Source organism: Coregonus lavaretus (genome assembly GCF_964263955.1).
Source record: "Coregonus lavaretus genome assembly, chromosome: 23".
Lineage (NCBI taxonomy): Eukaryota > Metazoa > Chordata > Actinopteri > Salmoniformes > Salmonidae > Coregonus > Coregonus lavaretus.
Window position 1 is genome coordinate 36,524,525 of NC_140010.1, and position 72,089 is coordinate 36,596,613.

The window sequence follows — 72,089 nt, forward strand, 5'->3', positions numbered from 1 at the left end:
AGATATAAACCATAAAAGTATTAAGTTGCTACAAAAAGTGTACTACTACTACTACTACTACTACTACTACTACTACTACTACTACTACTACTACTACTACTACTACTACTACTACTACTACTACTACTACTACTACTACTACTACTACTACTACTACTACTACTACTACTACTACAGGATGTGTATTACTACTACAGAAATTGTGTTACTACCAGGGCTCAAATGGAGGGGGTTTGTGGGGGATATGCAATTCCCCCTTGTTAAAGAAAAGGGCAAAAACCATACCCCTTGTTAGTTTAACATTTTGAAGAGGAAAAATTGCCTTCTGATTATATAAAGCATGTTAATGATGCTTAACTCAGCAATGCTTTAGGCTAGAGAAAGATGAGAAAGGTGTGATTCTTATTGCACATGGGGATATCTTTGGCTCATCTCTATGACATTCAGAGGCTGAGATACAACCTTCTAACGATGAGGAGTGAAAACATAATATTTGGGAAGCAATCCATTGAGCTAATTAGGCCGTAATGCACACAATGAGTTACATAAAATATTACAATGTGAATTTCTGTCTCAGTTAACAGCTCAGCCTATAGGCCTACAGTTAGCCTACTTTTAAAGCTTTGTGAATGACCTAGAGTCTAGACCCATGTTGAAAAAGAAAGCACGGACGGTTTATGCTCAGTTTGGAAGGGTTGAAAATGAACTTTGGGAAGATTCTGGAAGAATGGTAAAGAAAGAAAAAGGAAAAAAGGTACGTCTATAATTTTGAGCCCTGCTTCACATCTGATAAAGCTGTTTGAGTCATACGTCATCATGGACATGCTGTTGTACGGTTGTCCTAAATCTCAATCATGTGATTACCTCATAGTGGTTGAGATATCAAACAATATAGTCAACATGTAATTTTCGCACGGACAAAAATAAACACTTTTGTTTTATTTCAGAAGCTGGGAATGGCTGTACTGTGTCCCAAGATTTACCTCACAGGGTAGAAATTATCTGGGTTTGGGACTGCTGAGAAGTAGGTGTGCTTTAAAAACTCAATTGGAACCAGTTCCTACATCTGTTACAATTAACCTCTTTACAGCGAATGCACTGTTCTCCTCATCTCTGAGTATGACTGTGTGAGAGTTTATTTTAGTCTCTTTAGAGCTTGAGTGAATGACCTCCGCATTAACAACTACCCTGTTGTAATAACTCACTTTTTCTGCAGATGATCAGTCACATTATGCAGTGCTAGGAAATCAGCTTCCTCTACTGTTTTGATGAGTGGTCATCCTAAATTACTCACACCCTCAGATCTTGCAACATGTTTTACAGTGTGTTCGGGTTCACCAGAGCCTCAAAGTCATCTTTACATTCAAACATCACATTTTCCATAATTGATTTCCCGTAAAGTGGTAGTGCCTTCTCCAACCAAAATGATTTACACATTTTCATGGGCTTGCCCTGAGTGCTTTTAATCATATCAAGCAAGTTACAAAAACAAAAGCTGAATGGGCCCACAGTAGTCCAGATGAAGGCAGAGAAGGACATTGAATGACACATTCCCTAAGTACCAAGGCATTTCGTGGTACTTACTATTAACCCACAACGACGTCATTGTTCTTGCCACCCCAAGAAGAACTGAGTGCATGTAATCAGGCACGCTTCCTTGAACCATATCAAAGGATGTCAAAAGTGACAAAACAGACGGCCCCTTAACACCCATTACAGGAGCGTCTCCATTGCATTTGCAACAAGTACATCTGTCTGACTTTGAGTTCTGGGTTCGCAACCTGAACTGGTTTCTCTACAGCTGTGCCTTTCGGAACACAGAAACCGCACCCATATTCCCCATTATATTGTATTAAGTTAATTATCATAGGTCGGGCTACAGAATCACAAACTGCTACCAAGGGAAAAAGGCACAAAAAATTGCTACCAAGGGAAAAATTTGTAGAATAGCACTCATAACATTTACATTACATTTTAGTCATTTAGCAGACGCTCTTATCCAGAGCGATTTACAGTTAGTGAGTGCATACATTATATATTTTTTCATACTGTTCAATAAAACGCCTCCCTCTTTCCTTCAATTTTCCCTGTCTTTGGTTATGTTACCCAGGACTTTTCTTTCGCTGCCTTTTTAAAAATTGATTCCAGCAACATAGCACCCTGCGTACCACTGATGGTTTGCTTCTGAAGCTAAGCAGGGTCGGTCCATGGATGGGAGACCAGCTGTGGTTGGAGGTGGTGAAAAAGAAACGTGAAAAAAATGTTATGTCAGGAATTTTCTTTTTTACATGAGGGAAAAACACTCAAACTTCACGTGTCCAAAAAGCACGTCTGACTCATTAAAATTTCCACAACAAAAACGTTTTTTTTCACGTGATGTTTTCATGTGTTTTTTTTGTAAGAGTAACCTCAACTTAGCTAACATTTCCCCAGCCTAATTGTAACCAAATATCCAAACTGGGATTAAATGAAAACAAAAATATGACATTGATTGATTTATCAAGACGAGTCCCCACACTTGTCTCAAAGCAGGAGGATGGTGCTGTCCCAATCAAAACAGTGCTGAAATTATCTAGTTGACCACACGCAGGTAGGCTATTGCTTCAAATAAATTATAACGATTGGATGACTTTGGGAGTTTCAGGAAGCAACAATTTGATACATGCTTTCAATTGCATTATCCTACTTTATTCCAATATTCTCGTCATTCAGTGATATTAATTCCCACAGTAATTATTTATGGATCCATCCAATATGTGTTTAAGAAAACAGTACATATAGTGGTGGGCTATGCGACGTGATGGGCGAATGCCTCGCAAAGTTTAGAACTGCCTTGAGGATGGTAAAAGCCTAGGAACGGGCGCTGCCTAGCAATCATCAAGAGCATAAGAGCATAATGCGTGCGAATGCCGTTTTACCCTAGTCAAAAAATCCTATAGGATTCCAATAAGAAAAATCCAATAGAAAATCCAATCAGATTTTGGAACCTATGCTATAGGATTTTATCCTATAGGATTTAATCCTATAAGACATCCTATAGGATAGAATCCTATACAAGTCCAATAGGACTGGTTCCAAAATCTGATAGGATTTGTTTTATTGGATTCTTGAATTGGAATCCTATAGTATCCTATAACAAAAAATCCTATAGGATAGAATCCCATAGGAGTCCAATAGGACTGGCTCAAAAATCGGATACGATTTTTCTATTGGATTCTTGTATTGGAATCTTATTCATTGATTGCACCTCCATCACTCGGTCATGTCGTTGCTGCCAAAGTAGAACGTAGGCTAATGACTGTTTAGTCTAAATTACACTACAGGGGCTTGGGAACATGATGACATTGCTAAAGTAGGCACATATTTAGTAGGAAACAACTGTGCCATCATCATCATGTTGTAAAATTTACTTTAGACAAATGTCAATGTTGTCATTAGCTAGCAAAGTTAATCAAAAATAGTCAGCAATGCCAACGTTAGCTAGCTAAAATCTGGAGGTAGCTCTTGCTGTGTGATGGTGGGGATGCAGGGTTGTGTTCCAAACAAAACAACTACAAGTGTGCTTGCTCTAGTTCCTCTTCCTCAACGGCACAGCTAGGAGAGCTCAAAAAAGTACCTTATTCATCCGTCACTCAGTCGCGTCATTCCATTGTTATGAACATTCTCAAAAGCCATCCTCTATCAGCGGCGCCATAGTGGCAGTGTTGCCAACTCCTCAGTAAGGAAAGTAGCTATTGGCTGTCCTAAAAGTCGCTAGAAGTCGCTAAATGACGTCATCACCTAATTTGCATAATTTGCCTTGTGCATGTAATTGTGATGGGATGCTGTAGGAGAGAGGAATAACCTCGTGGGAGAGACAAAAAGTGAGTAAAAAACACCCTAAATATGTTTAGAACTACAAATGAGCTTTCTTCTGTCGATCCTTGTTTTTGTTTTATGTCACAATTCCAACCCTCCTCCTTTATCCGGGCTTGGGACTGGCAAAAGTGACCCAAAAGAGACACTCTGGCAGAGTTTTTTTATTTTCGTTTTCTTAAGTTTGGTTTGGTTTTTAACCTTATGGTCCACTTAGGAGCCTACAACAAGTCACAGTAAAACATATTTTTTTTTAACCATAACATTCAAAAAAAATTGTTGTATACAATCTGCATTAACAATCTAAATGGACCAAAAAGAGACAATAGAAAAAACTGTCAATGGCAATGTGAGAAAATGATGGTAACTAGCAGTGGCGGCTCCTGAAAAAATTCTCAGGAGGGGCAATTTTTCTGATGATTTAGGTGACCTACACACATTTTTAAAAAGATATGTCCAGCAACAACATGAAGACAGGGGCAGCATATAAGTCAATACCAGAAGCATTTATTGACTGATCTCAAAAGTGTTGGCTTACAAAAGCAAAATAAGTTATCACAGTAAAAATAATCAAGGGTGTTCTTTCACATTCCTCAACACTGCATAAACAATATGTATGGCTTTGTAAAAATGAACAACCATATTCTGGCCAATTGTATAGATTTGTAAATATGAACAACCATATTCTGGCCAATTGTATAGATTTGTAAAAATGAACATGAACAGATTTTTTATTTTTTTGAATGGCAGTACCTTTCAAACATGTCTGCTTGCAGTAAGGTAGCACTCACAAGGTGGCCAGAGAAAGAGAACCTTTCTTTGGTGTGATCCAGGATGGTGTTGCAGACCTCTTCAGACAGCCTCTGCTTCTCCTCTTCTCTCAAAGCTGTTCTGGGTCTTTTGGCTCCTGTTGCTTCTTGCAGCTGCTGTTGAGAGGAGTCCCTGAAGGCAAACAGACCAATGTGTTTGTTGGCTTTGTACAGTATTGTTGTCTATGTGATGCACAGGTATATGCAATGTATCCATGTATAGTACAAATACTTCAGTTCCACTTAAAATGGGCAGGGATGCATAAAGTCTTTAGTGTTTAAGTTAGCCTTTGTGTCTCACATAGCCTGGATGTTCAGCACAGTATACAGTGGTGCTCATAAGCTTATGATCCCATGCTAAAGTTGACTAAAAAGAGGAATAAAAAAGAAAAGAAAATTGGTGTCCTTAAAGGTTGGATTTTCCAACTTTTTTAATTAAGTCATTAAGATCAATTTCCAAAAGATGATTTTTTTATTTTTTTATTCCTCTTTTTAGTCAGCTTTAGAATGTGTTCATACACTTATGAGCACCACTGTACAGTACACATAGTATATAAAATAAGATAGATTACACCACTGGCCATATATAATGACAATAATGTAATTTCAAACACAAATGCAGTCTCCTTTCATGCATACATTTTCAAATAAAGCTCTGCTTTGAGAAAGATCGAATGATATTGTTTAATCTTTATCTTACCTTATGGCCTGCACACTGCTTGCGAAGCTGTCGAGGGCACGTTTGATAAAGACAGCATCGATGTCCTTATTCTGTAGCTTCTGGTACGGTGGGCTGGTCAAATGAACCCAATGAACCCGTCCGGATGGCTTCAAAACATTCTATGAGGTCGTCTCGATTCTCGTAGACAGTGTTCACGACTCTGCTGTTGCTAACCTCATCGTTGTGGCGGCGGACAGCTAGCCTGTATCCCTCATCCAGTTGAGTGGCAATATTCACTCTCACCAAAGCAGACAATCTCAAACAGCTATCAATGTGGGTCTTTGACAGCTCATTTTTCTTAATCTTTTCTGAAAGATGGTGCATGTCGGTTACACCAGTCGCTGTCCAAGCGTTGCTGTCTGCCGTTCATGGTTACGTTACGTTACGTATGACGAAAGCGCGTAAGTGCAAGCCCTCAGACACCCATAGAGAATGTATTGAAAGCTCAGAAATTTGAAAAAAAAATATTTTACATTAGAGGCTATGAGAGACTTCTGGGCGATTTTCAACCTGACTGAAATCGCCCCAAAACGGGCGGGGACATTTGAAGCACGACTTTAGCCTGATTGGACATTTAGTGGCTGGCATATCAGACGTGAACACTGAACTACTGTTGCCATGATATAATTGATTAGAAAAAAAATCCCTTCCTTTTCCCGTTTGGCAGTGCGTCGCCCATATCGCCCTATTGAACACACCGCCCATGGTAACTAGTCTGGCCCTAATCCAGGTTATTTAAAAAAAAAAAAAATCTGACCCCCCTCCACACACACACAGGCTGTGCTGGCTCACAGAAAGAGTGGGTCATTGTCATTTTGGTCAAGGCTCTCAATGGCAGGTTAAGCAACTGAGGGAGCTACGCATGTTTTCTGGTGTGAATCCTACTCCTAGTGGAGAAGAGGAATATGATGCTTGGGCTGAACAGACAATGTACAAAAAATGTGAAGAAGCAGAGAATAGTTAAAAGTCTAAAGGGTCCTGCTGCTGACATTGTGAGGTTTTTGAAGATTGGGATTCCCACAGCTACTGCTATTGATTACATGAATGCTCTTGAAACTGCATTCGAAACCACTGAGAGTGGAACTGATCTGATGGGAAGGTTCAGAAACACGTTCCAGAATGAGGGAGAGAAGCTTTCTGTATATCTGCTGAGATTAAATAAACTGCTGCATGGTGTGTTTCGCAAAGGAGGAATTTAACTGTCTGAGAAGAATCACAAACGCATTGAACAGGTTGTGAGAGATGCACTGTCACACGACATAGTTGCTCTTCGCATACAGATGACCTACAAGCTGCGTGATCCAACTGCCTTCTCAGAGCTGTTTCACGAGATAAGGGAGGATGAAGATATGATTCAAGACAGGACTGTTCTCACAAGTATTGTGATGTCATCAGCTGTCACTCCAGTTGCTGCTGCAACCACAGAATCTAACAGTGACATTGAGCTGTTGAGAAAATAATTGTGGCTTGAAAACTGAGATGACTTGTCTTAGGTCTGCTGCTGTCACCACAGGTAAGACTGACACGTCCACTCAGAAGTCAGATTCCACTGTCAAAGTCAGAAAGAAGAACGCTGATCCATCTCAAGGTCCTACCAAGGATGAAGGCAGACCTGGTATCGTCTGCTATAAATGTGGAGAGGGTGGACACTTCAAACGAGAACGTGAGCGCGAATAACATTTTAAGAAAGTCAACAAGAGTCTGATCAGCCAGAAACAGGCATGAGAAATGACAGAGGGATCCAGTAAAGGAGCGGCCTGATGTCCCGGTGAAGACATACAACCTACCGGTTTAGTGGGCCCTAGCGCTGTTGTTGCTGTACAGATGGAAGGCATCTATGTTAAAGCATTATTAGATAGTGGGTCTCAGATTACTCTACTCTACAGGTAATTTTACAACAAGTACTTGACGCATCTACCATTAAAGCCCATTGAACACTTGGATATTTGGGTCCTTAGCTCAGAGCAATACCCCTATGATGGCTATTTGTCGCTGAAGTTGGAGTTTTCAGGATCAGCAGTAGGTGTAGCGGAGACCAATGAAGCACTTGTGCTGGTATGTCCAGACCCGGCCATGAAAGGTGAAGTCTCTATCTCTATCAACTGATGTTAATGACCAGAAAAGAGGAACAGTATGGTTCTCACAGACATCCTGGTGGATAGACCTGAAGAATCCCAGTTTCGAGAAGGTTCCTGGTTTTCAGAATAACTTCTTGTGAGACCTGAAATTCAGACGTCTATGGCTGTGTCGTGTAGAAGAATAACAGTTATAGTCAGGAATGTGTCGTCGCGGGAGATCATGCCCATTGCTTACCTGTTTCCTGTAGATGTAGCTCCTGTTCCTGCTGAACCTGAGGAGGGTAAGCGAAACCTACCTGAGAAGCTGACTCTTTCATTCGATTTTGGTGATTCACCTGTAACTGAACAATGGAAGAAGAGTTAACTGACAAGATGATGGAAAGAAAATACGTTTTTTCCAACTAATGAGTTTGATGTTGGTTGTTCCAAGAGTACTCACCATACCATCAGAGTCACTAATGACACACAGTTTAGGGAGAGGTCACAACGGTTGGCCCCAGTGGACATGGAAGATGTGACAAAACATCTGAAGAACCTAAAAGATGCTGAAATCGTCTCACCATCGAGAAGCCCCTAAGCGTCGCTGATTGTGGTGGTGAGGAAGGAGAATGGAACCATATGGATGTGTGTGGATTACAGAACACTCAACAGACATACAGTTCCTGACCAATACGTAGTTCCACGGATTGAAGACGCCCTGACCAGTTTGAATGGAAGCGAATGGTTCAGTGTGTTGGATCTCAGAAGTGGATATTATCAAATTCCGATGAGTGAAGCTGACAAAGAGAAGACTGCTTTCAAATGTCAGGTGGGATTCTATCAGTTTGAGAGGATGCCGCAGGGTTTCTGGAGCACCGGCAACTTTTCAATGTGTTATTGAACAGACTGATTGAGACATGAACCTGCTCGAAGTTCTAGTCTACTAAGACGACCTGATAGTCTTTCGGAAAGGCACTGGAAGAACATGAAGAAAGGCTTCTCAAAGTGTTGGATCGCTTGAAAGAAGAAGGACTGAAGTTGTCTTTGGACAAGTGTCAATTCTGCCGAACATCAGTCAACTATATTAGACGCATAGTATCCCAGGATGGAGTGGCTACAGATCCATAAACAATCGAAGCAGTAACCACATGGCCGAGACCAGACACTGTGTCTGCTCCATGCTCTTTCCTCTGATTCTGTGGGTATTACAAATGGTTTGTGAAAGATTACTCAAAAGTGAGTTACCCATTGAATCAACTCCTGCATGGTTGCCTTCCCTCAGCCAAGAAAGGAAGAAAGCATAATGCCCGGTTTACATTCTGATGTATTTCATTACAGCGTACATCATCTTCATGCAATCTCGTTCCACTACTGGATGGAGAGGATAGGCTCTCGTTAGGGATCTGATTTATTTTGGGAGATTGCAAAATATGACCTTTTCATTCAAGACAGGAGAAACATATTGTTTCAGTTAATAATAAAACATGTTTTGTTTCTGGCTTGCTGCATTGTCCACCTACAGTGCATTCGGAAAGTATTCAGACTTTTTCCACATTTTGTTACGTTACAGCCTTATTCTAAAATGGATTAAATACATGTTTTCCCTCATCAATCTACACACAATACCCCATAATGACAAAGCAAAAACAGGTTTAGAAATGTTTGCACATTTATTTAAAATAGAAAACAGAAATACCTTATTTACATAAGTATTCAGACCCTTTGCTATGAGACTCGAACTTGAGCTCAGGGGCATCCTGTTTCCATTGATCATCCTTGAGATGTTTCTACAACTTGATTGGTGTTCACCCATGGTAAATTCAATTGATTGGAAATTATTTGTAAAGGCACACACTTGTCTATATAAGGTCCCACAGTTGACAGTGCATGTCAGAGCAAAAACCAAGCCATGAGGTCGAAGGAATTGTCCGTAGAGATCCGAAACAGGATTGTGTCGAGGCACAGATCTGGGGAAGGGGGATGGGTACCAAAACGTTTCTGCAGCATTGAAGGTCCCCAAGAACACAGTGGCCTCCATCGTTGTTAAATGGAAGAAGTTTGGAACCACCAAGACTCTTCCTTAAGCTGGCTGCCCGGCCAAACTGAGCAATCGGGGGAGAAGAGCCTTGGTCAGGTATGTGACCAAGAACCCGATGGTCACTCTGACAGAGCTCCAGAGTTCCTGTGTGGAGATGGGAGAGTCTTCCAGAAGGACAACCATCTCTGTAGCACTCCGCCAATCAGGCCTTTATGGTAAAATGGCCAGACGGAAGCAACTCCTCAGTAAAAGTCACATGACAGCCTGCTTGGAGTTTGCCAAAAGGCACCTAAAGGACTCTCAGACCATGAAAAACCAGATTTTCTGGTCTGATGAAACCAAGATTGAACTCTTTGGCCTGAATGCCAAGCTTCACATCTGGAGGAAACCTGGCACCATCCCTACGGTGAAGCATGGTGGTGGCAGCATCATGCTGTGGGGATGTTTTTCAGCATCAGGGACTGGGAGACTAGTCAGGATCGAGGGAAAGATGAACGGAGCAAAGTACAGAGAGATCCTTGATGAAAACCTGCTCCAGAGCGCTCAAGACTTCAGACTGGGGTGAAGGTTAACCTTCCAAAAGGATAACGACCCTAAGCACACAGCCAAGACAACGCAGGAGGCCAGAGCCCGGACTTGAACCCAATCAAACATCTCTGGAGAGACCTGAAAATAGCTGGGCAGTGACGCTCCCCATCCAACCTGAAAGAGCTTGAGAGGATCTGCAGAGAAGAATGGGAGAAACTCCCCAAATGTATTTATTTATTTATTTAACCTTTATTTAACTAGGCAAGTCAGTTAAGAACAAATTCTTATTTACAAAAAAATTAAAGCAACTGGATATTCGCCATTTATTTATTTAAAAAAAATATATATATAAATATAGGACCAAACACAAATCACAACAAGAGAGACAACACCACACTTCATAAAGAGAGACCTAAGACAACAACATAGCATGGCAGCAACATACGACAAATACAGGTGTGCCAACCTTGTAGCGTCATATCCAAGAAGACTCGAGGCTGTAATCGCTGCCAAAGGTGCTTCAACAAAGTACTGAGTAAAGGGTCTGAATACTTATGTAAATGTGATATTTCATTTTTAAATGTTTTATACATTCGCTAAAAAATAAACGTTTTGCTTTGTCATTATGGGGTATTGTGTGTAGAGTGATACAAAAAATGTAATCCATTTTAGAATAAGGCTGTAACGTAACAAAATGTGGAAAAAGTAAAGGGGTCTGAATACTTTCCAAATGCTCTGTATGTCTTTAGTCTGAAGTACAGGCCAGGAAAACAGAACATTGATTCCGACTCTTTATTCTGTCATCCACATGAGAAACCTGAAATGAAACTAGATTGTAGACATATTCCTGCATCAGGCGTGAGCGCTATGTGCCTGATGTCTACAGTGATCAGACCGACTCATTGATTATCTCAAGACAGAGTGATTGACCAATTGGATGGTTCCATGCATGCTGTTCCTCAAGCATACTGCAACCTGACTACGTTGAGTGCTCATCAGCTCCCAAGGTTGAGCCTATCTGAGCTGTCAATGTCTCAACAAGAAAATCGCTGCATTGGTGAGGTGTCGTCAACTCTATCAAACTTCTGCCAGAGATGGTCAGAGAAGTGGTGTTGAAGTCACTACACGATGACTCAGGTCATCTGGGATTCAACAAGACATGAATTAGTAAGAGACCGTTTCTATTGGCCACGTATGAAACCAGATGTTGAAGACTACTGCAAGTCCTTTGCTCGCTGTATTCAGATAAAGACTCTACCCAAGAGAGTTGCTCCTTTTTCTCATAAACATAGTGATGGAACTTTGGGTCTTGTCTGCATGGATCTTCTGTCAATTGAACCAGATTCCAGTAACACAGCAAATGTCCTGGTTATTACAGATCACTATACCATATATGCTCCAGCCTTTCCCACGAAGGATCAGGAAGCGTCCATGGTCACAAAAGTGTTGTGGGAGAAGTACTTCATCCATTATGGCCTGCCCTGAAGAATGCATAGTGATCAGGGAAGAGATTTTGAAAGTCTTCTTATACATGAGATGTTGAGCATGCTTGAAGTCGAGAAGTCAAGAACAACGCCATACCATCCTCAAGGAGATCCACAGCCTGAGAGATTTAATAGAACTTTGTTGAAATGCTTGGAACACTGGATCCAAAGAGAAAGGGAAAGTGGAGTCAGCATATCAGACATCTTGTACATTCGTACAATTGCAGTAAGAACAAAGCAACTGGATATTCGCCGTACTTTCTCATGGTCCTCTGTAGCTCAGCTGTAGCTCAGCTGGTAGAGCACGGCGCTTGTAACGCCAAGGTAGTGGGTTCGATCCCCGGGACCACCCATACACAAAAAAAAAATGTATGCACGCATGACTGTAAGTCGCTTTGGATAAAAGCGTCTGCTAAATGGTATATTATTATTATTTGTCTATGAAGCAAGGTTACCTGTAGATCTATTTTCAGAGTCTCAAGTGATGGTGAATCATAGAATACTTATATGAAGGATGTCTGACATGTGGAAAGTGTTGCAAGCTGCCTACAAACTTGCAGAGACCACTGCTGAAAAACAGAACAAAGAAAACAAACAAAGATATGATCAGAAGATTCGCTATTCCCATTTTATGCCTGGAAATAGAGTCCTGATACGGAACCTAGGGCTGAAAGGAAAGCACAAGTTGGCAGATCGCTGGGCCTGTACGCCATATGTTGTTGAAAGACAAATGCCAAACTTACCTGTGTTCTCGTTGAAACCCTAGAATGGAGCTGGACCCATCAAAATCCTTGATCGGAATCACCTGTTACCGCTAGGACAGCAAGTGTGCATAGAATCTGTGGCTGACGTTGAACCAACACTGAGTCGGAGAACCAAAGAAGAAGAACCAAAGAAGGAAGAAGAAAGAAAATAAGAAAAATGAAGTGAACTTGAACAAGCCTGAACGCTTCCCTTCAAGAGAAGAAGAAAGACCTGAAAAGGAAGAGTCCAGAGAAATCAGCAAATTTTGAAGATGTTGATTCAGAAGATGAAGACATTGGGATGTGTTTATTGCAACAGTATTTGGATTCTGGGACTTGGCTTGAAATGCTTTATATGTAGACTAGAGCGAGAAGTACAAGTATCTAGTAGACCTCAAGTGGCAATTCTTCAGAAATTCATTATTGCACCACAAACAACTACCATTTATTTGTTCATCCATAACAATTCACCCACAGGCACACTGATGTGGCAATTTTGGAATAACCAGTGGCGGTGGATGCTGGCACACCAGTGTGTTTTGAACGGAATATTCTGATTTATTGCATTTTTACATTTACGTCATTTTAGCAGACGCTCTTATCCAAAGCGACTTACAGTTAGTGCATACATTTTCTTTTTCATACTGGCCCCCCGTGGGAATCGAACCCACAACCCTGGTGTTGCAAACGCCATGCTCTACCAACTGAGCTACACGGGGCATGACACACAGCTGCCCACTCAGTCCTTTTCTTTTGAATTTCAGAATAGAACACTGAAACGGCGGAAAGAACTCACTCCAGTCATTTCAAACAAAGCCTACTCATCAAATAAGACGCTGATCCATATTTTGTAGAGGCAAATTCAGTTGAGACCAAGTAAGTTAACCTCCTCCCAGGCAGCCTATATCGTTTCCCAGCTCTGTGTCCTGTGGCATCTTTTCAAGGAAGAGGGGACTCACCACCAACACCGAGACAGTCTCAAGACAGATACAAACATCATGAAGTTAACGCTAACCTTTCAGTCTGTCCTTGTGGCCGAATGGCCCCAGGTCCTCTGCACCAAGTAGTAGATTAAGAGCCTGTCGCTGGAGATCAACTCTAAGGTGGAGAGCATCCTGCAGGAGTGTGGCCAGCTTCAGAGCAAGGAGGGCAGGCTGGAGGAGAAATTTAGCGGCCTGTCTCAGGGCCTGGTGTCTGCCGAGCAGCTGGCTGAGCTCAATGCTGACCTCAACGCACTGAAGGTGAGTCACCACAAACTGACCTGTTTTGAGTTGAGCATGGCGTTAAAGCTGATTAAGCCCTAGTTCAAACACCGCTCTATCGCCACACTGAACTAAAAAATGTCACTTTCTTTGTGGAAGAGCGGTGATAGAGTGCCATCTGAAACAATAGAGTGTGCCTCATCGGACTTCTGATGATAGTTCCTCTGCATCGACTTGGACCGCTGCACAGTTAGCCACACTCTAAGCTAACCTAGGTAGCTAATGAAGAACACACATTATCTTCAGCTAGTAGTGTGCTTGTTATAGCTAGACCATTAACCCTCGAGGTGACCGCTAACTAGCTAAACGCCAGGACTGGCCAGCTACACAGCTAAGCGTCAGCAAAGAACACAACTAAGACTAGCTCCTTCGCTAGCTCTCTCTACCTGCACAGTAGTATTATTTTCTCTGCCTAGCCTTCCGGTGCTGCCGTCGTGAGAGCCCTCTAGCCTGTAGAGCAACGCCACCTGCGGTGCTCGCCAGCTTACTGCGTGCCATTTATGACAGGCTTGTAGCCCACTCTACAGAGTCATGGCTACTGCTTCCTCTTGCCAGGGTGACCCAAGCCAGGCACCCAAGCCCTCAGGCCTCTTGGATTCCCCAGTTACACCCGTGGGTTGTTTGGGCCATCTGTCACTGGCATTCGCAGAAATGCGAGATCCGTAGGATGGAGGACGAAGCCTTCGACTCCTGTAAGGGGACAACGGATAAGTCGCAAGGTTCTTAAAACCCTGGCCACGCAGCTGACTGTCCATACGCAGAACCAGGGCAGACATGGATGTAAGCAGTCCTTCGCTGGAATCACAGCAAAATTCCGGCCTCCCAAGCCCCCTGGTGGCCTGGAGGAGCGGAAATCCTAGGATTCGGTCCCTAGCCTATGAGAGGAGCAGCGCACACAGCACTGGGTTCTCCCTGCCCTACCCTCTCTCCAGTTAAGAGTAGACACCTCTCTCACCCGTTGGTGCAGAGGAATTTCTCCACATTTGTTTTACCTATCCACAATACAGCGGCTCATATTTTTTACCTCGCTACACAGTGGTAGGTTTGGGAGTTGCACTTCGCTCCCCCCAAGTGCCCTCCTACTCATAGCCCTCCCCCGGACTGCGTTATTCCAGCCGGGGCTGGAAGACAATTTGTTCGATCTCCATCCACATCAACTAAGGTCAGACAGGTGTAGGACGACTGAACATCAGTTGCCATTAAGCAGTATCCCTGTTCGTGCACAGCGCAATACCTCGCAATACCTCCTATAAACTTTTCTTTGTTGCATCCAGGCGCCTTGCCAAGGGCACAGAGAACCTTATTACTGTACGTTTTAAGAGGTGACTCCACGCTACGCCACCAGAGGGTATCCTTGCCTCAGGCATGCAAGAGTCTCAGCACCTACACACCCCACCAGCTGGCAAAGATCTGCTGTGCATTGCAAAGGATTGCCCTGCATCCTCTGAGAGCCAGGGCACATACAGTAAGTAGTCTGACACTACTACTCGGTTCCCCAAGAAGGGGGGAGGGGGCAGGTACTTAAGGACATAGGCCCCGGACAGCTATCTGGTTTCTCATACACCCACAGTGCATTGCACTTCTCCATCCTATCCTTCTCACCCTGTGCTTGGTTCATGCAAATAGGGCAACTATCTGCTCTGTTCTCTTCATGAGAACAAGCATTAAGGAGGACATGGCGGCGCTTAGCTCCCCTCCTCCATGGGTGAGGGGCAGGGGTAGACCAGGTACACATAGCTGTCATACGACCCTGGGATAGGAAGACTGGAGACTAGTTCTGCCTCTCCCCTTCCTCGGGTCGCACTGTCTTGCGGAAGTTTATCATCCCTCCAATGTTTTTTTCCCCAGGGGACACGCGGTTGCGCTCCATATCCACCTCCGCTCGCTTGACTACAGCCCCCACTGCTCTACGGTCCCCCTGGACGACGTAGAATGAGGCTATCTGGGCTCAGTCCTTAGGTGCATCACCACTGCATGGCTTAAAGCACACAGCCATGGGGCTCACCCTACAGAATGGGGTTTTCCCCTCCCGTCAGTCACCATCCTAAATGGGCACGACGACAGGGTAATACAGGGAGCGAAAGGAATACATCATGTGTGGAGCACATCCTAGGAGGTTCGAGCCGGCCATTATCCTATTAGGATCCACTAGGCTCGTATACACTTCTCGGGATGGTCACTAGTTCTCCATCCACTTGCAGCATCAATTCCACTCTACAGTGCCTTCAGAAAGTATTCACACCCCTTGACTTTTTACACATTTTGTTGTGTTACAAAGTGGGATTAAAATTGATTTAATTGTTTTATTTTTGTCAACGATCTACACAAAATACTCTATTGTTAAAGTGGAAGAAAAATTCTAACATTTGTAAAAACAAATATGAAAACTAAACCACTAATATATCTTGATTAGATAAGTATTCAACCCCCTGAGTAAATACATGTTAGAATCACCTTTGGCAGCGATTACAGCTGTGAGTCTTTCTGGGTAAGTCTCTTAAGAGCTTTCCACACCTGGATTGTGCAATATTTGCCCATTATTATTTTCAAAATTGTTCAACCTCTATCAAATTGGTTGTTGATCATTGCTAGACAGTCGTGTGTATTCATGGTTGCCAAGGGAAGCCAGGCTGAATGGCTGAATGTATCTCACGGAGAAAGCATCTGAGCAAGCGAAACAGCCCCCTCTGTCGTTGTATGTGTAGGCTATCTAGCTGATGCTGTCTGGTCCAAAGAGTATGACATTGTTTGCCGCCCGTAGCATTGAATGCAAGGGAAGCCAGCGAGCATTTGGCCTCCCTTGATAAAAAAGTATAAATAATAGCCAATCAGCGTTGAGATAAACTGAGTGAGCTCAACTGTGAATGGTCCTGGCAACTAAAAAAATATTAGTGTCAAGGGAAGCCAGTTTGGATTTGACATCACTCCTATAAAATCGCATCGAGAGCATACAACATTGACAGAAACAACATGAATTGTTGTGTTGTTGGCCTCCGGTGGCTAGCTAGCTAGCTAAAATTGTCCCTTTCCTAAATTAGCCATGGATGGAGATAGGGATTTGGACTTGCGGTTATACTTCATTCTCCGTACTGACCAATGATTATAAAAGCGATTCTGATCCAACTATTAATTCATACATTGTGCCCCTGGCCTGAGAGGATGGAAGTTCAATATGTAGCTAGATGTAGAAGAATAATGTTAACTAGCTAACGTTGCCCATGAAAGGAAGTTAGGCTAGTGAGCAAGCATTTCAGCCAGGTAGCCTAGGACAACAAAAAATAAAAGTGTGTACTGTATGACAGAGCGATAGACCGTTTTGTCAACATGAAAGAGAGGAGGATGGCATTGGCGTATCTCTACAAGTAGGGTGAGTCAACATGCTTTTTCTACTTGCACGAATGCGCACGCACACACACAGAAATCAGAAACATGGAAAGCCACATCATATTTAGCTTATTTTGATTGGACTAAATTGTTTTTGGTATCTTTTAGTTGTCCCTGTATTAGACTAAGTATAGGCAATTTGATTTGATGATGTTGAAGTTGAAATGGTGCTGGAATAGTGGAGGCAGCTCTTGTTTTCTTTGCGACTTGCGGTAACTCTCTGTGGTTCTAAATCAATAGTTGTTTAGTGGTCCGAAAATGTCGGAAATATTAACTTGCTTGACCATGCTGTAGGTCATGTAACTGTTTGTTACATGCAATATGCTTTGTGGGCTTCACCGGACAGAGGTTGCTCTCTTGTTTTGTGATGAAACAAAGGTGTGGTTAAATTTATTCTGCCACTGTGTCTTCTTATTGTCCCGGCCTTTAGGCCTATATATCATGGTCGCAAGGCATATGAACTAACAGGTTATAGAGCAAACAACACAATTATCACAACACACAGGTTGTAATATGTCTTTTTTTTTTTTGGCTTCCCCAATGATTTTACCCACGCACCGCTACTGTTGCAAGACAACCATTTTCAGGTCTTGTCGTAGATTTTCAAGCAGATTTAAGTCAAAACTGTAACTCGGCCACTCAGGAACATTCACTGTCTTCTTGATAAGCAACTCCAGTGTATATTTGGCCTTGTGTTTTAGGTTAATATCCCAGTGTCTGGTGGAAAGCAAACAGAACCAGGTTTTCCTCTAGGATTTTTCCTGTGCTTGGCTCCGTTACGTTTATTTTTTGTCCTGAAAAACTCCCCAGTCCTTAACAATTACAAGAATACCAATGACATGATGCAGCCACCACTGTGCTTTAAATATGGAGAGTGGTACTCAGTAATGTGTTGTATTGGATTTTCCCCAAACATAACACTGTCAATTAGGTTAGTATTGTGGAGTAACTACAATGTTGTTGATCCATCCTCAGTTTTCTCCTATCACAGCCATTAAACTCTTGAACTGTTTGAAGTCACCATTGGCCTCATGGTGAAATCCTTGAGCGGTTTCCTTCCTCTCTGGCAAATGAGTTAGGAAACCCCTGTATCTTTTTAGTGTGTGGGTATATTGATACACCATCCAAACTTCACCATGTTCAAAGAGATATTCAATGTCTGCTTTTTTTATTTGTACCCATCTACCAATAGGTGCCCTTTGCGAGGCATTGGAAAACCTCCCAGGTCTTTGTGGTTGAATCTTTGTTTGAAATGTACTGCTGGAATTACAGATAACTGTATGTGTGGAGTACAGAGATTATGTAGTCATTCAAAAATCATGTTAAACACTTATTATTGCACACAGAGCGAGTCCATGCAACTTATTATGTGACTTGTTAAGCACATTTCTACTGCTGAACTTATTTAGGCTTGCCATAACAAAAGGGTGGAATACTTATGGACTCAAGATATTTCAGCTTAATTTTTTTAATTAATTTGTAAACATTTCTAAAGACATAATTCCACTTTGAAATTATGGGGTATTGTGTGTAGATCAGTGATACAAAATCTCAATTTAATAGATGTTAAATTCAGGCTACAACACAACAACGTGGAAAAAGTCAAAGGGAGTGAATACTTTCTGATGGCACTGTAGGTAGTCGGTTCATCAGAATCAAGCTGTATATTTAATGTCTAACGAATGTATCCTTCGATAGTTATTTTTTGGACTGCACTGATGAACGGCCAGGGTGCGTTCGCTACCCACTTATAGCAGACGGACTCCCAAACTGTTAGATACAGCATGCACATGTCACCTGTTACACTAAAACTTTAGCGATAACCACCATTGGGCACTATAGTGTTGTACTATTATGGGATGATGGCTATGGGACCATCAGAACACATCTTGTGTGTGCTTCCAAGTGTTATACATCTGTTACAGATCTTCCGTTCTGTTCCCCTGCATATGCACTCTTGCTATAAACTGATACAAACGTTGATCCTCCACACTGTGGGAGAACTTCGCTGTCATCAGCTGGCTTATTTGGGTGCAGGAGCAATACAATGCGGGTACACTAAATAAATGAGAAATTGCATTCCACACGCCTAAATCTCAAGGCTTACTGTTGTCCAGTATAGCAGTTTTCAGCCACAAGCCCACGTATTTAATCTACGCCCTGGTAGTTAGCGTTACGCAGGGATCTGCTGACCATTGGAGGCTCCTCAGAGGAGGAAGGGAGGACCATCCTACTCAATTAATTTAATAAAAATAAAAATTGTGAAACAAAGTTATCCTTTTTAGATAAAAATATACTAAATATATTCACATCACCAAATAACTGATTAAAACACACTGTTTTGTAATGAATGTCTACAGTAGCCTCAACAGCACACTCTTGGATAGCACCATGGTGTAGCCGGAGGACAGCTATTTTCCGTCCTCCTCTGGTTACATTGACTTCAATACAAAACCATGGTTCTCACACTGTTCCATAGACGTCCTCCAACCTATCGGAGCTCTTGCAGTGTGAACTAACGTCTTGTCCATCCAATCAAATAATCCGAGAATGAATCTAGTACTAAAAGCATAAGCTGCAGCTAGCTAGCACTGCAGTGAATAAAGTGTGGTGAATAGTTGACTCCAAGAGAGAGAAAGACAATAGTTTAACAGTTTTGAACACATTTTCTCTAAAACATTAAGGAGAAGCAGCAGAGAGAGAGCTATATTTTGTTGTATTTTTTTCTTCTTAGTTTACCTTTTACTTACTTAGCTAACACAGCTAATTTAGCGTACTCAACAAACTGACTCGAACAGAGAGGAATTCTATTTATGTTAGCTAGCTGGCTAAGGCTATCCAACACTGCAACTCTTCCATGTCAAGGTAATCTTTCGGTTTGATTAATTTATTGACACCGGGGCCCGCTGGTGAAACTGCTAAACTGCTTGCTGTACACTGTACTGCATGATTGTAGCGGGTTTACTAACGTGTTAGTTCTAGTAGCTATGTTGACTATGACGTTAGTTAATATGGTGACACAACGATGTAGGCTGTGTGTAGCGGTTAGCAGTTACGGTATGAAGGTTTGGCCTGGAAAGGTTTTTCGCCTGGTCACAGACAGCTGTTGTTTTCTACAATGTCCACAAGCGAAGGGAAAAGGTGAGAGGCGGAGAGCACGTAGATGCAAGAAGGAATTATACAACGAGCAAAGTGATCATGCTGTTTGTATGCTGCTGCTATGAATGTGAACTGTGTTCAGTTGGTAGAGCATGGCGCTTGCAACGCCAGGGTTGTGGGTTCGATTCCCATGGGGGGCCAGTATGAAACATGTATGCACTCACTAACTGTAAGTCGCTCTGGATAAGAGCGTCTGCTAAATGACAAAAAATGTAAAAATGTAAAATGTTTGAGGGTGATCACGGGTGTATTAATTCCGCCGATTCTGTTGAAAAACATTTCTTCAACGGAAGCAAACGGAACAAAATGGGGATAAACATACCTGAATTTGTCCAATAGAAACTCTTGTTTTAGTCGTAAAACGTTGTTTGTGCTACTGATTACACCCCAGATCAGCTAGATGCAGGCAAGAGCATGTAAGGCGGTATTGAATGTGTCACTGTCTGTCACCTTGATTAATCTAACTTGTCTCTCGACCTGTGCACCTACGTTATAAACTTTCATTTGTAGACTAGGTTGTAGCAATAGTAGCCTAAACCGATGTTACATTGAGCTGGGTGAATGAAATATGAATGACTGTCATCCAATATGCTGTAATAGAAATAAGGCCATGCTCATAAAAAAATTATCCAGCATGAAACGCCACTGCTGCTGACCCAAACAGAGAGCTTTTCCATCCCCATCTGGACATGGTGGCTCTTTGGGCTTGGTCCGTGAAATGATGAATCTTAATGCGACAGATCTACCGCTGAAAGTTGTGCAGACTATTCAGAGCACTATAGCCCCTGCCACACGCTCACTATAGTACAATAAGTGGCGTGTATTTGAAAGATGGGGTGAAAATAAACAAATAAGCCGCCATTCGAGCCATGTGTAAATTAGATTTATCTTGTTTAAAACCACTTTACCTTTAGCCATTACATCTGCAAAATGAGTGGGAGAGCTGCACGCACTGCCAGTCCACCACTCGTGCCTGCAATTAGCCTCGGGATTATCCAAGGTTACCTTACAAACTAACCCCGCTCTTTGTGCCTAAAGTTAGTGCTTAATCGCCTCACTTTAGAGCTGTTGGCTTTTCACCCACCACCTTTTTCCTCCATGGAGGGAAGAGCGTCTCCACTTATTGTGTCCAATACGTGCATTGGCGCATATACATGGACAGGACAAGAGCCCCACGAAAGAGCGTTCAGCTCTTTGTCTCTTGGGCACCTATACCCACACAGGGAGGCCCATTTCTCGCCAGCGTTTATCCCATTGGATAGTGGAGGCTATTATAGTGCTACAGTTCCTTCAGAAAGTATTCACACCCCTTGACTTTTTCCACATTTTGTTGTGTTACCGCCTGAATTGTGTCACTGGCCTACACACAATACCCCATAATGTCAAAGTGGAATTATGTTTTTAGAAATGTTTACAAATTAATTACAAATTCAAACCTGAAATTTCTTTAGTCAATAAGTATTCAACCCCTCTGTTATGGCAAGCCTAAATAAGTTCAGGAGTAAAAACGTGCTTAACAAGTCACATAATAAGTTGCCTGGACTCACTCTGTGTGCAATAATAACGTTTAACATGATTTTTGAATGACTACCTAATCTCTGTACCCTACACATACAATTATATCTAAGGTCCCTCAGTCAATCAGTGAATTTCAGACACAGATTCAACCATAAAGACCAGGGAAGTTTTCCAATGCCTCACAAAGAAGGGCACCTATTGGCAGATGGGTAAAAAAAAAATGCTATTAATTACACTTTTGGACACCCAGTCACTACAAAGATACAGGCGTCCTTCCTAACTCAGTTGCTGGAGAGGAAGGAAACCGCCCAAGTATTTCACCATTAGGCCAATGGTGACTTTAAAACAGTTACAGAGTTTAATGGCTGTGATAGGAGAAAACTGAGGATGGATCAACAACATTTTAGTTACTCCACAATACTAACCTAAATGACAGAGTGAAAATACACTGGGAGACAAATTCACCTTTCAGCAGGACAATAACCTAAAACACAAGGCCAAATATACACTGGAGTTGCTTACCAAAACGACATTGAATGTTCCTGAGTGGCCTAGTTACAGTTTTGACTTAAATCGGTTATGGCAAGATTTGAAAATGGCTGTCTAGCAATGATCATCAACCAACTTTTAAAAAGAATAATGTGCAAATATTGTACAATCCAGATGTGCAAAGCTCTTAGAGGCTTACCTATAAAGATTCACAGCTGTAATCGCTGCCAAAGGTGATTCTAACAGGGGTGTGAATACTTATGTAAATTAGATATTTCAATACATTTGCTAAAATTCTGAAAACATGTTTTCAATTTGTCATTATGGGGTATTGTGTGTAGATGGGTGAGATATTTAATCAATTTTGAATTTAGGCTTATTTTTCTTTTTCAAAAGCCTTTCAAAATGCAGGAAAACCAGGTCCATCGGCTAGAGCAGTTGCTAATGCTGGTGAGAGCCAACTTCAGTCAGGCCGTTCATGAGGATGGAGACAGAGAACCGGTAGACCCGGCCGAGGACCGGGAGACCGTCAACCTGGAGGCCATCTCCCTCCGGAGGGACAAGACCTCCCTGCAGACACAGCTGGAGGGCTGCAGCAAGATGTGCAACGAAGACTTTGTCCAATCACTAGGTGGCGTCTCTAAAGCCTTCCTGGAGAAGATCGACACCCTCCTGCCCAATGTCACCACCTGGACCAGATCCGCAACAACTGCACCAGTCTGTCCCACGAGGTGGAGACCAAGTTCCAGCACTACCTGGACAATGTGGGCTCCCAGGTGTCGAATATCCAGGGCTGCAGCCCCTGGCTGCAAGCAGAGAAAGACCGGCTGGCCGAGGACTCGCGCCGGTGCAGCCACAACCGCAGTGCCATGGCCCTGGAGCACTGCAAGAAGCTACAGAAGACCCCGGAGAAATACGACGAGAGATGGAGAGGCTGCTGATGGATCGCAAGAGGCTGCAGGGGGACAAGGAGCTGGTGGAGACAGCGATGAAGGTGAAGGAGGGCGAGATCAACATCCTCAATGACAAGATCAGGAGCCTCCACACGTTCTTGGTCAACTATCTGTCAAGGGTAAGGGAAGAGCTATTGTATGGCTTTATGCCAGGCTTTCATCCATCAGAGATAAGCCATGGTAGATAACGACAGAAATGACTTTGAAGTCAAACTGTGGACAGAAATCGTTTCCGTCATTGGTGTGAACGGATGGAGTTGGGATGCTGGTCAAAAGATTGAATCATGTAAATGAGATATGCAGTTGCCCATCAAAGGATTTGCTATGACAATTTGCTCTAGCAAAAGACATTAGTGGAAACTGTAAGCTATGTTTGATAGCTTTGTTGTGCTCTACAGTGCTCTAGATTGGCCTACTTTGATACAGATGTTTGGATCCATTAAAGTACTCCGCACATGCAAACTGATTTTTCTTCTTTAAATATCTCTTTGTGTGATCATTGCAGTATCAAAAGAGATCATGTTAACATAATGCACTCTGAAGTAAACACCCATGGCACTGTTTTGGGCCATAGAGCTCTTACATAACATGTTTATTATCAAAAGAGGCAGTTAGGAACTTGGCAGGGGTCCCACTATGGTGCTGGAGGAGATGTGTCAATCTCATTAAAGGAACAATGCAGGGAATTCAAGGTCCAACTGGCTGGTAAAGTGCCACATCCTATATGATACTTTCACAGGAATATGTGGTTATATTAAAATAAATACTGTATGCTTTGTTCATGTTGTTATTATCTGTTATTATAGTATTTTTACATAGTCTATAACTCATTCTCATATTTTACAATATTTTATGACAGTATTTTCACCGGACATTATTCTCTTTGTCTTATTATGTTTCAGACCAGCATGGGTAGCCCAGGGATGTCTGGACCAGGTCAGTCTGTGCCCTGGGGTAGCAGCCGACCTGGGATGGGTGGACCTAGCTCAACTGGGAATGCATTTGGCGGGGCAGGGTCAAGCTCAAGAGGGTTTGGGTTGACTGGAATGGGTTCAACTGGGATGGTTTCAAATCCATTTGTTAGTGCATGGGCAGGTGGACTAGGGACGGGTAACAAGCCAGGCTCAACTAACCCATTTGGTAATACAGGGATGAGCCTGTATTGATGAGCCTTGGATTGGGTTCGTTAGGGCTAGGTGGAGTAGGGCCAGGTGGAGTAGGGCCAGGTGGAGTATGGCCAGGTGGAGTAGGGCCAGGTGGAGTAGGGACAGGTGGAGTAGGGACGGGTGGAGTAGGGACGGGTGGAGTAGGGACAGGCGCAAAAGGAGGGTGGGGAGCAACGGGAGTGGGTAACACAGGAATGGGCGGGGCAGGGTCGAGTGCAGCAGGGCAGGGTAGCAGAGGCCCAACTGGAACAGGATTGGGGGCTGGAACAGGTGGGTGGGGTGCATCTGCAACAGGAAACTGAAACACAGCATTTGGCAACACAGGAATGGGAGAGGCAGAGTCAAGTTCAAGTTCAACAACATCAGGTTTTAGAGGGTCAAGCGGAACAGGGTTGGGTTCGAACTGAGGATTCGGTTCAACTGGGGGAGCTGGGTTTGGGGCAGGCTCTAGTGGGACAGGGTTTGGCCACATAGGAATGGGTGCAACAGGAGTGGGTAATAGAGGGTCCGGCATGGGCAGCTCCAACGGTTACAGTTTAGGTAAGACTACTGATATCAAGGCTTGATATAAAAATCACTTCTTATAAAGACTAATATGCACTATGGAGAACGGCTTATGTTGCTGTTCTGTTGTTTCCACAACAAATATCAATCAACACTTACGAGAGCTGCAGCAGTATTCCAACCCCAACTCTGGCTCAGAGTGAGTTCAAATACCCTCTGGGTATTTAGGTGAATCTTAAATAAAAGTATTAAGTTCTTGTTTTAAGAATGCCAAATAGACCTTTTAATTCAACATGGCTTTGAGAACATTTAATTATGACATTAGAATGTCATCAACATTTTAGAAAACAAATGTTGATTTGTAATGAGTCATAGAGCCTGTACTTTGGAGATTAGTTTTAGCTCCACATTAAGTAATGAAATTGGCCTATATGAACTGCAACTTTATAGCTAATTTGTGCATTCAAAAGACTCCCTAAATATCTCAATAAGGTGCTAGGTTTATGAAAGAATTTCACATTCAATTCCATAGAGTAGCAAGCCATCGAGGCAAGGACATTAGAGAACATATTGAACAAAAAGCCTGCTGCTGCAGTAGATGCAATGAACTGAACAAAGATCTCTGTTATTTCTTTTTCTTTGCAGAGTATCTGGCTAATCAATGAAATCTCACCGAAGGAAATGGAGGATAGATGGGTCCCTCTGCTATAAAACCCAGTCTCCTCATATTGAGTTCTGGTACAGATATGGGATCTTAATTTGACCAGTTTCTCACAACAGGAAAATAATCCTGTAGCAACAGGAAATGTGAATTACTATGTGGATAATAATTCATGGACATTTTTGTAGGGGTTGATACATGATTCAATCAGATCAAGCGTTAACTGGCGAAAGCAGACACCCACATAGGGATGTTTTGGCGGTGTTGGAGGTAGAACTGCGTTGGAGCTGTCAAATCGGTGAGCAGCTGCTCTTGTGATCATTGTCACGAAACCACACCTGCCCCACTCCTGTTAGAAGTTCAGAACAGGAAAGTGTAGGGTTTATAGAAATAATTAAGCTCCCATTTTTTAATCATTAAACTAAATAATGAGGATTTCTATCCTCCTAATCGAGGTGTAGATTACATCTCACATTCCAGTGTTTGAATTTGTAAACAAGGCTGCATGGGATTTCTCTCAATGCAACTCCGTGCAGCCAATGGCAATGTCCGCTTTAGGTACTGTATAAGGCCAGGAATCTTTTGTGGATTTGACAGCTCTAACACAGTTCCACCTCCGACAACGCCAAAACATCCGCTATGTGGATGTTGGCTAAAGTGGTTCTGATTGAATCAAACCCCTAATCAGGAGAATGTCATACAAGTTGTAAATGTTTTCAATGTGCTGTATATACTTTATTTTATATTTTTTACAAAGGATACTTATTGCAACCCCAGTTATATGAATGAAGTGTGAGGACCTCTTTGTTTAAGGTACTACTTTAAATGTCACACCTCCGATTTCAGAAAAAAACATCCAAGGTGAATATTAATTGCTTGTGACCATTTGCATCACCCATTGTTAGGATAATGGTCCCACTGGTAGATCAGCTTTAATATTGCAGATAGATTGTAACTTCCATCAATGTAATTGTCTGCATCACTTCCAATCCCCCATATGCTTTTTTTTCTCGCAAATATATATATATATACATACATATATATACATACATACATACACATACATATACACATACATACATATAAATATACATACAGTGGGGAGAACAAGTATTTGATACACTGCCGATTTTGCAGGTTTTTCTACTTACAAAGCATGTAGAGGTCTGTAATTTTTATCATAGGTACACTTCAACTGTGAGAGACGGAATCTAAAACAAAAATCCAGAAAATCACATTGTATGATTTTTAAGTAATTAATTTGCATTTTATTGCATGACATAAGTATTTGATCACCTACCAACCAGTAAGAATTCCGGCTCTCACAGACCTGTTAGTTTTTCTTTAAGAAGCCCTCCTGTTCTCCACTCATTACCTGTATTAACTGCACCTGTTTGAACTCGTTACCTGTATAAAAGACACCTGTCCACACACTCAATCAAACAGACTCCAACCTCTCCACAATGGCCAAGACCAGAGAGCTGTGTAAGGACATCAGGGATAAAATTGTAGACCTGCACAAGGCTGGGATGGGCTACAGGACAATAGGCAAGCAGCTTGGTGAGAAGGCAACAACTGTTGGCGCAATTATTAGAAAATGGAAGAAGTTCAAGATGACGGTCAATCATCCTCGGTCTGGGGCTCCATGCAAGATCTCACCTCGTGGGGCATCAATGATCATGAGGAAGGTGAGGGATCAGCCCAGAACTACACGGCTGGACCTGGTCAATGACCTGAAGAGAGCTGGGACCACAGTCTCAAAGAAAACCATTAGTAACACACTACGTCGTAATGGATTAAAATCCTGCAGCACACGCAAGGTCCCCCTGCTCAAGCCAGCGCATGTCCAGGCCCGTCTGAAGTTTGCCAATGACCATCTGGATGATCCAGAGGAGGAATAGGAGAAGGTCATGTGGTCTGATGAGACAAAAATAGAGCTTTTTGGTCTAAGCTCCACTCGCCGTGTTTGGAGGAAGAAGAAGGATGAGTACAACCCCAAGAACACCATCCCAACCGTGAAGCATGGAGGTGGAAACATCATTCTTTGGGGATGCTTTTCTGCAAAGGGGACAGGACGACTGCACCGTATTGAGGGGAGGATGGATGGGGCCATGTATCGCGAGATCTTGGCCAACAACCTCCTTCCCTCAGTAAGAGCATTGAAGGTGGGTCGTGGCTGGGTCTTCCAGCATGACAATGACCCGAAACACACAGCCAGGGCAACTAAGGAGTGGCTCCGTAAGAAGCATCTCAAGGTCCTGGAGTGGCCTAGCCAGTCTTCAGACCTGAACCCAATAGAAAATCTTTGGAGGGAGCTGAAAGCCCATATTGCCCAGCGACAGCCCCGAAACCTGAAGGATCTGGAGAAGGTTTGTATGGAGGAGTGGGCCAAAATCCCTGCTGCAGTGTGTGCAAACCTGGTCAAGACCTACAGGAAATGTATGATCTCTGTAATTGCAAACAAAGGTTTCTGTAACAAATATTAAGTTCTGCTTTTCTGATGTATCAAATACTTATGTCATGCAATAAAATGCAAATTCATTACTTAAAAATCATACAATGTGATTTTCTGGATTTTTGTTTTAGATTCCGTCTCTCACAGTTGAAGTGTACCTATGATAAAAATTACAGACCTCTACATGCTTTGTAAGTAGGAAAACCTGCAAAATCGGCAGTTTATCAAATACTTGTTCTCCCCACTGTACATACACACACACAGTCAACACTGCTGTTCTATTATATACTGTATATTCCACTGTGTGACCAAGTCTCTACAGACTTTATATTTGTAAATACATTGTAAATACAGTCCATTATTACTATGCATACTACCTCTTCTATTACTTCTATTACTTGTTATTTTTGACATTGTGTTGTTGTTATTGATATTGATTAATGTACTGCATTGTTGAGGGAGCTAGCACAGAAGCATTTCACTGCACCTTCTATACCTGCTGTAAACAGTGTATTTGACAAATACAATTTAATTTGATTTGAGAAGATATTTTTTACATATTTGACATTCAATTGAATACCTGAAGTTGCACCAAAATGTCTGGATTCCATAAATTTTTCTGGCTCTCATTATACAATTGTCTATGTGTTATAATACAGTGAATATTTGATGCTTTTTGTTTATTAAAAAAGAGTTGAGTATCTGTGCAGCTGTTACATTTATCAGAACTGTATTTTTAACCTTTTATCCATTTTGACGACCGTTGCTAATACTACTACTAATACAAAAAGTGACAGTGTGTTCGTCCTTTAGAAGATGGGGATGTAGTTGTCGATCTTAGACTTCTGTCTCTGTGTGACACACTCTGCAATCCAGATGATGTTGCGAGCCTCCTGCTCCTTCAGCTTGATGTAGGAGTAGAACACGCCGAAATGGAACTGCTCCAGAAAGGCCAGAGTGTTCAGCTGAACCTGATAGAGAGAGAGAGAGAGAGAGAGAGGAGAGAAAGAGAGGAGAGAGAGAGAGAAAGGATAGAGAGAGAGAGAGAGGAGAGAGAGAGAAATGAGAGAGAGAGAGAGAGAGAGAGAGAGGAGAGAGAGAGAGAGAGAGAGAGAGAGAGAAGAGAGGAGAGAGAGAGAGAGAGAGAGAGAGAATATGTGCATACAGACCACATCCTCAGTCTGAATTTATTGTATACAGGCTGTACAATACTTAATGACATTTGTCTTACCTCCCGCTCAAAGAATCTGTCCTCCAGGGTTCTGGAGGATTCTGCCTCAGGTTCATCAAAGATGAGTTTATAGTTCTGGAGGATATAAAATCACATCAACTAATAAGACATAATAACTATAATATGACATGATATATCTATTACAACACAGTATCAGACTATCATACTCAGTGCACTGTAGTAAGCTTAAACCAGGCTGTAGTAGTCCGATTCACTGCATAAACAGGGTAGTCATACAAATCACAGCAGCACAGAGAGTATAGAAATAAAAATAATAATTCAGAAGTCCATGAAAGAAGAAATGGTCTAATTCTCGAGTCAAGTTAAACCCTGCATTATAAATCTGACTTTAATTGTACAGTAGTCCAACTGATTGGGGTTGTGTTCATTAGGCACCGAACAGAAGAACTCTGAAACAGGGAGGGACTGTCTAGCGTTGTCCTATAAGTAATGCCCAGTTTGGGTTTCCATTGCTTTCAAACTCACAGGGTAGTAGTCAGCCACAGCTTTGACCTGCTCGTAGTCCTCTGCCCTGGCCAAGAGACGGAGCCCCTCAGGGTACAGTCTCCCACAGGAGGGGTACAGGGCGCTCCTCTCCCCCCCACTCAGGTCTGTCCCGAACGAGTTCACTGTGATGATGAACGCACGCCGGTCGGCCTCAAACTGCAACACACACACAGGAAGTAAACCACAAATACCTGCACAGGGGTAACACATAGAAGCTTACTGGCAAACACACACACACATACACACATTTAAAAGACAGACGGAGAGAGAGAAAAAGAGACAGATAAAAGTCACATATAAAGGTAAAAAACAAATAGAGTACAGATACACAGAGAGTGTATCACATGCAGTATAAGTTTACAGTACACATACACTCTAAAACCACACACAGACACACACAATAAAAATACTCATTCAAACTGTAACTGGTAATATCTCAGGTAAGATGAAAGAATGGTTTACAATACCTCCAGGATAGGACACATGATGTTCTTTGTGGCTCCTCCACTCTCCTGACAGAATTTATAGAATGCCTCCAAATAAGCCTGTTTAAAATTAAAAGACACTTTCAGATCTAACCCATTGAAACTAACTTTTCTGTTTCTTTTATTCACTTTTCTCAATTATAATGGTAAGTGATAAACATAATCACAGTCATGAAAATAAGTTGAATCGCAAGAGTTAATTCAACTCCCATGGAGTCAAATGTAACACTATTTTGTGGTTTATATGGTCCCACCCCCATTTTGTGTTAAAACAACTCTGGTAATGGTATTGATATTTTTGGAGTTAAAGGTGCTACACATATAATCTCAGAATTTCTCTCCTATGTGGAAGGTAGGTGAATTGCAACAGCAATAGGTTACATTCAAAACAAATCTCCCCTTCTCCGCAGTCTCTGGCAACTGTAGCTCAGTTGGTAGAGCATGACGCTTGCAACGCCAGGGTTTTGGGTTCGTTTCCCACAGGGGGCCAGTATGAAAATGTATGCACTCACTAACTGTAAGTCACTCTGGATAAGAGCTAAATGACTCGCGCTTGAGCCTTTTACTTTTGGCCCACCAGCTTCAAATAGCTGTACAATTGTGTTATTTAAAAGATACAGTATTTCACAGAGATTTAGATTGTACAATGATTCCCTACACTATTCAGTGCTTGTTTTCTCACATAAACTGAAATTGTAGAATTTTAGCAACCAAGAAATTACAGAGTGATTTCTACATTGGCCATTTGACCCGATTTCCACTAGATAACACAGCCAGAAAGTTAAAACTGCTTTTCCATTTTGACAACAGATGCCGCTCAAGCGGGATAAATCAATAGGCGAATATCACAGCCAATCATAACACTAGCGGAAAATACTCATTCCTAGCTCTGTATAAAGGTTAAGATTCTGTCTATTAGACCACTCCAAAAAAGTTTTTATATTCTATTCTTTTACTTTTGTTTTCTTTTTTAAATGTATTGATAGTAATGGCTTTCTCAGGTCTCACAGACACTTTCACTGTGATGTCATGACCTTAGAAAGAATTGGGACCCTGATGTCATAAGCCACTGATTATGACATCAACACAAATAAATTGGAATACTGAGCTCTCTCATTACAGTTGGCTAGGACAGCCTGGCTAGGACAGCCAGCAACCATCTACCCTGGTAGAGGAAAAGCATACTCTGGACCAACCCTCTCCACAGGACAACAAGACTCAGACTCCAGACCAACCATCTACTCAGACTCTGGACCAAGAACATCTACAGGTTCCTGTCGTTTTGATCTCCATGGAGGAAGTGGTTCTGCTGGCAGATGAGATCCCGGCCTTGTTTGAGGAAACAGCTCCAGTTGTGGGTGTAATCCAGACCTCCCTCGAACAACAAGCTCCCCTGCTAGACCAACCATCTTCACAGTACAACCAAACTCTGGAACAACCAAAGGTTACTGGCAGATGGAATCCCAGCCTCCTTGGAACCAACAGTTCCAGTGGATTACATTTGGACCTCCTTGCTCCCTGCTCCACTGGTGGACAACCCTCTGACCTCCTTGGACAATGGTACCAAGAAGGATGACCAACAGACCTCCCAGCAACAAGAGTATCGAACCTCCTGCAGGCATGATGGTGACATTTCAACCTGTGTGAAACCAACAGATGATATCTGGTCCCTCCTAGAAGGAGGTGCTCAACTGGTCAATGACCCTGTGATCTCCATGGACCAAAATGGTTCCCAGGCTAACGGAAGCCGCACCTCCCTAAATTACTATTTTACCTAAGATTAAAGTTGGCCCTTCCTGGAGCAAAATACTACGATATACAGACCTCACTTGGGAAAGGTCCTCTACCCAGGGCCCATGTTCCAATGTACTCATTTACAACTGCTACATCCATCAACAGTACATTGACCACCTCAATTTGAACCTCCCCAATGGTATGTATGCATTCAAATATCATACAATATACATGTACATACTGTAAATACATTGTGTTCATTCTACACTCTTCAAGCATCGCTCTGGATAAGAGCGTCTGCTAAATGACTAAAATGTAAATGTATTGTATCAGTCAACAGTACCATTTCAGTTGGTTTGTTGATGTTTATTCCAGACCAATCATCCTCCACCACCCTCCATAATTCCAACTGTAGAACCATGGTGGCAGCAGGACCATGTTCTACGAACATCCACTCCCAGCTTCTATGCCAGGAACAAAGGTGATTCATATTTTCAATAATAGTGGGAGCAAGTAACGTAAGTGCTTGGAGTTGAGCGAATTCTGTTTTTCTCATTCTGTTAGCTAGAATAATTCAGTCTGGTTATTTCTGAGCAATAAGGCTTGAGAATGTTCCCTTTTGTTACAGATGTCAGGAGTACTAAGCCTGACCCACCACTAAGCCTGACCCATCCCTGCTGGCTCCTCTGAGCCCAATGGCTCTGCCCTTCTCTGCGCTGGTTGAGGGTCCGTCTTCAACTCTCTTTCCAAGTAGATATGTGGACATCATGGCTGGTTCCACCACCACCAAGCCTGACCCATCCCTGCTGGCTCCTCTGAGCCCAATAGCTGTGCCCTTCTCTGGGCTGGTTTAGGGTCCATCTTCACCTCTTCTTCCCATGGAACATTCTCCATGCCAGAGGAACAGTGGGCCAGTGGCAGGGCTTCCCACCACAACACCCCAGACTAGCAGACAGCCTCAAGGCTGGCTCAGTTGGGTCTTCAGAAAAAGGAGGTAAGGAACCATTTCTTACTATTCAACACAGACACACAAGATTCATCTTCTTTATATTACACAAACATTTTTATCTCCTGATTGATGGTTAGATCCTTACTCCTATTGTCCTCTCCCTCCGATTGTCTGGGACAAAGCTCTCAACAAATGGGTCGACAAAAATGCCCCTTTGGAGCAGGTATTTCATTGATTTAATGTTAAGCATTACATCACACCCAGTTGTGGGTGTTTTCTAATGTTTTGTTGTTTTTCTTTTACTCTCCAGAGCAAACCTGTGTGTCACGCCCTGGCTCTGGGGACACTTGTATGTTGAGCCAGGGTGTGAGTTTCATTTGTTTCTAGTAGTTGTATTTCTAGGTTGGCCAGAGTGGTTCCCAATCAGAGGCAACGAGTGTCAGCTGTTGCTGGTTGTCTCTGATTGGGAACCATATTTAGACAGGCTGTTTTCCCACAGTGGTTGTGGGATCTTGTGCTTTTTGGTTTGTACCGTAGGACTGCACGTATCGTTTGTTGTTTTGTTCGGGTAATCACAAATAAAGAGTATGTTTGCTTTCAACGCTGCGCCTTGGTCTACTCCGTTCAACGATTGTGACAGAAGATCCCACCAGAACTGGACCAAGCAGCGGGTCCAGGAGCCATCACCAGGGAAATCTCTGGCGGATATCCAGCGCCTCCTTGACTGGGTCAAGCCGGGTGAGCAAGAGAGGGGCTTGACGTGGAAGCAGAAGGGCGAAAGGCTGGCGAAAAGTATGGAGACCTGGTCCACGGGTAGGAGAGAAGCCCAGACATTTTTTAGGGGGGGGCTAACGCCGTGGACGACGGGGCAGCAGGAGACCGCGATAGAGCGGCCCAGCGGGTTGGCAGAGGAGGCCGCCAGGTTACGGGGGCCACTGGTCAAAGAGGGGAAGGAAGGTGTAGAGGCACGGCGAGAGGTACTGGGGTGTGTTACCAGTCCGGTCCGGCCCGTTCCAGATCCCTGCGTAGGGCCAGTGGTGTGTGTCCCCAGTACGGTCCGGTCTGTTCCTGCTCCCCGCACCAAGCCAATGGTGCGCGTCGCCAGCCCGGCCCGTCCTGTTCCTGCTCCCCGCACCAAGCCAATGGTGCGCGTCGCCAGCCCGGCCCGTCCTGTTCCTGCTCCCCGCACCAAGCCAATGGTGCGCGTCGCCAGCCCGGTCCGTCCTGTTCCTGCTCCCCGCACCAAGCCTATGGTGCGCGTCGCCAGCCCGGTCCGGCCTGTTCCTGCTTCCTGCACCAGGCCAATGGTGCGCGTCGCCAGCCCGGTCCGGCCCGCTCCTGCTCCCCGCACCAAGCCAATGGTGTGCGTCGCCAGCCCGGTCCGGCCCGCTCCTGCTCCCCGCACCAAGCCAATGGTGCGCGTCGCCAGCCCGGTCCGGCCCGCTCCTGCTCCCCGCACCAAGCCTATGGTGCGCGTCGCCAGCCCGGTCCGGCCTGTTCCTGCTTCCTGCACCAGGCCAATGGTGCGCGTCGCCAGCCCGGTCCGGCCCGCTCCTGCTCCCCGCACCAAGCCAATGGTGTGCGTCGCCAGCCCGGTCCGGCCCGCTCCTGCTCCCCGCACCAAGCCAATGGTGCGCGTCGCCAGCCCGGTCCGGCCCGCTCCTGCTCCCCGCACCAAGCCAATGGTGCGCGTCGCCAGCCCGGTCCGGCCCGCTCCTGCTCCCCACACCAAGCCAGTGGTGTGCGTCGTCAGTCCGGCACGGCCCATGCCTGTTCCCCACACCAAGCCAGTGGTGTGCGTCGTCAGTCCGGCACGGCCCGTGCCTGTTCCACTGGTGCCTGGTCCGGCACCGGTCAGATGCTTCACGCCGGAGCTAGAGCAATCCGCTCCACCAGTGTGCAGTCCAGCTCCGGCCAGCAGGGCCAGACCGGACCAGGGGTACTTTGGGGGGTTGGAGAGGGAGTGGGGATCAGGCCCGGAGCCGGATCCGCCGCCAAGGCGGAGTGCCCACCCGGTCCCTCCCCTGTGGTATTTAGTTGGCGCGGTCGGAGTCCGTGCCTTTAGGGGGGGGGTACTGTCACGCCCTGGCTCTGGGGACACTTGTATGTTGAGCCAGGGTGTGAGTTTCATTTGTTTCTAGTAGTTGTATTTCTAGGTTGGCCAGAGTGGTTCCCAATCAGAGGCAACAAGTGTCAGCTGTTGCTGGTTGTCTCTGATTGGGAACCATATTTAGACAGGCTGTTTTCCCACAGTGGTTGTGGGATCTTGTGCTTTTTGGTTTGTACCGTAGGACTGCACGTATCGTTTGTTGTTTTGTTCGGGTAATCACAAATAAAGAGTATGTTTGCTTTCAACGCTGCGCCTTGGTCTACTCCGTTCAACGATCGTGACACTGTGCCACCACCTCCCACCATGGCCATGATGAAGCCTGGTTGGCTAGGAGACTACAGGGGCTACTGATCCACTAGTCTCTATCAACAGCAGTATGTCTTACATTACATTTGGAGACCAGATGTATTCCATGCCTGTGTATGGTAGTGCTCAAAGTGTGAGGTAATGCAGAGATGATTTTACATTCAATTGATTTGATGCCACATCACCTTGTACAGTTTGTTTCTCATGATCTCAGCACCCATCTCATCCAGGTTGGCCTCAGACACAGCATCCTGGAAGAACGGAGCTGAAAAGACAAAGTAGCACACATAGCAACTATTTTTCAAAGAGTGTATCTAGAACCTAAAACGGTTCTCCGGCTGTCCACATAGGATAACCCTTTGTATAACCCTTTTTGTTACTAGGTTGAACCCTTTTGGTTCCAGGTAGAACCTTTTTGTGTTCCATGTAGAACCCTTTCCACAGAGGGTTCTACATGGAACCCAAAAGGGACAGCCACAGAACCCTTTTGGAACCCTTTTTTCTGAGAGTGAATGGAATGGGAATAAACCCAGACTCAGAACACTGACACATCCATAAACCTTCATAGCAATAGCCACAGTTGATACTAGTGAGCAGCAGGAGGCAATGTTACGCCATCCTCTGAGTTATTGTATACTCTCTTCAGTACAAGGCTACTCAGTTCTAAATAGTGCAAGCATGCTGCCTTTTAATGCACTGCTTACGGTACGATCTAGAAAACTAGGTGCGTGGATATTCTGGTCAATAAATGACTTAAAGCTTATTAATAATGAAGCCTAATGATAATAATCCAAAAACAAGGAAAGAGCTTGCTATATTCTGTCAACATAATATTCATGAAGCATGTTTTGGATTTCATATTCATATTACACTAGATATTCAAAGAAGGTTTTCATAGATATTTACATTATAGATATTCAATCCAATATTTATTAGTAGGTCCCACTGGCACAGATGCCCACTGATGCCCACAGAATATGCCCACTGTAGTCTAGTGATTACCCAGAGGTGTGTCCACCAGGATGGCACAGTAGAGCTCAGCAGGGGTGCGGGCAATGCCAACCGCTGCCATCTGGTCAAACATTCCCAGTGGATGGCACCGTGGCAGAAGCTCTGCCACGTCCCTCTGCTTCAGGGCACCGGTGATCAACAGCACCACGTTGTCAATCATGTAACTGTAGCTGCAACATGGAAGAGATAAGGACAGACAGGGGAGAGAATGTGGACCTAGTTCCATTTCATTTCAAATGATTCCTTCCTTTTCCTCCTTTCGTAATTCCTTCCATCCTTCCGTAATTCCCCGATTTTAACCATTGATCTGCTAAGTTTTGATGGGTGGACGTGATATGATGGAAATATTGCCTTCACTTATCCAATCACATACAGATCAGTGATGACCTCAATGAAGGGAAAAGGTAAGGATACATTTGAGAAACATTCAAACATTGCTACAGTACTGTTCGAATATCCTCATACCGACTACTAAGCTTTAAAGTCGCACTCCAGTCCACTTTTCACCTTATTTATCACCTGATTTACTTAAAGGTCCAATGCAGCCGTTTTTATCTCAATATCAAATAATTACTGGGTAACAATTAAGTACCTTACTGTGATTGTTTTCGATTAAAATGGTAATAAAAAAATAAAAATAGCTTCTTAGAAAATAGCAATTTCTCAAGCAAGAATTTTGCTAGGACTGTCTGGGAGTGGGGAGGAGAAAACTGAAACTAGCTGTTATTGCTAGAGAGGATTGGAACTCTCCTTCTTATTGGTCTATTAACTAATTTACCGCCTGGTGATGTCACCAGGCCGGCTAAAACTCCATCCCACCAAAGCAGGCTGAAATTTCAAGCGGTCTCTTCTCCTTTGCCTCCAGAACAGCCTGAATTCTTCGGGGCATTCTACAAGGTGTCAGAAACGTTCATTCATACTGCAAACAGCCCGTTCCATCTCATGGACCAACATCCCTGTGGAATGTTTCTGACACCTTGTAGAATGCCCCAAAGAATTCAGGCTGCGCAGGCCACTCAAGTAAACTGAACTCGCTGTCATGTTCCAGGCAATGTTTTTCCAGAAACATCAGAAAAAAGGCTGCTAGATTTAGAAAACTGGAGCGGCTTCTTCTTGTTTTTAGCTGATAGGAGTGGAACCCGGTGTTGTCGTCTGTTGCAATAGCCCATCCTTGACAAGGATCGACGAGTTGTGTGTTCCGAGATGCCATTCTGCACACCACTGTTGTACTGCTCCATTATTTGTCTGTTTGTGGCCTTCCTGTTAGCTTGTACGGTTCTTGCCATTCTCCTTTGACTGCTCTCATCAATGAGCTGTTTTCGCCCACAGGACTGCCGCTGACTGGATGTTTTTTGTTTGTCGCACCATTCTCGGTAAAGCCTAGACACTGTCATGTGAGAAAAGCCCAAGGGGGCGGTGGTTTCTGAGATACTGGATCTGGCGCGCCTGGCACCGAGAATACAATGCTCAAAGTCGCTTAGGTCACTCGTTTTGCTCATTCTAACGTTCAATCGAACAGTAACTGAATGCCTGAATGCCTGTATGCTTTATATAGCAAGCCAATGCTAGGTGACTCACTGTCTGTAGAAGCGATCCATTATGCTGAAATATGAGGTGATACCGGCGGAAGAATGGCAGTATGTCACAGTATGTGTATGCATTCAAATTGCCATCAATAAAATGCAATTGTGTTCTCTGTCCGTAGCTTATACCTGCCCATACCATAACCCCACCGCCAACATGGGGCACTCTGTTCACAACGGTGACATCAGCAAACTGCTCACCCACACAACGCCATACATGTGGTCTGCGGTTGTGAGGCCGGTTGGACATACTGACAAATTCTCTTAGGGATGTAGCTCAGTTGGTAGAGCATGGTGTTTGCAACACCAGGGTTGTGGGTTCGATTCCCACGGGGGGCCAGTATGAACAATTAAAAAAATTAAATAATGTATGCACTCACTAACTGTAAGTCGCTCTGGATAAGAGCGTCTGCTAAATGACTAAAATGTAAAATTATCTTGGGAAAGGAGAAATGCTCACTAACAAGGATGTAAACAAATTTGTGCAGGAAATTTGAGAGAAATACGTTTTTTGTGCGTCTGGTAAATTTCTGGGATCTTTTATTTCAGCTCATGAAACATTGGACCAACACTTTACATGTATCACCAGAAAATATTCAGTGACGGCCAAATAGATTGCAGGAAGAGGAAGGAGAGGAGGAAAAGGGGGGAAAAGGGGGAAAAAGGTCCCCTGTAGCTCAGTTGGTAGAGCATTTGCACTTGCAACGCCAGGGTTGTGGGTTCAATTCCCACAGGGGGCCAGTATGAACTTGGTGTGATGAAGTATTGAACAAGTAAAAAATGTGACCCCTAGTAATACTTAATGTGAGACATGTACAAATGCTATGTGTTTCGTATATTTCAGATTTGTAAAAATGTGTAGTACATTTGGGGCTAAAAGGTTACTGGCATACAAGGAAGGTACTTAGTCAAGGAAGGTGTAGAGATGCCGGCAGACAGAGATAGACAGACAGATAGCAAGACAGAAGTGATTTATTGGAACACTCCTACGTGATGTAGTCGAGGAAGGTGGAGAGGGGCAGTAGGGAGTGAGCGCGTAGGCAGCGGAACTCAGTCAGAATGTTTTCCTTCAGTCTGTGGTCGACGAGAGACACGGTCAGGTCCTCATTCCCAGCGGTCAGGATGCTGCCATAGTCTGTACTCTGCAGATGCAGCTTCATGTCTACATTGAGATATTATTAAAAGACACAGGTCATATGTGGACAGGAGATTGAACCATTGATTCCATGAGGGTGCTTTGTGGTGCTGGCCACTCCAATAACAAACTGAGCACCCCAAGTATAGCAATATTCATTATAGCACCCCCCCCCCTAAATATTTCAAGACACATTTAGAAACGATGTAATTTTATTTGTATGTAAAACTGTGAAAGGATGTTTTATGTCTTTCATAAGTCACATTGGCTTTTGTTTGTTCAAATCTGTAATTCCAGTCAATTCCAGTTAACCTTTAAAGTTATGGGTTGTCTGAAAGGCATCATCACTCTATTTTGAAGCCTATAATTAACCCGTCAAACTGCCCATAACTCGCTTCCATTGTGTGGGGCGGATGATGATGACTAACGAGGAGAAACACACACATGCACCCATGTACACACACACCCACGCACACACACAATTCTACCACAGTTTAGGCCGGGATTCAAGCAAACCGCAATGTGAAAACATCGCATTGCACTTGACTTACTCAATATATGGATATCTGTGTAATTGCAAACTATACCTAAAACCAAACACTGCAACTGACACAGTGGGTTATAGAACATAATTGGTAAACAAAACTTTCCACGATACAAAGACCTCAGCTTACCCTCTAGTGTGTCACATTGGGCCAGGTTGTGGTAGTCGGACCGAGTCAGTATCCCAGCCTTCAGTCCTCGTACCAGCCCCTCCAAGTACCCATGGTCCACATTGAAGCTAAGCTCTGGATACAGCGACATTCTTCAAAACGACAAGTTAGTTAATAGGCCCTCTCTTCTTATTCTACCCACAGCTTTGGCTCTGTCTGTCTTCCAACTTCCCTCTTTTCTGTCAATGACTAATGCTCACACAATCTTTCCCTTCCTATTTGACACTTGTAAGAATTTCCATGGCTTTTGACTATTTACATATATGCTATATCCAGTATCTGGGCATTCTGTCTGACTCAAATCATTGGACTAATTGTAATCCGGAGAATCTGTTTTTCTACCGTAAAAATAAGGTAGTGTATTTGCAAATGTTCATGCAGGTTAACTTTAGCTGCAGAAAAATGTGAGCAAGATAAGAGGGACATTTTTAAAGAGGCTTTACAGAAATATTGCTTCTGAGAAATGTTGCCCAAAAGGGATCCCCTAAATGGATAGAAATCTTGCGCATAAATTACCTCATTGGACAGAAAGGGCCATACCTCCCAACACCCATGAGTAATAGCATATTGTTTGCCTAAAACTAAGGATGCGTGTGGTTTGCAATAACAGAAAACAGAACAACAAAAAACGTCCACAGTGCTGAAGTTTAAAAAAAAACAGTGGCCCATGTCAACTCTGGGGTTGATCAAGGGGAAAACACTGTTTTCACCACCAGACAGCCGATTAGCACTCATACAATGTTCTCTGACTGCTAAACAACAGCAGAAAGGAGAAACAAGAACATTATTCATCTTCTTTATAAGGTCCTCAAGATTCATAAACCTTTCCCGTAAATCATGCATGGATGTCATTGTCAATGGGAAAAAAATTTGCCAAAATGCCAGCCACACACATAGATCCGCAGGGTTCTCTAGTTAGCATTCGTCCTGAATAATGATAATAATAATAATATGCCATTTAGCAGACGCTTTAATCCAAAGCGACTTACAGTCATGCGTGCATACATTTTTGTGTATGGGTGGTCCCGGGGATCGAACCCACTACCTTGGCGTTACAAGCGCCGTGCTCTACCAGCTGAGCTGAGCTCCTGAGGGACCAGATTACACATTTTGACACAAATCTTGAGTAAATAAATCTTAAAGTTAATGTAATGGGGGGGGGGGAATTAGAGTTATGGTGTGGAGCCTGTGGTCTCTGTCCCATTGGTGAACGAAGCCTCGGAGAGGGATGTGTGACTAATAGAATGAAAGCGTATCCAAATGTGCGTCAGCCCAGCTTGAACAAAAAGGGGAATCAGGTGCTCAACTGAGGGACTTAATAATGTGTGACTGTGTGTAACTGTGTGTGTCTCATGCCTATCAGACAACACTTTGCTGATTTTCCACTGAAGTAAGGTGTGTGTGAGTGCGTGTGTGTGTGTGTGAAGGCCTGATGGAAATTTCATAAACAATAGGGGAACATCTTGGGTCTGTACTTGCGAACACAAGTCTCAAAATACGCCTCAGCCAATTAAAATGGTCAACGTTGTTGCACGTGATAATACGCTACATGTTAGCTTTACAATTTACATACATTTAAAAACATTAACATGTAGTGTGTGTGTGTGTGCATCTATCAGTTACACATACATGTCAGTACATACACACAACAAGTAGGTCACACGGGGAGAGGCATTGTGCCGTGAGGTGTTGCTTTATTTGTAAAAAAAAAAAGGTTTGCTGTTCACTTGCGCTATATAAGATGGAAGGGAGCGCCATGCACTCATGGCTCTGTATAATACTGTAGGTTTCCTTGAATTTGTTCTTGACCTGGGACTGTGAAAAGACCCCTGGTGGCATGTCTGGTGGGGTAAGTGTGTGTGTCAGTGCTGTGTGTAAATTGACTATGTAAACAATTTGGAATTTCCAACACAAGTTTCTTACAAAAACAAGAAGTGACGCAGTCAGTTTTTCCTCAATTCTTAGCCAAGAGAGACTGGCGTGCATAGTATTAATATTAGCCCTCTGATTATAATGAAGAGCAAGATGTACCGCTCTGTTCTGGGCCAGCTGCAGCTTTACTAGGTCTTTCTTTGCAGCACTTGACCATATGACTGGACAATAATCAAGATAAGATAAAACTACAGCCGGAAGGACTTGCTTTGTTGAGTGTGGTGTCAAAAAAGCAGAGCATCTCTTTATTATGGACAGACCTCTCCCCATCTTTACAACCATTGCATCTAAATGGTTTGACCATGACAGTTTACAATGTAAGGTAACACCAAGTAATTTAGTCTCCTCAACTTGTTCAACAGCCACACCATTCATTAGCAGATTCAGCTGAGGTCTAGAATTTAGGGAATGATTTGTACCAAATACAATGCTCTTAGTTTTAGAGATGTTCAGGACCAGTTTATTACTGGACACCCATTCCAAAACAGACTGCAACTCTTTGTTAAGGGTTTCATTGACTTCATTAGCTGTGGTTGCTGATGTGCATATGTTTGAATCATCAGCATACACAGACACACATGCTTTGTTTAATGCCAGTGGCAGGTCATTGGTAAAAAAAAACTAGAAAAGAGTAGAGGGCCTAGAAAGCTGCCCTGCAGTACACCACACTTTTGTTTGACATTAGAGAAGCTTCCATAAAGAAAACCCTCTGAGTTCTATTAGATGGATAGCTCTGAATCCACGATATGGCAGAAGTTGAAAAGCCATAACACATATGTTTTCTCAACAACAGGTTATGGTCAATAATATCAAAGGCTGCACTGAAATCTAACAGTACAGCTCCCACAATCTTCTTATTATAAATGGTTTTCAAACCAATCATTAGTCATTTGTGTCAGTGCAGTACATGTTGAGTGCCCTTCTCTATAAGCATGCTGAAAGTCTATTGTTAATTTGTTTACAGAGAAATAGCATTGTATTTGGTCAAACACAATTTTTGCCAACAGTTTGCTAAGAGCTGGCAGCAAGCTGAAAGGGTTGCTGTTAGAACCAGTAAATGCCGCTTTACCACTCTTGGGTAGCGGAATGACTTTGGCTTCCCTCCGGGCCTGAGGACAAAGACTTTCCTCTAGGCTCTGACAGATAGGAGTGGCTATAGTCAGCTACCATCCTCAGTAGCTTTCCATCTAAGTTGTCAATGCCAGGTTTGTCATTATTGATCGATAACAATATTTTTCTCCACCTCTCCCACACTAACTTAACAAAATTCAAACTTGCAATGCTTTTCTTTCATTATTTGTTTTTTTATGCATGAGTACAATGGCTCACTGTTCGTTGTTGGCACTTCCTGCCTAAGTTTACCCACTTTGCCAATTAAGTAATCATCAAATGTTTTTGTGATGAATAAGTCGATGAAAGATGGAGATTTCATTTAAAGTACTCCAAAGTTTTTTTTCCATCATTCTTTATATCATTGGTCTTGGCTTCATAATACAGTTTCTTCTTCTTTGTGTTGAGTTTAGTCAAATAATTTCTCAATTTGCAGTATGTCAGCCAGTCAGATGTGCAGCCAGACTTATTAGCCACTCCTTTTGCCCCATCTCTTTCAACCAGACAGTTTTTCAATTACTCATCAGTACATGGAGCCTTAACAGTTCTAACAGTCAGTTTCTTAACAGGTGCATGTTTATCAATAATTGGAAGAAGCAATTTAATAAATTCATAGTGCAGCATCTGGATGTTCCTTATTAATCACACCAGACCAACAAATATTTTTAACATCATCCACATAAGAGTCACAGCAAAATATTTTGTATGATCTCTTATACACAATTTTAGGCCCAGCTTTTGGAACTTTGGTTTTCCTGGATATATTGTGATCACTGCATCCAATGGGTATGGATACAGCTTTAGAACAAAGTCCTGCAGTATTAGTACAAATGTGATCAGTACATGTGGATGATCTTGTTCCTGTATTGTTTGTAAACACCCTGGTAGGTTGATTAATAACCTGAACCAGATTATAGGCACTGGTTATAGTGAGAAGCTTCCTCTTGAGTGGACAGCGTGATGAAAACCAGTCAATATTCAGGTCCCCAAGAAAGTAGACCTCCCTGTTTACATCACATACACTATAAAGCCTTTGACACATATGATTTAGATACTGACTGTTAGCACTTGGTGTCCTATAGCAACACCCCAAAATAAAAGGCTTCAGATGTGCCAGATGTGCCAGGTGTACCTGCAACACTTCAATAACACTTGACATAAGATCTTCTCTAAGCATTACAGGGATATTAATAAGCATTGCTGTCTCTTCTTGTCACGGATTCTGCCGAGACTGCCCTTTCTTCTGGTTCGGGCAGGCTTCGGCGTTCGTCGTCACCGGACTACTAGCTGCTGCCGGTCTATGTTTTATGTTTCTATGTTCATCTGGTTGTTGTCTAGTGTTGCACACCTGTTTCCCATTATGGTATTATGTCCTTCCCTATTTAACCTGTTCGCTCCCACTGTGTGTTGTGCGTGTTTGTTACTTGTTTCGAGTGTTGTTTGTGAGCGGGTTTGCTCCTCCCTGTGTTGGAGGTTTTGCTTGTTTCTTTACTTACAGTAAAGTAGATTTTCATTTCATTCTGTGTCCTGCGCTTGACTCTGGCCTACCGCATTCCACAGACATTCATGACAGAAACATGCACCTCTATGGAGTCAGCAGGAACAGCCGGATTAACCGAGACGATGGAGGAACGAGTCCAACGTCAAGAGATGATGATTCAGACTCTCGGTGTCACCATGGAACGAGTGTTCCAGACGATGGAACGATGGGAGAGAGGTGGTATCCCGTCACCATCTCCAACCACTCAACCACCTACAACACTGGTCACCACTCCGCCACCTGGGTCCAATGGAATTCGGCTCTCGCTCCCGAGGGCATATGACGGTACACCTGCCGGGGATAGGAGAGCGTGTCTGCCCTCATCTCCTGTCTATCGGGGAAGGCGCTTGAATGGGCCAACGCAGAGTGGGGAGGAATAGACTCGAGAACTGTCCGCTACAAGGATTTCACCCGCCGCTTCCGGGCGGTATTCGATCATCCACCAGAGGGGAGAGCGGTGGGTGAACGTCTGTTCCACCTATGACAGGAGATGAGGAGCGCGCAGGAGTTTGCGCTGGCGTTTAGAACTTTAGCAGCCAGCGCGGGATGGAATGAGAGGGCCCTGATCGACCATTATCGTTGCAGCTTAAGGGTGGACGTCCGTCGGGAGCTGGCCTGCAGGGACACCAATCTCAACCTGGATCACCTGGTGGACATGTCCATCAGGTTGTACCCCCATGGAGCTCGGAGGTGCTGCGGTTAGGGAGACGGGGAGAGGGGGAGAGGGACCGTCCCCTGCACCAACTGTGGCCGCAGAGGACACACTGCTGGTCGGTGCTGGGGAGGGTCCTCAGGAGGTCGAGGCAGCAGGCAGAGCACTGGTCGACCGTCTCAGGTGAGTAGGCACCCGACTCACCCAGAGCCCCATGTTGCTAATCTGTTTATTTATATTGTTTTTCCAGAGTTTTCCCCCCATTCCCAGCATGAGGCGCTAGTAGATTCAGGCACGGCTGGGATTTATATTGATCGCCAGTATGCTCGTAGTTTAGGGATCCCTACTGTGTCCGTTGATGAACCTTTCCCTGTGCATGCATTAGATAGTCGCCCGTTAGGGTCAGGTATAATCAGGGAGGTCACCGCTCCACTTCTGATGAGGACGCAGGGGGGTCATGAGGAGAGGATTAGCCTCTATCTGATTGATTCTCCTGCGTATCCTGTGGTGTTGGGACTTCCCTGGTTAACCATTCATGACCCCACGATATCATGGCAACAGAGGGCTCTCAAGAGATGGTCCGGTCAGTGTTCAGGGAGGTGTGTAGGAGTTTCCTTGGGGGCAGCTATGGTGGAAAGTCCAAACCAGGTTTCTCCTATGCACATTCCTGCCGAGTATGCCGATTTGGCTGTCGCCTTCAGTAAAAAGAGGGCGACTAAATTACCACCCCATCGTCCGGGGGATTGCGTGATAAATCTCCAGGTAGGAGCTGCACTTCCCCGGAGTCACGTGTATCCTTTGTCTCAGGAGGAAAGGGCGGCTATGGAGACATACAGTGGGGAAAAAAAGTATTTAGTCAGCCACCAATTGTGCAAGTTCTCCCACTTAAAAAGATGAGAGAGGCCTGTAATTTTCATCATAGGTACACGTCAACTATGACAGACAAAATGAGAAAAGTTTCTCAATACTTTGTTATATACCCTTTGTTGGCAATGACACAGGTCAAACGTTTTCTGTAAGTCTTCACAAGGTTTTCACACACTGTTGCTGGTATTTTGGCCCATTCCTCCATGCAGATCTCCTCTAGAGCAGTGATGTTTTGGGGCTGTTGCTGTGCAACACGGACTTTCAACTCCCTCCAAAGATTTTCTATGGGGTTGAGATCTGGAGACTGGCTAGGCCACTCCAGGACCTTGAAATGCTTCTTACGAAGCCACTCCTTCGTTGCCCGGGCGGTGTGTTTGGGATCATTGTCATGCTGAAAGACCCAGCCACGTTTCATCTTCAATGCCCTTGCTGATGGAAGGAGGTTTTCACTCAAAATCTCACAATACATGGCCCCATTCATTCTTTCCTTTACACGGATCAGTCGTCCTGGTCCCTTTGCAGAAAAACAAATAAAATCAAATTTTATTGGCCACATGCGCCGAATACAACAGGTGCAGACATTACAGTGAAATGATTACTTACAGCCCTTAACCAACAGTGCATTTCTTTTTAACAAAAAAAGTAAAAAATAAAACAACAACAAAAAAAGTGTTGAGAAAAAAAGAGCAGAAGTAAAATAAAATAACAGTAGGGAGGCTATATATACAGGGGGGTACCGGTGCAGAGTCAATGTGCGGGGGCACCGGCTAGTTGAGGTAGTTGAAGTAATATGTACATGTGGGTAGAGTTAAAGTGACTATGCATCAATAATTAACAGAGTAGCAGCAGCGTAAAAGGATGGGGTGGGGGCCCAGTGCAAATAGTCCGGGTAGCCATGATTAGCTGTTCAGGAGTCTTATGGCTTGGGGGTAGAAGCTGTTGAGAAGTATTTTGGACCTAGACTTGGCACTCCGGTACCGCTTGCCGTGCGGTAGCAGAGAGAACAGTCTATGACTAAGGTGGCTGGAGTCTTTGACAATTTTGAGGGCCTTCCTCTGACACCGCCTGGTATAGAGGTCCTGGATGGCAGGAAGCTTGGCCCCAATGATGTACTGGTGCGTACGCACTACCCTCTGTAGTGCCTTGCGGTCGGAGGCCAAGCAGTTGCCATACCAGGCGGTGATGCAACCAGTCAGGATGCTCTCGATGGTGCAGCTGTAGAATTTTTTGAGGATCTGAGGACCCATGCCAAATCTTTTCAGTCTCCTGAGGGGGAATAGGCTTTGTCGTGCCCTCTTCACGACTGTCTTGGTGTGTTTGGACCATGATAGTTCGTTGGTGATGTGGACACCAAGGAACTTGAAGCTCTCAACCTGTTCCACTACAGCCCCGTCGATGAGAATGGGGGCGTGCTCAGTCCTCTTTTTTTTCCTGTAGTCCACAATCATCTCCTTTGTCTTGGTCACGTTGAGGGAGAGGTTGTTGTCCTGGCACCACACGGCCAGGTCTCTGACCTCCTCCCTATAGGCTGTCTCATCGTTGTCGGTGATCAGGCCTACCACTGTTGTGTCGTCGGCAAACTTAATGATGGTGTTGGAGTCGTGCCTGGCCATGCAGTCATGGGTGAACAGGGAGTACAGGAGGGGACTGAGCACGCACCCCTGAGGGACCCCCTTGTTGAGGATCAGTGTGGCAGATGTGTTGTTACCTACCCTTACCACCTGGGGGCGGCCCGTCAGGAAGTCCAGGATCCAGTTGCAGAGGGAGGTGTTTAGTCCCAGGATCCTTAGCTTAGTGATGAGCTTAGAGGGCACTATGGTGTTGAATGCTGAGCTGTAGTCAATGAATAGCATTCTCACGTAGGTGTTCCTCTTGTCCAGGTGGGAAAGGGCAGTGTGGAGTGTAATAGAGATTGCATCATCTGTGGATCTGTTGGGGTGGTATGCAAATTGGAGTGGGTCTAGGGTTTCTGGGATAATGCTGTTGATGTGAGCCATGATCAGCCTTTCAAAGCACTTCATGGCTACAGACGTCAGTGCTACGGGTCGGTAGTCATTTAGGCAGGTTATCTTAGAGTCCTTGGGCACGGGGACTATGGTGGTCTGCTTGAAACATGTTGGTATTACAGACTCAGTCAGGGACATGTTGAAAATGTTAGTGAAGACACTTGCCAGTTGGTCAGCACATGCTCGGAGTACACGTCCTGGTAATCCATCTGGCCCTGCGGCCTTGTGAATGTTGACCTGCTTAAAAGTCTTACTCACATCGGCTACGGAGAGCGTGATCACATAGTCATCCGGAACAGCTGGTGCTCTCATGCATGCTTCAGTGTTGCTTGCCTCGAAGCGAGCATAGAAGTGGTTTAGCTCGTCTGGTAGCTCGTCTGTCACTGGGCAGCTCGCGGCTGTGCTTCCCTTTGTAGTCTGTAATAGTTTTCAAGCCCTGCCACATCCGACGAGCATCAGAGCCAGTGTAGTACGATTCAATCTTAGTCCTGTATTGACTCTTTGCCTGTTTGATGGTTCGTCGGTGGGCATAGCGGGATTTCTTATAAGCGTCCGGGTTAGAGTCCCGCTCCTTGAAAGCGGCAGCTCTACCCTTTAGCTCAGTGCGGATGTTTCCTGTAATCCATGGCTTCTGGTTGGGGTATGTACGTACGGTCACTGTGGAGACGACATCATCGATGCACTTATTGATGAAGCCAGTGACTGATGTGGTGTACTCCTCAATGCTGTCTGAAGAATCCCGGAACATGTTCCAGTCTGTGCTAGCAAAACAGTCCTGTAGCTTAGCATCTGCGTCATCTGACCACTTTTTTATTAACCGAGTCACTGGTGCTTCCTGCTTTAGTTTTTGCTTTAGAATCAGGAGGATAGAGTTATGGTCAGATTTGCCAAATGGAGGGCGAGGGAGAGCTTTGTATGCGTCTCTGTGTGTGGAGTAAAGGTGGTCCAGAGTTTTTTTTCCTCTGGTTGCACATTTAACATGCTGGTAGAAATGAGGTAGAACGGATTTAAGTTTCCCTGCATTAATGTCCCCGGCCACTAGGAGCGCTGCATCTGGATGAGCGTTTTCCTGTTGATTTATGGCCTTATACAACTCATTCAGTGCAATCTTAATTCCAGCATTGGTTTGTGGTGGTAAATAGACAGCTATGAAAAATATAGATGAAAACTCTCTTGGTAAATAGTGTGGTCTACAGCTTATCATAAGATACTCTACCTCAGGCGAGCAAAACCTCGAGACTTCCTTAGTATTTGATTTTGTGCACCAGCTGTTGTTTACAAATATACACAGACCGCCACCCCTTGTCTTACCGGAGTCAGCCGTTCTATCCTGCCGATGTAGCGTATAGCCCGCTAGCTGTATGTTATCCATGTCGTCGTTCAGCCACGACTCGGTGAAACAAAATATATTACAGTTTTTAATGTCCCGTTGGTAGGATAACCGTAATCTTAGGTCATCCAATTTGTTCTCCAATGATTGAAGATTGGCTAATAGGATTGATGGGAGCGGCAGTTTACTCGCTCGCCGTCGGATCCTTACAAGGCACCCCGACCTACGTCCACGATATCTCTGTCTCTTCCTCATGCGAATGACGGGGATTTGGGCCTTGTCGGGTGTCTGTATGATATCCTTCGCGGCCGCGTCGTTGAAGAAAAAATCTTCGTCCAATACGAGGTGAGTAATCGCTGTCCTGATATCCAGAAGCTCTTTTTGGTTATAAGAGACGATGGCAGAAACATTATGTACAAAATAAATTACAAATAACGCGGAAAAACACACATAATAGTACAATTGGTTAGAGGGCTGTAAAACGGCAGCCATCTTCTCCGGCGCTGTCCTCAAATATCATGCCCCAAAGCATGATGTTTCCACCCCCATGCTTCACAGTAGGTATGGTGTTCTTTGGATTCAACTCAGCATTCTTTGTCCTCCAAACACGACGAGTTGTGTTTTTACCAAAAAGTTCTATTTTGGTTTCATCTGACCATATGACATTCTCCCAATCCTCTTCTGGATCATCCAAATGCACTCTAGCAAACTTCAGACGAGCCTGGACATGTACTGGCTTAAGCAGGGGGACACGTCTGGCACTGCAGGATTTGAGTCCCTGGCGGCGTAGTGTGTTACTGATGGTAGGCTTTGTTACTTTGGTCCCAGCTCTCTGCAGGTCATTCACTAGGTCCCCCTGTGTGGTTCTGGGATTTTTGCTCACCGTTTTTGTGATCATTTTGACCCCACAGGGTGAGATCTTGCGTGGAGCCCCAGATCGAGGGAGATTATCAGTGGTCTTGTATGTCTTCCATTTCCTAATAATTGCTCCCACAGTTGATTTCTTCAAACCAAGCTGCTTACCTATTGCAGATTCAGTCTTCCCAGCCTGGTGCAGGTCTACAATTTGGTTTCTGGTGTCCTTTGACAGCTCTTTGGTCTTGGCCATAGTGGAGTTTGGAGTGTGACTGTTTGAGGTTGTGGACAGGTGTCTTTTATACTGATAACAAGTTCAAACAGGTGCCATTAATACAGGTAACGAGTGGAGGACAGAGGAGCCTCTTAAAGAAGAAGTTACAGCTCTGTGAGAGCCATAAATCTTGCTTGTTTGTAGGTGACCAAATACTTATTTTCCACCATAATTTGCAAATAAATTCATAAAAAATCCTACAATGTGATTTTCTGGATTTTTTCCCCTCAATTTGTCTGTCATAGTTGACGTGTACCTATGATGAAAATTACAGGCCTCTCTCATCTTTTTGAGTGGGAGAACTTGCACAATTGTTGGCTGACTAAATACTTTTTTCCCCCACTGTATGTCACCGAATCTCTGAGACAGGGATACATTCGGCCATCCACTTCACCTGTCTCCTCAAGTTTCTTTTTTGTGAAGAAGAAAGATGGTGGGTTACGCCCGTGCATTGATTACCGTGGCTTAAATCAGATTACCATCAAGTACAGCTATCCATTACCCCTGATAGCTAGTATGATGGAATCATTGCACGGGGCACGCTTCTTCACAAAATTGGATCTCAGGAGCGAGTACATCCTAGTGCGTATCCGGGAGGGAGATGAGTGGAAGACGGCATTTAGTACCACCTCTGGACATTATGAGTATCTTGTCATGCCATACGGGTTAATGAATGCTCCATCAGTTTTCCAATCATTTGTGGATGAGATTTTCAGGGACCTGCACGGAGAAGGGGTAGTGGTGTATATTGATGACATCCTTACATACTCCACTACAAGGGCCGAGCATGTGTCCCTGGTGCGTAAAGTGCTTGGAAGACTGTTGGAGCATGACCTGTATGCTAAGGCAGAGAAATGCCTGTTCTTTCAGGAGTCCATCTCCTTCCTAGGGTACCACATGTCCGCGTCTGGGGTGAGGATGGAGAGTGACCGCATTTCGGCCGTGCGTAATTGGCCGACTCCAACCACGGTGAGGTGCAGCGACTCTTGGGGTTTGCCAACTACTACCGGAGGTTTATCTGGGGCTTTGGTCAGGTAGCGGCTCCCATTACCTCGTTGCTGAAGGGTGGACCGATGCGTCTGCGGTGGTCAGCTGAGGCGGACAGGGCTTTTAGTCACCTGAAGGACCTGTTTACCTCAGCTCCAGTGCTGGCTCATCCGGAAATCTCCTTGGCCTTCACGGTTGAGGTGGACGCGTCCGAGGCTGGGATAGGCGCTGTACTTTCTCAGCGCTCGGGCACACCACCCAAGCTCCGCCCCTGTGCTGTCTTTTCGAAGAAGCTCAGCCCGGCGGAGCGCAACTATGATGTGGGGGACCGGGAGCTGTTGGCTGTGGTCAAAGTCCTGAAAGTGTGGAGACATTGGCTTGAGGGGGCTAAACACCCTTTTCTCATTTTGACTGACCACCGCAATCTGGAGTACATCTGAGCGGCGAAGAGGTTAAACCCTCGCCAGGCAAGGTGGTCCATGTTTCTCACCCGTTTTGTTGTCACCCTTTCTTACAGGCCAGGCTCCCAGAACGGTAAGGCAGATGCTCTGTCCCGACTGTATGACACGGAGGAGAGTTCCGTGGAGCCCACTCCCATACTTCCGGTATTGTGTCTGGTGGTATGGGAGGTTGACGCGGACATCGAGCGGGCGTTGCGTAACGAACCCACTCCTCCCCAGTGTCCAGAGGGTCGTATGTACGTACCGCTGGAGGTCCGCGATCGTTTGATCTATTGGGCTCACACGTCACCCTCCTCTGGTCATCCTGGCATCGATCGGACAGTGAACTGTCTTAGTGGGAAGTACTGGTGGCCCACCTTAGCTAAGTACGTGAGGGTTTATGTTTCCTCCTGCTCGGTGTGCGCCCAGTGTAAGGCTCCTAGACACCTGCCCAGAGGGAAATTACACCCCCTACCCGTTCCACAATGACCGTGGTCCCACCTATCGGTGGATTTTATGACTGATCTTCCTCCCTCAAAAGGGAACACAACCATCCTGGTCGTTGTGGATCGGTTTTCTAAGTCCTGTCACCTCCTTCCTCTGCCCGGACTCCCTACGGCCCTACAAACTGCCAAGGCCCTATTTACACACGTCTTCCGGCACTACGGGGTGCCTGAGGATATAGTGTCTGATCGGGGTCCCCAATTCACCTCAAGGGTTTGGAGGGCATTCATGGAACGGTTGGGGATCTCGGTTAGCCTTACCTCAGGTTTTCACCCCGAGAGTAACGGGCAGGTGGAGAGAATCAACCAGTAGGTGGGTAGGTTTCTGAGGTCGTATTGCCAGGACCGGCGAGGGGAGTGGTCGGTTTTTACCTACCCTGGGCAGAGATGGCAATAAACTCCAACCGCCACTCCTCAACTGACCTCACTCCTTTCCAGTGTGTGTTAGGTTATCAGCCGGTCCTGGCACCTTGGCATCAGAGCCAGCTCGAGGTACCTGCGGTGGACGAGCGGGTTCGGCGCTCGCAGGAGACCTGGGATGCGGCCCATGAACACCTGCAGCGGGCCATCAGAAGGCGAGCGCCGACTGCTACCACAGTGAAGCCCCGGTGTATGCAGCGGAAACCTGCCCCTTCGCCTTCCCTGCCGGAAGTTGGGTAGGCGGTTTGTGGGCCCTGAGGAGATTGAACGAGGTATGTTATAGGTTACAGCTCCCTACTAATTATCGCATTAACCCCTCGTTCCATGTGTCTCTCCTCAGGCCAGTGGTCGCTGGTCCACTCCAGGAATCTGAGATACGGGAGGTTCCTCCACCCCCACTAGACATCGAGGGGGCACCGGCGTACTCGGTCCGTTCCATCCTGGATTCGAGGCGTCGGATGGGGGGCCTGCAGTTTCTCGTGGAGTGGGAGGGGTATGGTCCGGAGGTGCGGTGCTGGGTTCCTAGGAGGGATATCCTCGATCCCTCCTTGTTGAGAGAATTTCATCGAAATCAGCCGACTCTCCCCGCGCCGCGTCCTCCTGGCTGTCCCCGAGGCTGGTGTCGACGCACGGCTGGAGCCGCGCGTCGGGGGGGGGGGGTGGGGGGGGTGGGTACTGTCACGGATTCTGCCGAAACTGCCCTTCCTTCTGGTTCGGGCAGGCTTCAGCGTTCGTCGTCACCGGACTACTAGCTGCTGCCGATCTATGTTTTATGTTTCTATGTTCATCTGGTTGTTGTCTAGTGTTGCACACCTGTTTCCCATTATGGTATTATGTCCTTCCCTAATTAACCTGTTCGCTCCCACTGTGTGTTGAGCGTGTTTGTTACTTGTTTCGAGTGTCGTTTGTGAGCTGGTTTGCTCCTCCCTGTGTTGGAGGTTTTGCTTGTTTCTTTACATACAGTAAAGTAGATTTTCATTTCATTCTGTGTCCTGCACTTGACTCTGGCCTACCGCATTCCACAGACATTCATGACACTTCTATAGATGTTATATCCTTGTATTGCTACTGCTGTATTGTCAAATGAATTATCTAAGTCAGAAATGGCTAATATATGAACGTTATCTGATGTTAGCAAGTTATTGATTTCATGAACCTTATTTCTCAGGCTGCATATATTAATATGGGCTATTTTCCTGGGTAGCTTATCAGATAGACATAATATGGAAAAGAGCAAACAAAACAAGAGAAAAAATATATACATTCAGCAGTCCATTAATCAGTTGGTGTGTGTGTGCTGCGGGGTTGAAGCTACGAACCCATAGGCTTGGCTCTCTTATCCCTTCCAGGCTTTTGGGAGGGAGGGTGGACAATGAGCCTGCCATAGCGGATGTAAGCAATGTCCCAACGTGCTCTGGCAGCTTTCATGGCTGGGATAAATTCTTTCCTCTTCTGGCACACAGCATCAGGATAGTCCTAGTTGAAGAAGATATATGTTCCTCTCAAGTTCTTGGCTCTTTCCAGAATGCTACCTTGTCCTTGAACCTCAGGAACTTGACCACTATTGGCCTGGGCCGGAGGTGGGATTTCTAGTTCTGTGGGCACGCTCCACCTCAATCTTCCTGTGCTCCATCCTCAGTTTCTCCGAGATCATTTCCCTAACTTTGTCCTCAGACTCCGTCCAGGTCTCATGTGGAGATTCTGCAATTCCGTCCAAAACCATGTTGTTCCGCCTTGATTGTTTCTCAAGATAATCTGATTTCTCCGTCATTCTTATCATGGATTCACATACAGAACTGATCTCCTCTCTCAATGACTTACAGATTGCTGTCATCTTGCCGTTCTCCTGTTTCAACTCATCGAGCTGACCCTGAGAGAACTGCAAACTGTTCTTCAGGTCCTGGACCTCTCTGGTCAGGTCATCCATTATTTTATTAGTTGACTCCACCAGAATTTGGACAAAACACTTGAAGCTATTTTCTTGTTGTTTTAACAACTGCTTTTTAACTATTTTTGTTAGTTTAAAAGATCCTTCACCTGTGATAGAGAGACACCACTGTCCTCAATGGTACTCCTGCCGGCTTTGGTCTTTGTCATGGTAGCAATGTAGGTTATGCTGTTACTCCTTGCACTTCAAGACAGGGCAGGTCACAGGGAAACAACAACAACAAACAGCAGGGATCTAGACAGCCATAAGCCCGGGACAATTCGCTGTCCCAGCCACAATGGCTAACCGCGTCGCGGGCGGCGTTCAAGCCCTCAAGCCCTCAAGAAAACCCTGCTAGCTTAATAGGCAGCTAGCTAGCAGCTAGGCTAGCTGCTACGCCAAACAGCTCCTCAGACCTGGCCTTGGTCGGCAGGATCACTGGACAGATAGTAGCGGTCCCAGCAACTGATGCCAACCACGTCGCCGGATCCAAACTCAAAAGGTAGCTAGCTAGTAACTTTTTCAATTGACTTTCAAAACATTCCAAAACAACTAACTTTCCAAAACAACAAACCGAGCTCTCCCTCATTCCGTGTATGAGTACTGTAAGATGTGGTAATGATATAGCAAGCCTAAATAAGTTCAGGAGTAAATATTTGCTTAACAAGTCACATAATAACTTGTATGGATTCACTCTGTGTGCAATAATAGTGTTTAACATGATTTATGAATGACTACCTCATCTCTGTACCCCACACATACAATTATCTGTAAGGTCTCTCAGTCGAGCAGTGAATTTCAAACACAGATTCAACCACAAAGACCAGGGAGGTTTTCCATTGCTTCGCAAAGAAGGGCACCTATTGGTAGATCGTTAAAAAAAAAAAGCAGACATTGAATATCCCTTTGAGTATGGTGAAGTTATTAATTACAATTTGGATGGTGTATCAATACACCCAGTCACTACAAAGATACAGGTGTCCTTCCTAAGTCAGTTGCCGGAGAGGAAGGATACCGCTCATGGGTTTCACCATGAGTCCAATGGTGACTTTGAAACAGTCACAGAGTTTAATGTAGAAAATGTGGCAAAGAAATTAACTTTATGTCCAAAATACAAAGTGTTCTGTTTGGGGCAAATCCAACACAACACTTCACTGAGTACAACTCTTAATATTTTCAAGCATGGTGGTAGCTGCATCATGTTATGAGTATGCTTCTAATTGTTAAGAACTGGGGAGTTTTTTCTTTTATAAAAATAAACAGAATAGAGCTAAACACAGGCAAAATCCTAGAGGAAAACCTGGTTCAGTCTGCTTTCCAACAGACACTGGGAAACAAATTCACCTTTCAGCAGGACAATAACCTGAAACACAAAGCCAAATATACACTGGATTTGTTTACCAAGACAACATTGAATGTTCCAGAGTGGCCTAGTTACAGTTTTGACTTAAATCGACTTGGAAATCTATGGCAAGACTTGAAAATGGATGTCTGGCAATGATCAACAACCAACTTGACAGAGCTTGAAGAATTTTCTAAAGAATCATGTGCAAATATTGTACAATCCAGGTGTGCAAAGCTCTTAGAGACTTACCCTGAAATACTGTAAAAGCTGCCAAAGGTGATTCTAACATGTATTGACTCAGCGCTTGTAACGCCAAGGTAGTGGGTTCGATCCCCGGCACCACCCATACACAAAAATGTATGCACGCATGACTGTAAGTCGCTTTGGATAAAAGCGTCTGCTAAATGGCATATTATTATTATTATTATTACTTATATAAATGAGATATTTCTGTATTTAATTTTCAATCAATTAGCAAAAATGTTTAAAAACATGTTTTCAGTATGTCATTATGGGATATTGTGTGTAGATGGGTGAGAAAAATGAATTCAGGCTGTAAGACAACAACATGTGGAATAAATCAAGGGGTATGAATACTTTCTGAAGGCACTGTCAATATTTTTGTGATCATTAGAATTTGGTTTATCACATGAAGTGTTCCTTAAGTGTGTGACAATAGGCATGCAATTAAAGAAAGAGAGTGATTTTAGTTATTACATTATTGGTTTAAGTTATAACACTATTGCAGTTTCTTTTACCACTTTATAATGCAATAATCAATGCATAATGTCATAATAATATTTATATTATTATGTTATGCGCAGAAACGTTATTACATAATGCATTCAGCATATTTATTACATTATTGTCAATTTATTACATTATTAGTATTTATTACATTATAAATGCAAAAGTTATTACATTATTAGCAACTATTACATTATTGGCAGTTATTACATTGTCAGTTGCTACAGGGTGCCCTCCCCCAACTGCTGTTTTCAGCTCTCGCCATATGTTATGGATGTGATTTGGATCTGGACTCTTTGCTGACCACTCCAGAACAGTCCAGCGTTTCTTCTTGAACCATTCCAGGGTGCTTTTGAGGTGTGTTTGGGGTTGTTGTTACATTCACATGGAACACATTTCTGTGGGTTGGTTGTTATCCTTTCTTACTACTCATTCTCTGTATTCATAACTTTTATTTTCCTCACTACCTCTTTTCCACCTTAATCCACCGGGAAGTTTGCAAGTCATTTAAAAATGTATGTAACCACAGCGGCAAAACCTATTATTGAGTAGTAATAAAGACTACTTTTGCCAGCAGGGAGAATACCAATAAAAAGAGGATGAGGCTAACAAATATTCAATAGAAAAAATATAGAGAGGATGTTGGTCACAAGTTTTTTTATGTTTTCTTTTTTTGTGGTTAGCATTGGATCAACATGACCCAGAATCTAGCAGAGTAGCAGTTATACAAAAGCAGAATTAATATAGTTATGTAAGAAACACATACTGTTTCATGTCCACAATGAATCCATACAACGTCTAGATACCCACATGGAAATTATTGTGGGCCTTACGATATGTAATCTGTCATTCATCAGGTCCAAAATAGTTTTGCATGTATATCTGTGTAGTATGTCCATGTTTTGTACAGTATGTGTAAGTCACTCTGTGTGATCTCTAGCAGTCTCTGGGAGAGATATACACTGAGTGTACAAAACATTAGGAACATCTTCCTAATATTGAGTTGCACCCCCTTTTCCCCTCAGAACAGACTCAATTCGTTGGGGAATGGACTCTACGAGGTGTCAAAAGCATTCCCCAGTTGTGTCAAGTTGGCTGGATGTACTTTGGGTGGTGGACCATTCTTGATACACACTGGGAAACTGTTGAGAGTGAAAAACCCAGCAGTGTTGCAGTTCTTGACACACTCAAACCGGTGCGCCTTGCAACTACTATCATACCCCGTTCAAAAGGCACAAATCTTTTTGTCTTGCCCATTCACCCTCTGAATGGCACAGGAACAGGTGTTCCTAATGTTTTGTACACTCAGCGTTTGTGTGAGTGTGTAGTATGTGTGTGACTGTGTGTGTTTGCCTGTAGGGGGTCTCTGGTTCTTCTTGGGGCCAGTGCAGTTTGTGTGTGTGGTGAATGGTTGTGGTTGTGTGTGTGTGTGTGTCTAGTTCTTCTTGGGACAGTGCAGGCCCAGTCTCCAGCAGTGACAGATGGTGTTGAAGAGGCGACAGCGGCAGGAGGTGCAGGGGTCACAGCAGGGGGTGTGATGGGCACAGCTCTCCATCAGACGACCACACCGCCGGGCAGGAGCTGCAGGCTCAGGCTTGGGTTTCTGAAACATCACCCACAGGGAAAAATATGTTTGAACACCCCATATCAGTGATTGAGAAAATATAATATACATACTGAATCACAAGGCATTATTACTGGGGGACCTGTATTGTGAGAGCGGATGCTCTGGCTCTAGTGTAAAGAGCAGGGTTTGCTGGGAGTTGTTCAGTTTAGAGCTCGGTGCCAGGTGTTTCGCTCTTTCGTTTTATTTGTCCCCATGAGTGTAATATTGAAGTCACAGTGTCCATTGATCTATTCTTTAGTCTGCCTTACATTTGGTGGCAGCAGTGGGATTTGAAGCCACGCCTCCTGTGCCTCGCTCGCTGCTCATATGATTTTACCTATTATTTTATTTGTCCCCTGAAAGATGTTATCACACTGATTAAACCTTGAGTCTAAGTTGCAGTGTCGATGGATCCATATTTTTACTGTCAGCCTTACAATACTATACTATAATTTACGCAATTATAGCTACAGAAAAATCACTATTAGGATTTCTGCTATCACAGTAGCCTCTCGTCTGACACTCATAAGGAAAAACTACTATAGATGACTGCGAAGCTAGTTAATGACTAAGGGAAGTCATTCATGTTTAAATCCAGACAATTATATTTAAGATTGATTAACTCCTTGACAGTTACATTTTAGCAGACACTTTTATTTAAAGAAACTTACAGTAGTGAGTGCATACATTTTCATACTGGTCCCCCGTGGGAATCAAACCCACAACCCTGGCGTTGCAAGCGCCATGCTCTACCAACTGAGCCACAGAGTTTGTCCTCGCAACCTCTTTAACCATGATTTATTACATTGTTCCTGCTATAGTTTTAAAAGGGTACAACTTACTGCAACGTAGTGTTGTCCCTGATGGGGCAAAATCTGTCTCCTGGCAAACAGTCTCCTGGGTTTCCCTTGGCTCCAAACTGTAGTTGGAAATATGAAACAAGGATGCATGATTAGAACAGGCTGGTCACTAGAAATAGATGGCGATTTCGGATGATTGAAAAGGTCCTGAGAATGTCTGTGCAAGTAGTGTGCACAAAACAAAAATTGCCTGGTGTTTTTTCCTCACACGTAAAAAAAAATGGGCTGGTGTGCAGAAATGCCCGGCTGATTTCTGGTCCCAGTCCGACCCTGCATGAATCCATATTATGAAGTACATTTGTAATTCAGGTGAACTATCCCTTTAAGAACACAACCTTGACCTGGCGCAGTGGTCTAAGGCACTGCATCGCAGTGCTAGAGGCGTTACTACAGATCCGGGTTCAATCCTGGGCTGTGTCACAGCCGTCCACGACCGGGAGACCCATGAGGCGGCTCACAATTGGCCCAGCATCGGGTTAGGGGAGGGTTTGGCCGGCTGGGATGTCGTTGTCCCATTGCACTCTTGTGGCGGCCGGGCGCAAGCACGCTGACTTCAGTCGCCAGCTGTACAGCCTTTCCTCCGACACATTGGTGCGACTGGCTTCCGGGATAAGTGGGCAGTGCGGCTTGGTGGTCATGTTTCGGAGGACGCATGGCTCTCGACCTTCGCCTCTCCCGAGTCTGTACAGGAGTTGCAGCGATGGGACAAGACTGTAACTACCAATTGGATATCACAAAAAAAGAACACAACCTTTTACTCTAAACATCTTAATACCAAAATAGTGCCATCATAAAGAGCTCATCTGATGCAGTACTTATACAGAATCAGGTGGTGGAGGCTGGTTGAAAAAGTTTTACTTTGCAGTCCAACCTTGCGATGAATGGTACTTGTTGTTTATGACTGCCAGAATGCTGTATGTAGACAACCACAATTTGTTATGCTTTGTGATACGAAACAGTACAGCACTATCATTCATCATTGCATCTTAATATTTCCTCCTATCATGAGCCAAAAAGCCCAAAGCACAGGGAGAACTAGATGGCCATCTGGACTTCGTAATGTTAATGACAAATTAATCAAATAATTGTGTGCACATATCTTGCCAAAGTAAACCAACCCTGATTCATAAACTCAATGGAGACTTTTTCCCCAGAAGTCTTCCAAAGCATCGACAGTTTTTAGAGACGTGATCTCTTTTACACAAACTCAGATGCAATAACTCATATGATGATGGCTTAAAGGCCCCCACCAGAGGGCAATGCGGACCCTATTTCGACGTAATTCCTGTCCTATAGCAGAAATTGTCCTTTAGGTTCCACCTCAGAAGAATGACGCAGGCTGCTTATACATATTCACGAATTGGGGGTGGGAACGTTGTGGGTGATTTCCACCTGGACAGCTGTCAGTGTAGCTAGCTAGCATGCTAACCTTATCTAGCTAACTCATGTTATCTGTTGTTGCTACACCTTATTCAAAAGATTAGCCAGCTAGGCTATGGCTGGTTCTGGAGCTGGATTTATCATAAGCATGTAGGGAAAACTTCGCCACAGATGGATAGGGGAAACCAGTATCTTTGACTTTGCCAACTATTGTTATCTTTAAAGTTTTGGCATCTTCCATAGAAATAGAAAGAATAATATGAAGCTCCGGTAATATGGATAGCATGGTTCTCACAGCTCGGGGAAGCGAAATTATAGGCTACAATGACTTTGCTCATGATGCAAGCCGCAAATTATATGTAACAACACCCTGAGCGCATGAGACACGAAACGAAACACCAATACTTGATGTAACAACAGCACAAAATAGATAAACAAGTTCACGGAATCTCCTTTTGCGGGGGGGCTTTTCATTACAGGATAGACATATGATTTCTAGCTGCACTAATCAAAGCAGTGGAGTGTGGTCAAAAGCATTCATCTTGGGGCAACGGGGGGAGCAGGGTTCCAAAATGCAATCATATCACACGCAATTGTACCATTTTTAAAATTCTCATATATATTATTTATTTTACAGACTAGCGCAAAAATAAGTGAAATTGGACAAATTATCCAATGGATTATGATAATTTGTTGGTAAAAAAGTGGAGGTGCAAAAAATGTAGGGGTACCCATGGTGCTACAAATCAGAGGTGTCCTGTGAGAGAAAGGCAGGTTGAGACGGTTAGGTAGAAGATAGTAGTAGAGGAAGATGGGTCCAGCGTGAGGGATCCTAAGAGGATCCCTGTGAGTAGGCCAAGGTCAACAGAAAGTGATAGGAATAACATGCACTTCTGTAAGGTAGTATTTTGGCATTCAAGGCCATGGTTGTCAACTGTACCGCAGGAATGGAATGGAAATCACATAGGATAGATGTTGTGGTGCAACTGCAGAGAACAATAGTGTCCCGTCCTCCCAGGCTGCTGGTCTGGTGCAGGATCAGATAGGGCCAAAGTAGTGGAATAGTGGTGAGGTTTTAATGGGTGTAGGGTTAGTTGGTAGGGCAATTCTTTCACAAAGTGTAATGAATTCAAACTCCAAAATAGTAGGCTGATACACAGACAATGCAGTAGGTGGCGGCATGCACCTATAACATTTGTTTGCAGACGACCATAATACCAAAGAAGAAGAAGACCTTTACAAGCCACATTGAATTTGAACTTTAAATGTGATTTGAACTTGAACGTTAAAAGCAATATTGTATTTTGTCCAGTCATTTAAGTTGTTTGTGGAGGTCACAAAGGACAATCGAAGCAATTTATATAGTAGGCTATGTATGGGACAGGAATGGCAATCAGTTGATTTTCATTAGAGTTTTAGTAATAAAAGTAGGCTATACAAAGGTATTCCATTCAGACAGCATAGGCAGCAGCGCTATAGACATGAGATGATGACTTAGAATGAAATAATAAAGTCATCAAATAAAACAAATGTAATATACACAAAAACTGAAATATTTTATTAAAGTAAAGTAATGTGAATAAATGATAAGCAGTAGCCTAATGGGCAGTCACTACTATCACAGAACTTGTATTAATTGTTTTATTCTGTGTTGTTACAGCATTCAACCCACATAATGATATGGCAGCTCTGCTTCTAGCTCCTAAGCAACTTTGCAGTATTATTTCTTTTTATTGTATTTCTTTTTTTATGTGTGTTATTTCTTACATTATTAGCCCAGGAATTCTTTGGTGTTATTACATACAGCCGGAAATAACTTTTGGATATCAGAGTGGCTGTAACTCACCAGCATTACGACCAGGAATACGACTTTCCCGAATTGGATCCTTTGTTCGTACCCCCCAGGGCAACTGAACTTATTCCAGAGGCTGCTCCGAGAAGAGGTATTCGGAGTGGACTTCTAGTCCGACTCAGGAGGCGTGCACACCATCCACCGCTTCAGAATATATTACTCGCTAATGTTCAGTCTCTTAATAATAAAGTAGACGAGCTCAGGGTGAGGATCTCCTTCCAGAGAGACATTAGGGATTGTAACATACTCTGTTTCACGGAAACATAGCTCTCTCGGGATATACTTTCCCGTCCATACAGCCAGCTGGGTTCTCAGTACATCGCACAGACAGGAATAAAGAACTCTCTGGGAAGAAGAAAGGCGGGGTGTATGTTTCATGATTAACTACTCATGGTGTGATTGTGATAACATCCAGAAACTCAAGTCCTTTTGTTCACCTGACCTAGAACACCTCACAATCAAATGCAGACCGTATTACCTCCCAAGAGAAGTCTCTTCGGTTATAGTCACAGCTGTGTATATTCCCCCTCAAGCCGATATCACGACGGCCTTCAAAGAACTACATTGGACTTTATGCAAACTAGAAACCGCATATCCTGAGGCCGCATTTATTGTAGCTAGGGATTTTTAACAAAGCAAATTTGAGGAAACGCTACCGAAGTTCTACCAACACATTGACTGTAGTACTCGCTCTGGAAAAACATTGGACCACTGCTACTCAACTTTTCGAAATGCCTACAAGGCCCTCCCCCGCCCTCCCTTCGGCAAATCTGATCACGACTCCATTTTGTTCGTCCCTTCCTACAGGCAGAAACTCAAACAGGAAGCACCCGTGCTAAGGTCTATTCAACGCTGGTCTGACCAATCGGAATCCATGCTTCAAGATTGTTTTGATCACGCGGACTGGGATATGTTCCAGGTAGCCTCTGAGAATAACATCGGCGAACACACGGATACGGTGACTGAGTTCATCATGAAGTGTATAGGAGATGTTCCCACTGTGACTATTAAAACCTACCCAAAACAGAAACCGTGGATAGATGGCAGCATTCCCGCAAAACTGAAAGCGTGAACCACCACATTTAACCATGGCAAGGTGACTGGGAATATGGCCGAATACAAACAGTGTAGTTGTTCCCTCCGTAAGGCAATCAAAACGGCAAAACGGCAGTACAGAGACAAAGTGGAGTCGCAATTCAACGGCTCAGAAACTAGACGTATGTGGCAGGGTCTACAGACAATCACGGACTACAAAGGGAAAACCAGCCACGTTGCGGACACCGACGTCTTGCTTCTGGACATGCTAAACACATTCTTCGCCCGCTTTGAGGATAACACAGTGCCACCGACGCGGCACGCTACCAATGACTATGGGCTCTCCTACTCCGTGGCCGACTTGAGTAAGACATTTAAGCGTGTTAACCCTCGCAAGGCTGCCGGCCCAGACGGCTTCCCTAGCCGCGTCCTCAGAGCATGCGCAGACCAGCTGGCTGTAGTGTTCACGGACATATTCAATCTCTCCCTCTCCCAGTCTGCTGTCCCCACTTGCATCAAGAGTTCCACTATTGTTCCTGTACCAAGAAAGCAAAGGTAACTGAACTACATTTACATTTACGTCATTTAGCAGACGCTCTTATCCAGAGCGACTTACAAATAGGTGCATTCACCTTACAAATTATTATTATTATTATTATTTTTTTTTTTTTGGGGGGGGGGGGGGGTAGAAGGATTACTTTATCCTATCCCAGGTATTCCTTAAAGAGGTGGGGTTTCAAATTTCTCCGGAAGGTGGTGAGTGACTCCGCTGTCCTGGCGTCGTGAGGGAGCTTGTTCCACCATTGGGGTGCCAGAGCAGCAAACAGTTTTGACTGGGCTGAGCGGGAACTATGCTTCCGCAGTGGTAGGGGAGCCAGCAGGCCAGAGGTGGATGAACGCAATGCCCTCGTTTGGGTGTAGGGACTGATCAGAGCCTGAAGGTACGGAGGTGCCGTTCCCCTCACAGCTCCGTAGGCAAGCACCATGGTCTTGTAGCAGATGCGAGCTTCAACTGGAAGCCAGTGGAGTGTGCGGAGGAGCGGGGTGACGTGAGAGAACTTGGGAAGGTTGAACACCAGACGGGCTGCGGCATTCTGGATGAGTTGTAGGGGTTTAATGGCACAGGCAGGGAGCCCAGCCAACAGCGAGTTGCAGTAATCCAGACAGGAGATGACAAGTGCCTGGATTAGGACCTGTGCCGCTTCCTGTGTAAGGCAGGGTCGTACTCTCCGAATGTTGTAGAGCATGAACCTACAGGATCGGGTCACCGCCTTGATGTTAGCGGAGAACGACAGGGTGTTGTCCAGGGTCACGCCAAGGCTCTTCACACTCTGGGAGGAGGACACAACGGAGTTGTCAACCGTGATGGCGAGATCATGGAACAGGCAGTCCTTCCCCGGGAGGAAGAGCAGCTCCGTCTTGCCAAGGTTCAGCTTGAGGTGGTGATCCGTCATCCATACTGATATGTGTGCCAGACATGCAGAGATGCGATTCGTCACCTGGTTATCAGAAGGGGGAAACTAAATGACTATCGCCCCGTAGCACTCACTTCTGTCATCATGAAGTGCTTTGAGAGGCAAGTTAAGAATCATATCACCTCTACCTTACCTGACACCCTAGACCCACTTCAATTTCTTACCGCCCCAATAGATCCACAGACGATGCAATCGCCATCACACTGCACACTACCCTATCCCATCTGGAAAAGAGGAATACCTATATAAGAATGCTGTTCATTGACTATAGCTCAGCATTCAAAACCATAGTAATCTCCAAGCTCATCATTAAGCTCGGGGCCCTGGGTCTGAACCCCGCCATATGCAACTGTGTCCTGGACTTCCTAATGGGCCGCCCCCAGGTGGTGAAGGTAGGAAACAACACCTCCACTTAGTTGATCCTCAACACAGGGGCCCCACAAGGGTGCGTACTCAGCCCCCTCCTGTACTCCCTGTTCACCCATAACCACGTAGCCACGCACGCCTCCAACTCAATCATCAAGTTTGCAGACGACACAACAGTAGTAGGCCTGATTACCAACAATGACTAGACAGCCTACAGGGAGGAGGTGAGGGCCCTGGGAGAGTGGTGCCAGGAAAATAACCTCTCACTCAATGTCGTGATCGTGGACTTCAGGAAACAGCAGAGGGAGCACGCCCATATCCACATCGACGGGACCGCAGTGGAGGAGGTGGAAAGCTTCAAGTTCCTCAGCATACACATCACTGACGATCTGAAATGGTCCAACCACACAGACGTTGTGGTGAAGAAGGTGCAACAGTGCCTCTTCAACCTCAGGAGGCTGAAGAAATTTGTCTTGGCCCCTAAAATCCTCACAAACTTTTACAGATGCAAAATTGAGAGCATCCTGTCGGGCTGTATCACCGCCTGGTACAGCAACTGAACTGCCCGCAACCGCAGGGCTCTCCAGAGGGTGGTGCGGTCTGCCCAACGCATCACCGGGGGCAAACTACCTGCCCTCCAGGACACCTACAGCACCCGATGTCACAGGAAGGTCAAAAAGATCATCAAGGACATCAACACCCGAGCTACGGCCTGTTCACCCCGCTATCATCCAGACGGAAAGCTGCATCAAAGCTGGAACTGAGAAACAGCTTCTATGTCAAGGCCATCAGACTGTTAATAGCCATCACTAGCCGGCTTCCAACCTGTTACACAACCTTGCACCTTAGAGGCTGCTGCCCTATATACAGTGAGGGAAAAAAATATTTGATCCCCTGCTGATTTTGTATGTTTGCCCACTGACAAAGAAATTATCAGTCTATAATTTTAATGGTAGGTTTATTTGAACAGTGAGAGACAGAATAACAACAAAAAAATCCAGAAAAACGCATGTCAAAAATGTTATAAATTGATTTGCATTTTAATGAGGGAAATAAGTATTTGACCCCTCTGCAAAACATGACTTAGTACTTGGTGGCAAAACCCTTGTTGGCAATCACAGAGGTCAGACTTTTCTTGTAGTTGGCCACCAGGTTTGCACACATCTCATGAGGGATTTTGTCCCGCTCCTCTTTGCAGATCTTCTCCAAGTCATTAAGGTTTCAAGGCTGACGTTTGGCAACTCGAACTTTCAGCTCCCTCCACAGATTTTCTATGGGATTAAGGTCTGGAGACTGGCTAGGCCACTCCAGGACCTTAATGTGCTTCTTCTTGAGCCACTCCTTTGTTGCCTTGGCCGTGTGTTTTGGGTCATTGTCATGCTGGACTACCCATCCACGACCCATTTTCAATGCCCTGGCTGAGGGAAGGAGGTTCTCACCCAAGATTTGACGGTACATGGCCCCGTCCATCGTCCCTTTAATGCGGTGAAGTTGTCCTGTCCCCTTAGCAGAAAAACACCCTAAAGCATAATGTTTCCACCTCCATGTTTGACGGTGGGGATGGTATTCTTGGGGTCATAGGCAGCATTCCTCCTCCTCCAAACACGGCGAGTTGAGTTGATGCCAAAGAGCTCCATTTTGGTCTCATCTGACCACAACACTTTCACCCAGTTCTCCTCTGAATCATTCAGATGTTCATTGGCAAACTTCAGACGGGCATGTATATGTGCTTTCTTGAGCAGGGGGGCCTTGCGAGTGCTACAGGATTTAAGTCCTTCACGGCGTAGTGTGTTACCAATTATTTTCTTGGTGACTATTGTCCCAGCTGCCTTGAGATCATTGACAAGATCCTCCCGTGTAGTTCTGGGCTGATTCCTCACCATTCTCATGATCATTGCAACTCCACGAGGTGAGATCTTGCATGGAGCCCCAGGCCGAGGGAGATTGAGAGTTATTTTGTGTTTCTTCCATTTGCGAATAATCGCACCAACTGTTGTCACCTTCTCACCAAGCTGCTTGGCAATGGTCTTGTAGCCCATTCCAGCCTTGTGTAGGTCTACAATCTTGTCCCTAACATCCTTGGAGAGCTCTTTGGTCTTGGCCATGGTGGAGAGTTTGGAATCTGATTGATTGCTTCTGTGGACAGGTGTCTTTTATACAGGTAACAAACTGAGATTAGGAGCAATCCCTTTAAGAGTGTGCTCCTAATCTCAGCTCGTTACCTGTATAAAAAAGACACCTGGGAGCCAGAAATCTTTCTGATTGAGAAGGGGTCAAATAGTTATTTCCCTCATTAAAATGCAATTCAATTTATAAAATTTTTGACATGCGTTTTTCTGGATTTTGTTGTTGTTATTCTGTCTCTCACTGTTCAAATAAACCTACCATTAAAATTATAGACTGATCATTTCTTTGTCAGTGGGCAAACGTATAAAATCAGCAGGGGATCAAATACTTTTTCCCCCTCACTGTACATAGAATTGGAATCACTGGCCACTTTAATAATGGAACACTAGTCACTTTAATAATGTTTACATACTGCTTTACTTATCTCATATGTACAGTTGAAGTCGGACGTTTACATACACTTAAGAGTAATTAAAACTCGTTTTTCAACCACTCCACAAATTTCTTGTTAACAAACTATAGTTTTGGCAAGTCGGTTAGGACATCTACTTTGTGCATGACACAAGTAATTTTTCTAACAATTGTTTACAGACCGATTATTTCACTTATAATTCACTGTATCACAATTTCAATGGGTCAGATGTTTACATACACTAAGTTGACAGTGCCTTTAAACAGCTTGGAAAATGATGTCATGGCTTTAGAAGCTTCTGATATGGCATACTGATATGCTAATTGACATCATTTGAGTAAATTGAAGGTGTACCTGTGGATGTATTTCAAGGCCTACCTTCAAACTCAGTACCTCTTTGCTTGACATCATGGGAAAATCAAAAGAAATCAGCCTAGAAAAAAATTGTAGACCTCCACAAGTCTGGTTCATCCTTGGGAGAAATTTCCAAACGCCTGAAGGTACCATGTTCATCTGTACAAACAATAGTACGCAAGTATAAACACCATGGGACCACGCAGCCATCATACCGCTCAGGAATGAGACGCGTTCTGTCTCCTAGAGATTAACGTACTTTGGTGCGAAAAGTGCAAATCAATCCCAGAACAACAGCAAAAGACCTTGTGAAGATGCTGGAGGAAGCAGGTACAAAAGTATCTATATCCACAGTAAAACGAGTCCTATATCGACATAACCTGAAAGGCCGCTCAGCAAGGAAGAAGCCACTGCTCCAAAACCGCCATAAAAAGCCAGACTACGGTTTGCAACTGCACATGGGGACAAAGATCGTACTTTTTGGAGAATTGTCCTCTGGTCTGATGAAACAAAAATAGAACTGTTTGGCCATAATGACCACCGTAATGTTTGGAGGAAAAAGGGGGTTGATTGCAAGCCGAAGAACACCATCCCAACCGTGAAGCACGGTGGTGGCAGCATCATGCTGTGGGGGTGCTTTGCTGCAGGAGGGACTGGTGCACTTCACAAAATAGATGGCATCATGAGGAAGGAAAATTATGTGGATATATTGAAGCAACATCTCAAGACATCAGTCGCAAATGGGTCTTCCAAATGGACAATGACCCCAAGCATACTTCCAAAGTTGTGGCAAAATACCTTAATGACAACAAAGTCAAGGTATTGGAGTGGCCATCACAAAGCCCTGACCTCAATCCTATAGAAAATATGTGGGCAGAACTGAAAAAGTGTGTGCGAGCAAGGGGGCCTACAAACCTGACTCAGTTACACCAGCTCTGTCAGGAGGAATGGGCCAAAATTCACCCAACGTATTGTGGGAAGCTTGTGGAAGGCTACCCGAAACATTTGACCCAAGTTAAACAATTTTAAAGGCAATGCTACCAAATACTAATTGAGTGTATGTAAACTTCTGACCCACTGGGAATGTGATGAAAGAAATAAAAGCTGAAATAAATCATTCTCTCTACTATTATTCTGACATTTCACATTCTTAAAATAAAGTGGTGATCTAACTGACCTAAGACAGGGAATTTTTACTAGGATTAAATGTCAGGAATTGTGAAAAACTGAGTATTTGGCTAAGGTGTATGTAAACTTCCGACTTCAACTGTATATACTGTATTATTTTTCTACTGTATTTTATTCAATGCCACTCCGGCATTGCTCGATCTAATATTTATATATTTCTTAATTCCATTATTTTACTTTTAAATTTGTGTGTATTGTTTTAAATTGTTAGATACTACTGCACTGTTGGAGCTTGGAACACAAGCATTTCGCTACACCCGCAATAACATCTGCTAAATATGTGTATGTGACCAATAAAATTTGATTTGATTTGTAATGCATAGTGCATTTATTGTTTAAAAATCGAAAATGAAATTGAAAACCGTGATTACCTTTATAATTGTTTATTAATCGAACTGAAACCGAACAAACCTCAAAAAGCACGAATCGCTCAGCACTACTATTTAATCTCATTAACATTATTTTCACAATGTTTGCCATATACTTCCTTTAAACAAATGCTAAATGTACCACAAAAACCATAGCAATCTGTCAAGAATGGGAAATACAAAATATATATATATATACAGTGGGGAAAAAAAGTATTTAGTCAGCCACCAATTGTGCAAGTTCTCCCACTTAAAAAGATGAGAGAGGCCTGTAATTTTCATCATAGGTACACGTCAACTATGACAGACAAAATGAGAAAAAAATTCCAGAAAATCACATTGTAGGATTTTTAATGAATTTATTGGCATATGATGGTAGAAAATAAGTATTTGGTCAATAACAAAAGTTTCTCAATACTTTATTATATACCCTTTGTTGGCAATGACACAGGTCAAACGTTTTCTGTAAGTCTTCACAAGGTTTTCACACACTGTTGCTGGTATTTTGGCCCATTCCTCCATGCAGATCTCCTCTAGAGCAGTGATGTTTTGGGGCTGTCGCTGGGCAACACAGACTTTCAACTCCCTCCAAAGATTTTCTATGGGGTTGAGATCTGGAGACTGGCTAGGCCACTCCAGGACCTTGAAATGCTTCTTACGAAGCCACTCCTTCGTTGCCCGGGCGGTGTGTTTGGGATCATTGTCATGCTGAAAGACCCAGCCACGTTTCATCTTCAATGCCCTTGCTGATGGAAGGAGGGTTTCACTCAAAATCTCACGATACATGGCCCCATTCATTCTTTCCTTTACACGGATCAGTCGTCCTGGTCCCTTTGCAGAAAAACAGCCCCAAAGCATGATGTTTCCAACCCCATGCTTCACAGTATGTATGGTGTTCTTTGGATGCAACTCAGCATTCTTTGTCCTCCAAACACGACGAGTTGAGTTTTTACCAAAAAGTTATATTTTGGTTTCATCTGACCATATGACATTCTCCCAATCCTCTTCTGGATCATCCAAATGCACTTCAGACGGGCCTGGACATGTACTGGCTTAAGCAGGGGGACACGTCTCGCACTGCAGGATTTGAGTCCCTGGCGGCGTAGTGTGTTACTGATGGTTGGCTTTGTTACTTTGGTCCCAGCTCTCTGCAGGTCATTCACTAGGTCCCCCCGTGTGGTTCTGGGATTTTTGCTCACCGTTCTTGTGATCATTTTGACCCCACGGGGTGAGATCTTGCATGGAGCCCCAGATCGAGGGAGATTATCAGTGGTCTTGTATGTCTTCCATTTCCTAATAATTGCTCCCACAGTTGATTTCTTCAAACCAAGCTGCTTACCTATTGCAGATTCAGTCTTCCCAGCCTGGTGCAGGTCTACAATTTTGTTTCTGGTGTCCTTTGACAGCTCTTTGGTCTTGGCCATTGTGAAGTTTGGAGTGTGACTGTTTGAGGTTGTGGACAGGTGTATTTTATACTGATAAGTTCAAACAGGTGCCATTAATACAGGTAACGAGTGGAGGACAGAGGAGCCTCTGAAAGAAGAAGTTACAGGTCTGTGAGAGCCAGAAATCTTGCTTGTTTGTAGGTGACCAAATACTTATTTTCCACCATAATTTGCAAATAAATTCATTAAAAATCCTACAATGGGATTTTCTGGATTTTTTTTCCTCAATTTGTCTGTCATAGTTGACGTGTACCTATGATGAAAATTACAGGCCTCTCTCATCTTTGTAAGTGGGAGAACTTGCACAATTGGTGGCTGACTAAATACTTTTTTTCCCCACTGTATACAGTACCAGTCAAAGGTTTGGACATACCTACTCATTGAAGGGTTTTTCTTCATTTTTTATTATTTTCTACATTGTATAATAATAATGAAGACATCCAAACTATGCAATAACACATATGGAATCATGTTGTAACCAAAAAAGCTTTAAATAAATCAAAAAAAAAAATGTAAGCAAAGAGAAAAGACAGTCCATCATTACTTTAAGTAAATCCGGAAGATTTCAATAACTTTGAACGTTTCTTCAAGTGCAGTCGCAAAACCCATCAAGCGCTATGATGAAACTGGCACTCATGAGGACTGCCACAGGAAAGGAACACCTAGAGTCACCTCTGCTGCAGAGGATACGTTCATTAGAGTTACCAGCCTCAGAAATTGCAGCCCAAATAAATGCTTCACAGAGTTCAAGTAACAGACACATCTCAAGAGACTTGCTTGGCCCAAGAAACACGAGCAATGGACATTAGACCGGTGGAAATCTGTCCTTTGGTCTGAAATTGGAGATTTTTGGTTCCAACCGCCGTGTCTTTGTGAGACGCGGAGTAGGTGAACGGATGATCTCCGCAATCTGATTAGTGTACTTACTGTGATCAAGATGTGGTTGTCCCACTGGCTATCCTAAGTTGAATGCACAGATTTGTAAATCGCTCTGGATAAGAGCGTCTGCTAAATGACTTAAATGTAAATGTAAATGGTGTGGGGGTGCTTTGCTGGTGACACCTCCAGGCTGTGTAAGGGCTTTTTGACCAAGAAGGAGAGTGATGGAGTGCTGCATCAGATGACCTGGCCTCCAC

At 44.2% G+C, this 72,089-nt stretch overlaps 1 protein-coding gene across 1 annotated transcript; it reads right to left on the reverse strand.

The window, feature by feature from the left end:
• Positions 1–28,595: 28,595 nt before the first annotated feature.
• On the reverse strand, positions 28,596–39,641 carry LOC311150616 (V-type proton ATPase subunit d 1-like; the record flags this gene model as incomplete). The annotated part of the gene is made up of 8 exons (XM_084188101.1): positions 28,596–28,757; positions 29,018–29,092; positions 29,504–29,680; positions 29,992–30,069; positions 35,294–35,373; positions 36,111–36,289; positions 38,693–38,864; positions 39,512–39,641. The coding sequence occupies 8 exons, from the start codon at positions 39,639–39,641 to the stop codon at positions 28,596–28,598; spliced, it is 1,053 nt and encodes a 350-aa protein (XP_084044227.1).
• Between the last annotated feature and the right edge of the window lie 32,448 nt (positions 39,642–72,089).